General features: G+C 46.4%; 1 long non-coding RNA gene across 1 annotated transcript; it reads left to right on the plus strand.

The window, feature by feature from the left end:
* The first annotated feature begins 11,164 nt into the window (after positions 1-11,164).
* Positions 11,165-29,031, plus strand: LOC142743345 (uncharacterized). Its single transcript, XR_012881548.1, has 4 exons — positions 11,165-11,495; positions 11,818-12,174; positions 28,494-28,761; positions 28,867-29,031. It is a non-coding gene; the product is annotated as an uncharacterized LOC142743345 (long non-coding RNA).
* Positions 29,032-72,089: the final 43,058 nt, after the last annotated feature.

The following is a 72,089-nucleotide window of genomic DNA, read 5'->3' on the forward strand; positions in this document are numbered from 1 at the left end:
TTTAGCCACTAGATGTCACTAGCACTATGTTTGTTTTTTTTCTATTTCAATTTGTCGGAGACGCTGGTATACAACTATGATCCTTCTACATAGGTCTCATGATTGTATAACACAAATCCTGAGTATGGTGGTGATACAATTGTACGCAGCATTCTTTTTATATGCGGAGTCCGCATTGGAGACTTGATGTGGGAGATTTATTAAGGCTGCGCCAATAAAAAAACAAGCTGGAGTAAGATGCAACAAATTTTATTTTTCGCATCCTCGGCTGTCCGTGCGCCATTGAATGAAATCTAGGCCAGCCAGGAGCTGACGATATCCGCTATAATTTACGCCAATTTATGGCGTAAGTTATAGGTAATGCGCCAAGCCGCGGTTGGCCACGCCACTTCTGCTAAGCTCCCCCCACTTTTTGGAAAAATGACAAGAACGGTGGGGACAGCTTTAAAAGTCAAAACTTTTACTCTGTTTGTGACATTTCTACGCCACAAAACTAGTGTAGAAACGTTGTTAAATCCCCCCCCCCCCCAATGTCTTTATGTGAGTGACAACACCAGATTTCCAGAGGGTTTTGGAGATCTGCAGCGTCCTTCGTTCAGAAGCAGAGGCTCAAACATATTTGGAACATTCCTTAGTAAAAATCATGGCATAAAATATATTCATTAGGGTATGTTCACACAGGGCGGATTTTCTGCATAAAAGTACACATCGTACCCACCTTAGAACCGGCAGGGAATTCCGGATGAAAAATCGTGCCAAAATGTGGTGCAGCTTTTCGTGTGGAATGTCCTCTGCGAAAACAGCAGGTTAAAAAAAAAGCGCTAATATTTACCCACGTCCCTCTGATGTCCTGCAGCCTGGCCTCCTGGGATGACGTTTTCATCCATTGTGACCGCTGTAGCCTGTGATTGGCTGCAGCAATCACATGGGATAAAACCTCATCCCAGGAGGCCGGCCTGGACGGAGAAGCATAGAGATCTGGACAAGGATGAGCTTTTTTTAAAAAAAAATGTAAATTGTGATTTTTGCTGCGGAATCGCAGCTTTTCCACTGCAAAAATCTCAACATTAGCAATTTGTTGAGGGTTTTACCACCCCATTGAATTCAATGATAAAAACCTACAACACATAAGCAGCGATTCCGCAGCATACATTTACATGTTGCGGATTAAAAAATAACGGACCACAGGTCAATTTATGAAAGTTTTTTCTGTGGATTTTTTACGCAGCGTGTGGATGAGATTTGTTCTAATCTCATCCACTCTGCTGCTACCCTAACCCTGTGGATTTCCCCGCAGTTAAATAAGTTGCAGAAAATCTGCAGTATTTACGCTACGTGTAAACATGCCCTAAGGGCTTATTCAGACGAACAACGTTTTTCACATCCGGGTCGCACCCGTCCGGGACCTGTTTTCACAGATCCCTCATAGACTTGAGTCTGTTGAAGGATCCGTGAAAATGGACGAAATTAGGAAGTGCTATTTTTCACGAGCCCTTCACAAGGCCCGTTAAAACAAAGGCCGTGTGAACAGCCCCATTGAATTGCATGTGTTTTTTTAATGGACAGCACACAGATGTATTATACGCTTCTCTGAATAAGGGTATGTGCACTCGATAACTGCATTTACGTCTGAAATTACTGAGCTGTTTTCAGGAGAAAACAGCTCCGTAATTTCAGACGTAATTGCATGTACTCAATTAAATCAATGAAAAACGGCTCCAATTACGTCCCAAGAAGTGTCCTGCACTTCTTTGACGAGGCTGTTATTTTACGCGTCGTCTTTTGACAGCGACGTGTAAAATTACAGGTCGTCGGCACAGTACGTCCGCAAACCCACCATTCAAATGAATGAGCAGATGTTTGCCGACGTATTGGAGCCGTATTTTCAGACGTAAATCAAGGCGTAAAACGCCTCGTTTACGTCTGAAAATAGGTCGTGTGAACTTAGGCTTAAGGGAGATAGAATCCTAAGGCCCCATGCACACGACAGTAAAAAAAAAACTCAGTTTTTGCGAAACGCAATTACGGTCCGCAAAAACGGACCCAATCACTTCCAATGACCGCGGACACCTTTCCGTATCACTAAGGATGAGTGTTCACGCTGCAGAACTGTGCCGGAAATTATGGAGCATGTCCGTTCTTGGGCCCCATGCACATGAACTTGCTTTTGCGGCCGCAATTCCCCCAAAAATACATCGGGAGAATTGCGGCCCCATTCATTTCTATGGGCCCATGCACACGACCGTGGTTTCCACGGTCCGTGCATTGCCCAGGAGCCTGGACCGCAGAAAGAACGGACATGTCTTATTACGGCCGTGTTCTGCGGTCCAGGCTCATAGAAAATAATGGACGCGGCCATGTGCACGGCCCGCGATTTGTGGGCCGCTCGCGGGTGACACTCCGCGTTCGGCCGACCTGAAAATCACGGCCGTATATCATACTTATCTATGACGCTAGGTTTCACTGCCGCGCTGCGGGACAACTGTCTCGTACTGTAATCATGTTTTCAGTACGGGACAGTAGTTCCGTGGACAGGCAGTGACACCTAGCGTCATAGAGAAGTATGATGCTAGGAGCCCGGCTCCCTGCACTGTGTTCTGACCGGGACATGCGGACCCCATATCATGGACCGAACACGGTCGTGTGCATGGGGCCTTAACAGGACTCTTTATTTATTTATTTTTTTATTTTTTGCGGATCCGTATGTACGGATGCACTACGGACCGTATTTGCGGATACCATTCAACAGAAATGGGTACATTGCTGATGACTATAAAGCAATATGGAACCGTATTTACGGTCAGTATTTGCGGATACGGTCGTGTGCATGAGACCTTAAGGATACGGTCGTGTGCATGAGACCTTAACTGAATAATTACAATGGGAACAACGTGACCATCATCATGAACAACTTAGAACAACATCATCAATTGGACGTCACATTTACATCAAATTTCATAAAACAATTTGATGTTTCATACAAGTACTATTTATAATTTGTTATTAACGAATAACAAGTGATGAATCACGAAAGTTTCTTATTTTTCCTGTTTTACCAGAATTTTCCTTTAACTGTTTAGTTCGAAAACATTTTTTCAGATACAATAGATGTGTAGTGTCCAGTTCAGACGATGGCTATTCCTTACGAGGGCCGCTCAGTTATGAATTAACTATGGCTGATTCCCGGTTTGGGCTTATGCTACATTGGAACCTACTGTAACCGTAATTGGCTACTTCTATTACATTTTTTTTTTACTGAAAACAAAGGCAGACAGTGACAGCTGATTTTTTTTTTTGTGGACATATGAGTAAACAGAAATCATAAGGATAAGGCCACATGGAGCAGCACTGACCCGGCCACGATGCATCCAAGAACCACGCCAACTGGTTTGTGGCGTTTTTGAGGAAATTTTGTGGTCAGTGGTGGACTTTTCCAAACGCAGTATGCACTGGGTATGGCGATTTTCAGGCGTTTTTCCAAAAGGCCTATCTATAGAACTTTAAAGCGAACCTGTCACCAGCATTTCACCTATTGACCTCTACTCACCCCTCACTGGCCGCTGCTGTCAAAAGTTCATTTCTGTTATTCCCTCTCCTAAACTCCTCCTCAGACTGTAAATAGAGGTCTGCAAACATTTTGCGCCTTTTATGGTAATAATCCGGCAGTCTCGCTCGCTCGCTCGCTCGTTCGTTCCTTCCTTCCTTCCTACTATGCTCGCCCTTAATGGCAAAATCTCGTCTGAGATAGCGTGTATGTGCCCGTCATGTATGTTCCGACACCCTTCACTGCTTCATCCAGGCCTCAATGTCACGAAGGGTCTGTGGACCCACTGGGCCGTACCGCCTTGGTGGTAAGGCAGCTGGCCAACAGGGAGCAGGTAAAAGTCTATATAGGTACCTGTGGCAGCTCAGACAGCAGCAGGGCAGGCTCGGCTGGGACTAGGCAGCAGGCAAACGTCAGACGAGGTGAAGCAGGTCAGACGTGGATACATCACGGCACGACTTTGGCACTGCACAGTGTTAGACCAGGAAGGAATGGAATGCTAGGAGAAGGAACAGGAACTGGAAAAGGTACAGGAACAGGTAACACACTAGGAGGCCATCACATAGACAAACTAGAGAACACAACAATGCTCAGGCATAGAAGCAGGGGGCTGGACCCCTCTTATAGTCCAGGATACTCATAGGTCAAAGTTCGTCAAGAGGTCCCTACGGAATCCGGCTGAGGTGAGTGGACGCGAGCGCTGGCGTCTCCTGAGGAGGAGGCTGGGGCCAGCGCTTGCCGACTCGTGGCTGCGGCTCTCAGGAGGGGAACGGAGCTGACAGTCCGCAGCCATGGACATTAAAGTATCCCGCCCTCTTACGCCCCCTCCTCTTGGGACCAGAGCGAGAGAGAAACTTCTTCAGAAGAGCAGGAGCATTGAGGTTCTCCTCTGGCTCCCAAGACCTTTCTTCAGGAACAAACCCCCTCCAATCCACCGAATAAAAGGTCTTTCCTCTCACTTTTTTGGCGTCTAGGATCTCTTGAACCTCAAAGGTGTCTGAAGGGCCGCTGGAGGCAGCCACAGTGTTAGGAGTCTTGGTGTAGCGGTTCAGGACCACCGGCTTCAGGAGGGATACATGGAAGGAGTTGGGGATCTTGAGGGTAGGAGGCAGCCGAAGCTTATAGGCGACACGGTTGATCTGTTGTAGGATCTCAAAGGGTCCGAGGAACTTGGGAGCAAATTTGCATGATGGCACCCTTAGTCGGATATTCCTGGAAGACAGCCAGAGCCCCGTGCCAGGAAGAAACTGAGGAGGTTCTCTTCTCCTTGTGTCAGCCTTCCGTTTCATGCGGTCGATTGCCATTAGGATGGAGGATCGAGTCTGCTGCCAGATCTGCAGAAAGTCTCTAAACGTGGAGTCAGCCGCTGGTACCTCGGAAGTATCGGGCACTGGGAGAGGAATTCGTGGGTGCTGGCCGTAAACAATGAAGAACGGTGTATTCCTTGTGGACTCGCTGGTGTGATTATTGTAGGAGAATTCTGCCCATGAGAGCAACTGCACCCAGTCATCATGTTGCTTGGAAATGAAGTGGCGTAACTAGTTCTCCAAGATCTGATTAATCCTCTCGACCTGACCATTGGACTGAGGATGGTAGGCTGGAGCAGATCAGCAAGTCTGGAGTGCGCGGTCTTGTGGGCTGCACATACAGAATAGGCAGAAACTAAGTCCATAATGTTCTTGGGCAGCGTGGGCCACCAGAAATGATGAGCAATCAGATCCCGGGTCTTACGTACACCCGCGTGACCTGCCAGTTTAGAGGAGTGTCCGCAGTGGAGGATTCTTCCACGATCAGCCAGGCGCATAAAAGTCCTCCCAGGAGGAATGTCCCCAACTTACAGGGGATTGACAGAGATAATGCAAGACGGATCAATAATATTCTGTGGAGTCTCCAAGGTGTCTTCAGTCTCGAAAGATCTGGACAAGGCATCGGCCCCCACATTCTTGTCGGCCGGGCGATAATGGAGCTCAAACTGGAACCTTGTAAAGAACAGTGACCACCTGGCCTGACGAGGGTTCAGCCGTTGGGCCGTCTGGAGGTAGGTCAGATTCTTGTGGTCTGTAAAAATCAGGATCGGATGAGCTGCGCCCTCTAATAGATATCTCCATTTTTCCAGAGCCAATTTGATGGCCAGTAACTCCCAATCCCCAATCGAGCAGTTGCGTTCTGCGGAAGAGAAGAGCTTAGAGAAATATCCACATACCCTTGACTTGCCCTTGGGACCTCTCTGGAACAAGAGTGCACCAGCACTGACAGAGGATGCGTCCACCTCCAACAACAACTGCAGAGAGACATCCGGATGATAGAGGATAGAGACTGACGTGAAGGCACTCTTTAGGCTATTGAATGCAGACTCTGCCTCGGGAGTCCACACCTTGGCATTCATACCCTTCTTAGTGAGGTTAGAGATGGGAGAAGTCAATGAGGAGAAGTTTGGAATAAACTGCCTGTAAAAATTAGCGAATCCCAGAAAGCGCTGTATGGCCCTCAAGCCTTGAGGACGTGGCCATTCTAGAACAAACTTTACCTTCTCAGGATCCATCTTGAGACCTCGATTCGAGACGATGTAGCCCAGGAAGGGTAGAGCATCTCTGTCAAACATGCACTTCTCCAGCATGGCGTACAGACGATTCTTCCTTAATCGTAGCAGAACTTGACGGACATGTCTCTGGTGCGTTATAGGATCTGGAGAAAAAATCAAGATGTCATCAAGGTAGACTACTACACAAACATAGAGGAGGTCACGGAAATGTCATTCACAAACTCCTGGAAGACCGCGGGAGCATTACACAGGCCGAAGGGCATTACTAGATACTCATAGTGTCCATCACGAGTGTTAAATTCAGTCTTCCATTCATCACCCTGGCGAATCCGGACTAGGTTGTAAGCCCCATGCACGTCTAGTTTAGAAAAAATCCTGGCACCTCGTATACGATCAAACAGTTCTGAGATCAGTGGCAACGGATATTTATTCTTCACCGTGATCTGGTTGAGACCTCTGTAGTCAATACAAGGACGAAGAGAGCCATCTTTCTTTTTGACAAAGAAGAACCTAGCTCCTGCCGGGGAGGAAGACTTTCGTATGAAGCCCCTCTCCAAGTTCACATAGTCGGACATGGACATAGTCTCTGGCAAGGAAAGAGGATATACCCTACCAAGGGGAAGGGATGCACCAGGAATCAGCTCGATAGGACAGTCATATGCCCGATATGGAGGCAATGTCTCCGCCTCCCTCTTGCTGAAGACGTCTGAAAATGCTGCATAATGACTCGGCAATCCTGACAATGACCGAGGCAGCTAAGGCTGAGCCGACCAAATCTGCACCAGGCAACGACCTTGACACTTAGGGCCCCACTGGAGAACTTCTCCAGAATTCCAGTCCAGAACTGGGGCATGCCTTCGGAGCCAAGGCAGGCCCAGCAACACAGGGTTAACTGCTTTGGATAGCACATAGAAAGGCAGAAGTTCGGAGTGAAGGGCTCCCACTTGGAGCCTCAGCGGCTTGGTCACAGCTCTAACTGGGTCTTGCAGAGGTAGTCCATTCACTGAAGCAACTGTCAATGGGTTCTCCAGAGGGGTGGTGGGTAATTGCAGAAGATCCACCATGTCTGTACGGATAAAATTAGCAGCGGATCCAGAGTCTAGATATGCAGAGACCTGATGCGTTTTCTCATTGGACACTATGGTCACAGGTATGGACAATCTAGACGGAAGTCCATTCTTACCCAAGGTTGTCACTCCTAGCAACCCTAGGTTTTGGGATCTTTGGAGACACAGCCACACAAGATGGCCACTGAGGCCGCAATAAAGACAGAGTCCAGACGTGCGTCTGCGTTGCCTCTCCTGGGAGAATAACTTATACTGGTCCATTATCACAGACTCTTTGGGAGGATCAACATCTAAGGACAGCTGGGGTTGCTGCAAAGTAGGAGCCAAACTGGAGAGGGCTCCCTCCCGTCGAACCTCTAGGAGGCGTTCTCGAATCCGTATAGCAATCCGGGCAGACAGAAGGATGAGGTCATCCAGGGTAGAGGGCAGAAGCCATTGAATCTAATGCAAGGACCGCAGGCAAAAAACAGCAAAATATGCTCAGAAAAAAGCGCCGCTGTTTTTTTCTGATTTCAATGGGAGGTCAGAGGCGGAAACCATGGCAAGAAAGAACATTCTGCTTTTTTTCCCCCACAAGTGGCCAAAAGCTGCATGGGGAAGAAAACGTCTCTGCCTCCCATTGAAATCAATGGGGGGCGATTTCGTTAGTTTTTTTGCCACTGATTCCGACACGGTTTCTGCGTCAAAATCATTGCCAAAATAAACAGTGTGAACTGACCCTAAGGGTCAGTCTACACATAGCGTAAATACTGCGGATTTTCTGCAACGGATTATATTGCGGAAAATCTGCAGCAAAATGCAGTAACATCATAATGCAGTAGCAGCAGAATGGATGAGATTGAACAAATCTCATCCAAACAACTACATCAAAAATCTGCCAAAAAACTGTTCAAAAATTGACCTGCGATGCGTTTTTTTTAATCCGCAGCATGTGAATTTATGCTTCGGAATCGCTGGTTTTCTCTTGGGTGGGGGGGGGGGGGCAAAACCTGCAACAAATAGCAGATGTAGCAATTTTTGCAGCGAAACAGCTGGTATTCCATTGCAAATATTTGCAACTCAGAAAAAAACAATTGTACTTTATTTACACGACCGGGTGGAATTTTTTATTGTTTTTCACGGCCGATTTGCACTCGTTTTTCACGGCCGTAAAAACGAAACCCAAAAGACAATTTAGGAATCAAAGCTTTTTCCAATTTCAGCCTGCAAAGAATTTTATTTTCAGTTTCCCAGTACATTAAATGGTACTTTGAATGGTGTCACTAGAAACTACAACTCCTCCCGCAAAAAATAAGGCCTTACACCACTCTAGTGATAGAAAAATAAAAAAAGTTATGGCTCTTGGAAAGCGGGGAGGGAAAAACTAAAAAAATTAATTAATTTCTAATGCAAAAACATTTATGACCTCAGGTGGGGTATTGCCGTTCTTGGGAGAATTTGCTTTACAAATATTGGGCGGCTTTTTCTCCTTTATCCTTTGTGAAAATGAAAAAATGCAACATTTTTGTGGAAAAAATGTTGATATTCATTTTCACGGCCTAACTCTAATAAATTCTGCAAAAGACCTGTGGGGTCTACATGCTCACTATACCACTAGATAGATTCCTTAAGGGGTGTAGTTTCCCAAATGGGGTCAGTTTTGGGGTGTTTCCACTATTTTGGTACCTCAGGGGCTTTGCAAATGCGACATGACACCCGAAAACCATTCCAGCTAAATTTGAGCTCCAAAATCCAAATGGTGCTCCTTCCCTTCTGAGCGCTGCCATGGGTCTCATCAGCAGTTTATTACCACATATGGGGTACTGCTGTAATCAGGACAAATTGCTTTACAAATTTTCGGGTGATTTTTCTCCTTTATTCTTTGTAAAAATTAAACATTTCTATGTTTTTTCATGGTCTAATTCCACTAAATTCAGCAAAAAAAAAACTGAGGGGTCAAAATGCTAACTATACCCCTAGAAAAACTCCTTCAGGGGTGTAGTCTCCAAAATGGGGTAACTTTTGGCCGGTTTCCACTGTTTTGGTCCCTCCAGGGTGTTGCAAACGCGACATGGCACTGAAAACCAATCCAGAAAAATCTGTACTCCAAACTCCAAATGGCGCTCCTTCCCTTCTGAGCTCCGCCGTGGGTCCAAACAGCAGTTCAGTACCACATATGGGGTATTGCTGTAATCGGGAGAAGTAGCTTTACAAGTTTTGGGGTGCTTTTTATTCTTTATTCCTTGCAAATATAATTTATTTTTTTTTCAGAAAAAAAAGTAGATTTTCACTTTCACAGACAAACTCCAATAAATATAGCAAAAGACCTATGGGGTCAAGATGCTAACTATACTCCTAGATAAATTCCTTGAGGTGTGTAGTTTCCAAAACCGTGTCATTTTTTGGGGATTTCCACTGTTTTGGCCCCACAAGACCTCTTCAAACCTGACATGGTGCCTAAAATATATTCTAAAAAAAGGAGGCCCCAAAATCCACTAGGTGCTCCTTTGCTTCTGAGGCCGGTGCTTCTGTCCATTAGCACACTAGAGCCACATGTGAGATATTTCTAAAAACTGCAGAATCTGGGCAATAAATATTGAGTTGCGTTTCTCTGGTAAAACCTTCTGTGTTACAGAAGAAAATGTATTACAAATGAATTTCAGTAAAAAAAAAAAAATTTGTAAATTTCCCCTCTACATTGCTTTAATTCCTGTAAAGTGCCTAAAGGGTTAAGAAACTTTCTGAATCCTGTTTTGAATACTTTGAGGGGTGCAGTTTTTAATATGGGGTGATTTATGGGGTCTATCTAGTACATAAGGCCCTCAAAGTCACTTCAGAACTGAACTGGTCCTTGAAAAATATCCTTTTGAAATTTTCTTGAAAATGTGAGAAATTGCTGCTAAAGTTCTAAGCCTTGTAACGTCCTAGAAAAATAAAATAATGTTCAAAAAACTATGCAAATATAAAGTATACATATGGAATATGTGAAATAGTAACTATTTTGTGTGGTATTACTATCTGTTTTACAAGCAGATACATTTAAAATTAGAAAAATCATAATTTTTGCACATTTTCTCTACATTTTGGTGTTTTTCACAAATAAGCAATGAATTTAGTGACCAAATTTTACCACTAACATAAAATACAATATGTCAGGAGAAAACAGTCTCAGAATCGCTTTGATAGGCAAAAGCATTCTAGAGTTATTACCACATAAATTGACACGTCAGATTTGAAAAAATGGGGCTGGTTCTGAAGGCCAAAATGAGCTCTGTCCTGAAAGGGTTAAGGCATCCTGCAAAACTGGCAAAAAAAAGTCCTACTTTTTCCCGGGCCATTTACATGGTCCATTAAAGGAAAAAAATAATAAAAAAATTGCCCCATAGACCTGCTTTAATTGTAATGCAGACGTGTGACGGACTTTCCCTGTCGTCTAAATAAGCCCTTACCCAGATATTTCTGCTTCTGCGTGATGCAGGCCGGTCTACAGGGATGACGTTTCAATGACAGGCTGCAGCGGTCACATGGGATGAATCGTCATCCCAGGAGGCTGGCCTGCAAGACATCAGAGGGACGAGTCGCCATGGCTACGGGTAAGTATAGACTTTTTTTCTTTTGTATGTGCTGTTTTCTGCAGCGGACAATCTGGAATAAAGACTGCTCCACAATTTGGTGCGGTTTTTCGTCCGGGACCAGGGCGGATATGCTTTGTACTTTTACGCAGGGTATCCGTCCTGTGTGAACATACCCTAGCAGTTTTGGGGAAGCTGAACCGCATATGGAAAGCTTCAGGGACTGCAGGGAAGAGGAGGAGTGTGAAAAATGAAAAAAATAAATGCCCAGGAGCGTGATTGGGCTAAGGAGATAAGGGAGGAGTGGCTATAGGGGATATAGGGGCGAGTTCAAGGGCACAGCCCTCCCTTACCTTCTGCTGTAGCGTGAAGTAACACCTCTTCGTGACACTCCGTGTGGTGAGGAGAATTCTTTCTTTGCTGATCTTTCTCTTTTCTTCTGGTTCCAGCATGGCTGATGACCTTCTTCAGCAAGTGGCCCGGCGGGTGAAGGTACTACCTGGCTGGAGGATCTGCTGAATTTTCTCTCGGTATTCCACCTTATGGAGCAGCCCTCCCTCCTAACCTGGGTGCCGGCCGGAGCGGTGTGCTGGGCATAGCCGCCGGCAGGGCTGCTCTAGGTTAATCCTCCGCCCGCCACGCTCTGAAGGGGGTGAGGCGACTCCGGAGGATATGGTGGCCTACCACACGGCCTGTGCAGAGGAGATGGGCCGCGCATGCGCACAGGATGCGGCCTACAGCGCGGTGCCCCTGACCTTTTGCTTCTACACCTCTGCTGCATCTGAGAACAGGTGAGCTGTCAAGGGCAGTGGTGTCTGTGAAAGGGGTTGGCACGTGGGAGGAAGGCTGGGCAGAGGAAGTGCCGCAGGGGTGCAGCAGCAAGAGCGCTGCAAGGTTTTGCCCCTCCTGCTCTTGCAAGATCCGGAGAAGGATTGGAAGTGCACCATCAGCCAGGGCTGCGAGGCTGTCAGCAACTGTATCCTTTGCCATGTGTTCTGTCCGGTTCTGGCCTGCAACACAGGGATCAGAGCGGGGATGTTTCTAATGCAGGTGCCAAGGGGATTCCATGTGATACTGGTCACTCATCTGCCTTGTCCCTTTTTTCTTTTGCAGGTTTGGCAAAAAGTTTGCCAAGGAGAGGGAGGAAACGTCGGTCTGGAGGTGGTCGTAGGCACGACGACAGAAGTGGACATTCTCGGAGGGTGAGATCCCCCTCGTCGTCTTCTGATAAACATCCCTCCTCTTCTTCATCACCATCATCGTACTCCCCGCCGCGGACGTCCAGCCGTGCTGATGAGGGGAGGCACCACACTCGGCATCATGTCGACTCACGTCGTGCCGGGGAGGACCTGGGCGGGTCGTCCCAAGGAGGCTCTTTCGCTCGCACACTTGGTGGTGAGCAATCCTCGGTTCCAGTGGTGCCAACGGTGGAAGCAGCGACCTCGTGAGTGGCAGGGACCCCTGTGCTTGGTGAGTCTTCATGCGGTGACGCATGGCTTTCAAAATCATTACTATCTGGTAATGACTTGGTGTCTGTATTGAAGGCCGTGGTGGCCGGGTTGGAGAAAAGTGATGGTGCTACTGCACCTTCTGTTCCGCCAGGGAGGGGGCAAGCCCCGTCTGCGAGGGCAGCCAGTTTGGCTTGTTTAACATTTAGGGATTCCCTGTTTTGTGGTGTAGCCCCTCTTAGCACTCATCTGTCTGCTGAGATCAAGGAAAAAATTGGTAGGGACGAATTCGTGGATATTTGGTCCTTGATCTCAGTAGAACAGGTGACGATGGACAAGGAGCGCACTTTTGAGAAAGGGTTGGATAAAAAGGTGAAAGTTGCCAAAACTTTTGGCAATTGGCTCCAGGGTGTCCCATTGGGTATGTGGACCCACTAGGCCGTACCGCCTTGACGGTATGGCAGCTGGCCAACAGGACACAGGAGGAAGTCTATAGTCCTATAGGTGTACCTGTGGTAACTCTCGGACAGTAGCAGACAGGCTCAGATGGAATTTAGGCAGCAGGCAGGCACCAGGCTTGTTGTAGAGGAGCAGGCGTAGACTCAGTGCAGTACAACTCCAATACCACACGACACTTTAGACCAGGATAACACGGGATACAGGTAGCAGGAACTTGGAACTGGAAGACACTTAGGAGACCATTTGCATAGACAAACTCATGGGTTCATTTTGACTATAACTCAGGTGCGCGCGCTGGACCTTTTAAGAGCGGGCACGAGCGTGACCCGGTCGAGGTAAGCAGAAGTGAGCGCTGGCGTCTCCTGAGGAGGAGACTGGGGCCAGCGCTTGCAGATCCATGGCTGCAGCCGTCAGGAGGTGAGTGAGCCTGACGGTCCGCGGCCATGGGCATGACAGTATCCCCCCTCTTACACCCCCTCCCCTTGGGGCCAGAGCGAGAGAGAAACTTCTTCAGAAGGGTAGGAGCATTGAGGTTCTCCTCTGGCTCCCAGGACCTCTTTTCAGGACCAAACCCCTTCCAATCCACCAAATAAAAAGTTCTTCCTCTTACTCTCTTGGTGTCCAAGATCTCCTTAACCTCGAAGGTGTCTGAAGGGCCGCTGGAGGCAACCGCAGGGCTAGGAGTCTTGGTATAGTGGTTCAAAACCACCGGCTTCAGGAGGGAGACATGGAAGGAGTTGGGGATCTTGAGGGTAGGAGGTAGGCGACAGGTTTGATCTGCTGTAGGATCTCGAAGGGTCCGAGGAACCTGGGAGCAAATGTGTATGATGGCACCCTCTGACAGATATTTCTGGAGGACAGCCAGACCTTGGTGCCAGGGAGAAATTGAGGAGATTCTCTTCTCCTCGTGTCTGACTTCCGTTTCATGCGGTCGACTGCCAGCAGGATGGAGGATCGATTCTGCTGCCAGATCTGCAGAAAGTACCTAAAAGCAGAATCAGCTGCTGGTACCTCGGACATCACGGGCACCAGGAGACGAATTCGTGGGTTTTGGCCGTAGACCGTGAAGATCGGTGTGGTTCTTGTGGACTCGCTAGTGTGATTATTATACGAGAATTCAGCCCACGGAAGAAGTAGCACCCAGTCATCATGCTGCTTGGAGATGAAGTGGCATAGGTAATTCTCCAGGATCTGATTGATCCTCTCGACTTGACCATTGTACTGAGGATGGTAGGCTGAGGAAAAGTCCAATCTCGCATTGAGGAGTCTACAGAGGGCTCTCCAGAACCTAGAAGTGAACTGGACCCCCGATCAGACACAATATGCCGTGGCAAGCCGTGCAGGCGGAAGATGTGTTGGATGAAGATGTTGGCCAGTTGAGGAGCAGAAGGAAGACCGGTCAGAGGAACGAAGTGGGCCATCTTCGAACCACCACCACCACCCAGACAGTACTGCATCCTGCAGAGGGTGGCAGGTCCATAACAAAGTCCATAGCTATATGTTGCCAGGGAGCATCGAATACAGGTAGCGGTTGGAGCAGGCCAGCAGGTCTGGAGTGAGCAACTTTGTTAGCTGCATACACCGAGCAGGAAGAAACAAAGTCCATGATGTCTTTGGGCAGCGTGGGCCACCAGAAATGACGGGCAATCAGGTCTCGGGTCTTAGGGGTACCTGCGTGACCAGCCTGTCTAGAGCAGTGTCCCCAGCGGAGTATTCTCCCTCTGTCAGCCAGGTGCACATAGGTCCTCCTAACTTGCAGGTGGTTTACCGATATAATGCAAGACTGGTCAATAATTGTAATGTCTGTGGTCGCTGACCACAAACTCCTTCCATCTGGTCGACGCCCTTCTCTCCAGAGATGTCTGCACATGCGGCCGTTCTGTTCCACAGTGACCACCAGATTGAGCTGATTGCTTCCAGAGCACCCTAGACTATAAGAAGGGATCTGCCCCTTCCTATGTTGCCTGAGCCTTGTTGTCATTATCCTAGTATGTCTATGCAAATGATCTCCTAGTGGTTTCCAGTTTCCAGTGTTCCCCGTTCCTGCTACCTGTAAACTGTATCCTGTGCTTTCCTAGTGGAGTGCCGTGTTGAGCTGAAGTCATGTTGTGCTGTGTTCCACACCTGTCCTGCTACACCACGCCTGACGCCTGCCTGCTGCCTAGTCCCAGCCGAGCCTGTCTTGCTACTGTCTGAGTTACGTCAGGTACACTATACGAACTATAGACTGTGACCTGTGTCCTGTTGGCCAGCTGCCATACCATCAAGGCAGTACGGCCCAGTGAGTCCCCTCGTGACAATAATATTCTGTGGAATTTCCATGGTGTCCTCTGTCTCTAATGACCTGGACAAGTCATCGGCCCTCACATTCTTGTCAGCCGGGCGATAATGGAGCTCAAACTGGAACCTGGTAAAGAACAGCAACCACCTGGCCTGACGAGGGTTCAGCCGTTGGGCTGTATGGAGATAGGTGAGATTCTTGTGGTTCGTAAATCAGGATGGGATGAGCTGCGCTCTCTAGTAGATGTCTCCAGTCCTCCAGAGCCAATTTGATGGCCAGTAACTCCCGATCCCTGATCGACTAGTTGCGCTCTGCGGAAGAGAAGAGTCTAGAGTAATAACCACCTACCTTTGCCTTGCCCTTGGTCCCTCTCTGGAACAGGAGTGCACCAGCACCGACAGAGGAGGCGTCTACCTCCAACGAAAACTGTCTGGATACATCAGGATGATGGAGGGTAGAGGTTGACATGAAGGCAGTCTTTAGGCTATTAAATGCGGATTCATGCCCTTTTTGGTGAGGGTAGAGATGGGAGATGTCAGTGAGGAGAAGTCTGGCATGAATTGTCGGTAAAAATTGGCGAATCCTGTATAAGTCTCCTAGGGCTAATGTAGTGGTAAATGGCATTCCCTCCGACTCCTTCCCCTTCGCCAATGGAACATGGCAGGGTTGCCCCCTTTCACCGGCCTTGTTTGCAGTAGCTATAGAGGCTATAGCGATTTGTTTACGGTCTACCCCTATGATAACGGGTGTGCAGTGGAGGGGGATTACTAGTGTGGTGGGTCTTTATGCAGACAACAAGGTCCTTTTCCTAAGTAATCCTACGGAGTCCTTTGGTCTTGCTGTTAATTTACTTGACACTTTCTCCAGATTTTCAGGGTGAAAGGTAAATTGGCAAAAATCCGCTATAATGTATACAGCCTCTACTCCAACTCTGGATCTGATAGTGTCACAATGTGGTTTGCAGGTTTACATATTTGGGAATTGTGATGGTTCTGGACCACAGTGGTGTACTTGCTGAAACTATAGGTCCGTTACTAACTCACATAAGTCAGAAATTGAAGCTATGGTCTAAATTGCCATTGTCGATTGCTGGTCGGATCAATTTGATTAAGATGGTCGTCCAACCTAAATGCTTGTATATATTGCAGCATATGCCGGTTTCTGTCCCTCAGTCATATTTCCGTTCACTGCACTCCCTATTTATTAAATTAATCTGGGGCACATCTCGTTCTAAACTTAAACTCACTACCCTATAGTGCCCCAAAGCAGATGGTGGAATGGCGCTGTCTGACTTGCACATTCATTACTTAGCAGGCCAGTTGCGAGGCATTAGGGACTGGTATTTGGATGAACCTCTGTTGGACTCAACTAGGTATTTGGCCTCTCTATTGGCGGGTAGCACTCTTATCAGTTACTTAGAGTACCCTCATTTTACGCGACCTGCAGCATTGCTCCCCTTACATAGAATGGCCTTAATAGTATGGCGCACTGCTAAAAATATATTGCATTATAATGATGTTCTCCCGGAACTGCCTCTATGGAATAATCCTACCTTACCTTCACTACTTAGTTTATCAGACTCATGTTTTTGGCAGGACTTGTGGGGAGGTATGGAGATGTTTTTGCTGAGGGCTCCTTTGTTACACTCCTGCAGTTAAGAGAGGCTTACGACTTTCCTCACGTACAGTGGTATAGATACTTTCAGCTTCGCCATGCCATCCACTCTCCGTTTTCTGCCAAACATTAGTGTTATATCTGTCTATCCCCTTATTGGTATCTTGAAGTCACAGGGACCTAAGGGCCTCATATCAGTACTGTACACCCATCTACTCTCTTCCAAGCTCACTTTGATGCCGTTGCCTGTGTTTGATAGATGGTTGGGGCAAATTCCAGAACTTGCATTGGATGATAAAGATGCAGTGTTTAACTCTCACATGTCAGTTTCCCAAGCGATAAATAATAAATTGATACAGTTGTATATTGTACACCAATCCTATTTGACCCCTATTAGACTGCATAAAATGGGTAGAATACCCACAACGGAGTGTCACAGGTGCCATTGTTTGGATGCAGATTTCTGGCATCTTATGTGGATCTGTCCATATATTTCTGATTTTTGGGCACAAATATTTAACTTCTTATCCTCCCTTTTACCATCCCATATGCCATTTCCCCTAAGGTTGCTTTATTTGGTATCTTAGATGAAGAGATTTGGCCACACTACATGCGAATTTTCTTGAAAGAAACCTTGTTTTCGGCTAGAAAAGGCCATAGCTATCCGCTGCCAGCTATCCCTGCCAGAATATAGCAGCTAGGGCATCGTTCCAGGACAGCTCTCCTGCCAGGGTGCAGAACTGAATGGCGTACTCGCCCACGGAGGTGTCTTCCTGGCTCAGGTTCAATAAGGAGAACGCTGCCGACGAGACTCGTCCAGGCTCTTCAAACACGGTACAAAATGTCCGGAGGAATACCTGGAAGTCATGGGTCTCTGGTCCTTGCCGTTCCCAAATCGGGTTTGCCCATACTAGGGCCCTGCCAGTGAGGAGAGAAACGATAAAGGCAATCTTGGCGTCATCAGATGGAAACGCTCTGGCATGTAGAGAGAAGTGGATCTGGCGCTGGTTAAGAAATCCTCTGCAGGTACTCGCGTCTCCATTAAAATGAGGTGGTAGTGGTAGCGAGAATCGGTGTTGCGGGAGGATCAGTCGAACAGGAGCTGAGGTGGTTGCATCTTGTGCATCTAGCCGCTGTGCAATCGAGTTCACTGGCAGGAGGAGTTGGTCTTGTCGTGAACGCAGATCTTGTTTGTCTGCCTGCATCGCTTGAGACAACGACATAGTCTTAGGTGGACAAGCAGGGTCCATGGCCTGAGCCTACTGTCACGTAGGGTACGTGGATCCACTGGGCTGTACTGCCTTGACGGTATGGCAGCTGGCCAACAGGACACAGGAGGAAGTCTATAGTTCTATAGGTGTACCTGTGGTAACTCTCGGACAGTAGCAGACAGGCTCAGACGGACTTTAGGCAGCAGGCAGGCACCAGGCTTGGTGTAGCAGAGCAGGCGTAGACTCGGCGCAGTACAACTCCAATACCACACGTGACTTTAGACCAGGATAACACGGGGTACAGGTAGCAGGAACGGGGAACACTGGGAACTGGAAGACACTTAGGAGACCATTTGCATAGATAAACATAGGATAACAACAGGTGAGACAGGAAGGGGCTGGGCCCCTCTTACAGTCCAGGGTGCTCACGGGCTAATTATGACTTTAACTCAGGTGACTTTAAGAGCAGGCACGAGCATGCGCGCACACCGTACGGGACCCGGCCGAGGTAAGCGAACGTGAGTGCTGGCATCTCCTGGGACGACTGGGGCCAGCGCTCGCAGATCCATGGCTGCGGCCGTTAGGAGGTGAGTGAGCTTGATGGCCCGCGGCCATGGGCATGACACAGGGTTTTGCTACCCTGGCGCATATAGTATGTCAGAAACACCCTGAGAAGGGTGCGGAGTTGTTTTCATATATCAATACTATCTTTAGCACCCACAGGCTGCACGGAGGTGCGGCGTGGTGGCGCTACGACAAAGAATTTTGTCGCCGATTGGCTTTGTCGCCCGAAATTGTCTGGGCGTCAAAGGCAACGGACATATGGTTGTAGTTGATTCTAGCACAGAGTGGAAAACAGGTTAGAGCCTTTCCCAGCGGGGCTGCTGGTTCAGGAGCAGCTCCGGGGACCGCGGTCGCATGCCCTACAGGAACCTGTTGGCTTTAGGAGGGACATTGCAGGTTCTTTGCAACCTGCAAGTTTCGTCACGAATGCTCCATTTGCGGGGGCGCTAACGCAGCACTTCTATGCTTCCGCAGGGGTAAACAGCCTGGTAAAGGGGCCCCTGCCGACACAGCAGAGAACGCCGGTGAGCGTCCTCGCGAAGGGACCATGGATCGAGCGGTACCACAGGAGACAGGAGGCCAAGTCCCTCGCTAACGGTTTTAGCGTGGGTTTCGTTATTCCTTTTGAAGAATCTGCAGTTATGCTGTTGTGGGATAACTTAAAATCTGCTAGGGAGGTGGCGGTGTCGTACACGTCGTTTGATGTAGCGGTACACCTAGTTCGTAGTGCGGGTCCCGGGCGATATTGGCGAAATCCGACATAGAATCTTTCTTTTTCGTCTGTTGCCGGTTCACCCGGACTGTTTTCATTTATTAGGTTGTTGCCTGGATGGGCTGTTTTATGTAGATATGTGTCTCCCGTTGGGTTGTTCTATTTCAAGATGTTTGCTTCGTTTTTAGAATAGGTAGTGCGTTTTGAGACAGGTGTGTACACTATTTGGACGATTTCCTTTTTGTATGCCCAAGTGATTCCGGGGTTTGTGCTATGTTATTAAGCGCGTTCAGGAAGATCATGTTGCATTTTGGTGTACCCGTGTCAGAGGAAAAGACGGAGGGCCCAGTTACGATTTTTGTCTTTCCTAGGTATCGAGATAGATACACGTGAAATGGTATTTAGACTTCCGGCTGAAAAACTTATGAGTTTGGTGCTGCAGGTAGATCAGGTAGCTAAGTCGAAAAAGGTTACCCTTAGGCAGCTACAGTCTCTCTTGGGTCTCTTAGTCTTTGCTTGTCGGATTATGCCCATGGGCAGGGTGTTCTCTCATCGGTTGTCTTTAGCTACAAAGGGCGTCCTTAAACCGGATAATTTTATTAGGGTGTCCAAGAGTATTCGGGAGGATCTCATCGTATGGCGCTCTTTCTTACATTCGTTTAATGGTCATGCAGTTTGTCAGGACAGTGAGGTTTCCAATGTAAATTTTTGTTTGTTCACCGATGCGTCGGGTAGCTGGGGTTTGGAGCGCTTTTTGGTAGGCGCTGGTGCAACGCACCCTGGCCAGTTCAATGGCAGTCCCTCGGGTTGACTAAGAACATCACTATGTTGGAACTGTTCCCTATTGTACTTGCTCTGGAGTTATGGGGTACGAATATAGCTAACAAACGCATTTGTTTTTGGACTGATAATACGGCAGTTGTCCAGGCAGTGAATAGTTTGTCTTCCAGTTTTTGCCTGTGTTAGCACTGCTCCTTTGTTTAGTTCTGAAATGTTTGTGTCTCAATGTATGGTTCTGTGCTAAGCACGTACCTGGTATTGACAACAAATTAGCTGATGCTTTATCTCGTTCGCAGATGTCTTTTTTACGGGAGTTGAATCCGGAGGCAGTGAGGGAGGGGGGTCCCCCCCCTCGCTTTTGGGCCCTGGTCGAGAACAACTTGTGAGCCTGCTGAAAGGTTCGGTGGTTTCGTCTTCTTAGAAAAATCATTTGTCGGGCTTGGTTTAAGTGGTTGGAATTCGCTGGCAGCGCATTCCCGAGCGATGCGACTAGGCATCTTGACATCACGCTGGATTTACTGGTCCATTTGAGGAAGGTGGGTAGCAGTGCGTCAGTGGCAAACAAGTTTTTGGTTGGAGTAGCCTTTATTTTTTTTCATAATTTGGATTTTTATTGCAAAGTTTACAAACACACAAGAACAAGAACAAAGTGCGTGAATACATTCGTAATCGATCATAACATATCATATCAAAACATATCATATCATATAGATAGAAGCGAACGCTTATGTACATCAATATCCTTGTTATTCCGAGGCGGTTGTCACCTACATTTAGAAAAATATACAGTCGGGCACATGGCATATGAGGTAGAGAATGCCCCTCTATATTTGCAAGGCACATAGTTCCTGACTGGAAACACATTGTGGAAAGTGACCAACCCTTCCCTTAACAGGTAAAAAGAGGAAAGATTGAGACAAACCAAAAGAAGACAAAAAGAAAGGAAGGACAAGATGGACAAAAGAAGAGCAGGGGAAGGACGATGAGGAATATTAATGAGTGCTAGGAGCAGAGACATTACCGCAAGAGGAATATTGAACCGCCTCTATTTCTGATGAAAGCCCAATCAGGACCTGGCTATATAGACCACCATGTGGAATTCTCTAGCTCAACCAGTCTGCGAAATGAGGACCAGATTTGAAGGATGACCATGTGTTCCACAGAGAAAGAACCGCGTCATAGCAGCCTCTGTCTTCTGCAAGAAGAGACTCCATTCTACACAGTAGGTCCATTTCCGCAACCCATTTACCAATCGTAGGCACAGCAGAAGTCTTCCAATATCTAGGAATAACTGTCCATGCTTCTGTCAGAAAATGCCTGAGTAGGCCCTTTTTTATGCCTGGCAGGAGACCCGGAATCAACGATAAAAGAGCCATCTGAGGAGTGGGTATGATAGGAGCACTCTCCATCAATGCATAGATGTCAAATACCACTTTCCAAAAAGTCTGCAACACTGGGCATGAACACCAAATGTGCAGCATCGTGCCAGTCTCGTTGCCACACCGCCAACAGACAACTGACACTTCTGGGTACATTTTATGCTAAATCTGTGGGCAACGGTACCATCTGGTCAATATTTTCAAATTTTTCTTCTGAGCGTGGCAAGCCATTGGCATTTTATGGGTCAGGAGGAAAACCCTGTCCCAATCAAGCAAAGATATGTAGAAACCTAGATCTTCTTCCCATGCGCTAACATATGCAGGTGGCTGATTGACAGAAGTCTCCAATAGGATGGCATACATCTTGGAGATCACACGAGTAGGTGACTCTTGTAAAAGCAAGAACGATTCAAAGGACGTGGTCGTGGAGATGCACATACCATCCGGCAAGGCCGAGTGTAGAAAGGTAGACAATTGTGCATATTCCAACCATGAAAGAGTCCTCTCCGGGCAGGTCTCTCTCAACATATGTAACGGAGGGAGGCGACCCCCATCCGACATCACCTGACACAGCCTAGTATCCTCCGAAGCGGTCCAGCTCAAAAAGGTAGATTTGTTAACAGCCGGTGGAAATTCGGAGTTATCAAAACAGAGGGCTAAGGAGTCCCTGTCTATGGGAAAGCCCCTTTCGAACCATCGATCTGTCCCAGAGAGTGAGAAAGTGATGGGTAAGCATAGGAAGGGTCAAGAGGGCTGGTCGATGATCCGGCAGGATCCACAGTAGCGATCTTAGAGAGAGCGCCATGAAGGACCTCTCAATCCCCACCCATTGTTTATTGGTGCCATTATGAAACCAATCTATCACTCTAGTAAGAACAACAGCTTGGTGATACAGCCCCAAATCTGGGAGTCCCGCTCCACCTTTCAGTTTAGGGCGAGACAGTGAGCTCATACTGATGCGAGGCCTCAGAGTGCCCCAGACGAACTTACGAAATGCTGCCTCCAACGTCTTAAAATATGCCCTAGGAACCATAACAGGGATTGCCTGAAATAGATACAAGAACCGAGGGAGGATGTCCATTTTGATGGCATTGATACGTCCAAACCATGACAATTGTGCTCTGTCATAGGATTGTAGATTTTTCAGCGTACGTTGCATTAAGGGAGGGTAATTAAGGGAGTACAGATCCGCCAGATTGCCAGGAATCTCAACCCCGAAGTATTTGATGGATGTCGCTTGCCATTTGAAAGAGATGGATGATCTTAGAAGATCAACTGACTCCTGTGGAAGAGATACATTTAGCGCTTCCATCTTTGTGTAATTGACCTTGAAATTACTGACCCTTCCAAACTCCTCAAATTCCCGAATAAGCACCGGGAAGGAAATTACAGGATTAGTAATGAATAATAAGAGGTCGTCTGCATATAACGCCAGCTTATGATGTTCGCGACCCACCCGAATCGCAGAAATATCTGGAGATTTACGGATAGCCACTGCCAGATGTTCCATTGTGATAACATATTGTAATGGGGACAGCGGGCACCCCTGTCTGGTTCTGTTAGCAATCTGTAGAGATGCGGAGAAGATGCCATTGGCCCTGACTCTAGCCGTGGGATTCTGATATAGAGAAAGGATCCTCTCTATCATTACCGGGCCAATTCCCATTTGTTGTAAGGCCGATCTCAAGAATACCCAGTGGACTCGGTCGAACGCTTTCTCTGCATCTACCGAGATCCGACAAGTGGGTATGGACATTTTCTTCACGTGGGATATCAAGAGAAGAGTTTTATTGGTATTGTCCCTCGCTTCTCTCCGGAGGACAAACCCCGCTTGATCAGTATGAATGATTCTCGGAAGCAGAGGTGCCAATCTATTTGCAATTGCCTTAGAGTAGTGTTTAACATCAACATTTATTAGAGAAATCGGGCGGTAATTGGCACAGATAGAATGGTCCTTCCCTGGTTTAGGAATAACCGTGATGGTAGCTTCTAACATTTGCGGCGTGAAGGGCATCGACCACGTGACCGAGTTGAATACCCTAGTCATAAAGGGAAGGAGCTGCGGAAGAAAAGCCTTGTAAAAGGACGTCGGGAAACCATCCGGGCCCGGACTTTTACCCGACGGAGCGGACTTGATGACGCCCTGGATTTCCGCGTCGGAAAAATCCGCGCTCAACTCATCGGTCTCAGCCCTTTCCAGTTCTGGCAGAGCCGTTTTAGCCACATACTGGTCAATTTTCCCTTGCAGAGCAGCAGAAGACATATCTTGTAACGGGCACCTGAGATTATACAAGGAGTGGTAATACTCCCGAAAGGTTTGCACTATCTCTTCTGGCTTATGTTTAATGTCACCCAAGCACGACTTAATCGATGGAATATAAGAGGTGGGGACCCGTGGCTAAAGCGCTCTGGCTAGTGCTCTGCCACACTTATTAGAGTGTTGGTAAAAGAAACCACTAGCACGATCTCTGAAAGAGGCCTGAGCCTGATCTAACAACCCTCTCAAGGAATTCCTGGCCTCTGATAATTCCGCTAACGTATGAGGCTGTCGAGACTGTTTATGTGCGGACTCTAGGGACTGAATACAAGACAGCAACTTCTTCATTTTAAAAGCTCTCTCTTTTTTTTAGCCTGGAGCCTTGTTGGATAAAGATACCTCACAACACTCTTCAGTGCTTCCCACTGTGTCGGTAGGGGGGTGGAATCTAGGGTGTGATAATCTAGGAACTCGGAGATCGAGCGGGTGACAGCCGTTCGACACACCGAATCCTTCAAAAGAAGAGGATTTAGCTTCCAATGCCATTCCTTCGCCCCCCCCCCACGGGAACTGCAGTGAGAGGAAAACTGGCGCATGATCTGTCCAGATCATAGGACCAATCCGAGACACCGGGGCCCAGGACAATAAGTGATGACTCACAAAGAACATGTCTATCCTGCTGTACATGTCATGGACCGGAGAATAGAAGGTATAGTCCCTTGTTTGAGGGTTAAGTATCCTCCAAACATCCACCAGCTGCATTGCAAAAAGTTTAGCCTTAAGAGCAGATAGCTGTGTTGCTGCTACCGAGGACCTGCCCGAAGACGAGTCCATAACTCGGTCTAAGACAAAGTTAAAGTCACCAGCAGTGATCAAGAGGCCCTCTGTAAAGTTAGCGAGCTCTGTCAAGTAGCTCCTGCAAGTGCGCACCTGATCATGATTAGGGAGGTATAGATTAGCCACTGTGAACAATTTCCCACAGACCTGAAGTTTCACAAACAAAAAGCGCCCATGAGCATCAGATCGGGTTTCTACAATAGATACCGGAAGAGATCTATGTATCGCAATACTTGACTTAGCTTCCGGGTTGGTACTATGGAACCACTGTGTATAGTACCTATGAGTCAAAGTAGGCACATGGTCACTCCTGAAATGCGTCGCCTGTAGAAACAAAATCTGGACACGCTGCTTGTGCATATGATACAAAATCTGGGAGCGTTTCTGCGGCGTGTTGAATCCACGCACATTTAACGAGCAGCAATTTAGGGACTCCATCAGGAAAGAGGACGGCAACAAGTGGGGAAGGTAGTGGGGCGGGGAGGGAGAGAAGAAGAGCAAACAAAAAACAAAGAGAGACAGAAAACAATTATGACACTATGGAAATCACCACAGACGGTGTTCCAGCCCCAAAACTACTAAGTTGAGGGGAAAGAAGTATATGTAAAGTGTTCAATGCGTAACAGAACACCACCTACGTACGGAGTTGACTGAACTATGGAAGAAGGATGATCCCAACCAACTTCCTTAAGTCCGAGAACATTGATATAAACATCCACCATATTAAAAAAGAAAACAGAGAAACTGTGGCGGGACAACGATATGTTTAGCCCTTAAAGGGCACCTGTAAAAGAACCACACCAATACATGACATTATCACGTTCAAGAGAAGGAACCAGAACATAATGCAATATATCGAGCCCTGTCAGAAAGGTGGAGGGAGTAGCAATGAATAGATACCCCACGGAAACACAAGAGAAACCCCCCGCCCTGGCCTAATCCCCCTTCTGTACTCCATTTATCAAAGAGGTCTAGGGGGTAAGTATTTAGGGATGAAGAACCCTCTTTCCATCTGTCCCCCGCCAACTCTGGGGATCCTTCCTCAAGAAACCCATATATCTATCAAGATGGGGAGGGGGTCTTAACTATGGCTTATGCTATCTCCCAAACCATTCAAAGGGACCTCCAAGACCAGGCTATGGGCGCAGGATATCAGAGGGATTAGTAAATTCGAGGCGATGAGCCATTACATCTCGGGCTCCCCCAACCTACTGTTTCATCTTAGAGCCTGGCAGCCGATAAGAGCAAGTCATGCTCGCGCCCAAACTGTAACTTCCTGCTCCCTCTCAAGGCCTGTAAAACCATACTGTAACATGACAAGTAATATTTATGTAGCTCAAAATCTGGAGAAAAATAAGGAAGCAGCAACATAATAAATCCCATGTTTAGGACAGGACCATTTCAACATATTACCCCTAGCCTCAAAAAACAGCATCACGATCAAGGAAGTCCTAAGAGGCTATGGGAGAAGCTGATTTCGCATCATGGTTCCAACCGAGTTGATTCCGGGACCATCTGAGCCCGAAGTCGTCTGCGGCGAGCCGGAGCCGAGTAATTTTCCACCCTGGAGTTACGCCATGGCGGGCGTTGTGGCAATGGCGGAAAGATCGGCCAATCAGGAATAACAATAGGAGGCAAGTCCAGAGCAGCTAGGAACTCAGGGATGTCGTCTGGGGAGTACACCGAGTAGATAGCCGATCCTCGTCGAACTTGCAATTGAAACGGGTATCCCCACAAATACGGAATATCTTTCTCCCGAAGTACCATTAGTAGCGGCCTCAAGGCTCTCCGCTTTTCCAGTGTAGAGCGGGAAAGATCTGCCAGCAATTGCACAGGAGCACCGTCAAAGTCCAAAACACCCTTGTTACGCGCTTGACGCATAATGGACTCTTTAATTTGAAAGAAATGTATCCTGCTCACTACATCACGTGGTCTCGCCAGATCTGTGCTTTTCGGACCCAGGGTACGATACGCTCTATCGATTTCCAACCGGGAGTCAACCGGTTTTTCCAATAACATGTTAAAAATCCCAATCAATGTAGGAATGAGATCTTGGGGTCCTGTAGCTTCAGGGATACCTCTAACTCTGATGTTATTCCTTCTATTGCGATTTTCAGCGTCATCAGCCATATCAAATAATAATTGAATGTGCGCAGAATGCTGATCTAATAAACTTTGTTGGGAAACCTGTTGTTGTTGGAGTGTCTGCGTGGTTACTTCAATGGCCGCCACAGCAGTATTAATATGGTAAATGTCCTCTTTCAGAGAACCGCCATATTGGTTTGCTGAGGCGAGGAAGCAGGTGACCCAGGGTCCGTAAAGTAGTGGGGAATGCCGCTTCTCGTTCTCCCTTGATCGCTTCTTGCCGGTGTGGTAGATTTACCGCGTGTTCCCCTTCGCTTTAGTGCGATGTAAAGTGCTATTAGACGCTGTTAATCGGGCTGGAAGTCAGTCAGGACGCCGGAGCTCACACCACGCGTCTCACCAGCGCCATGTCCAGGCCACGCCCCGGAATAGCTTTTATGTTGAAGTTGTGGGGTCCTCGCAATGTCACAAAAGAGTTTGTAGTTCGCCAGGCATTGAAGGGTTGGAAAAAAGTACATGTCTCACGCGATATGCCGAGGCCCGTGTCCTTTGCATTGCTTGTGAGAATCGTGGGCGGCTTGGGACTCGTATGTACGGATGAGTACAAGCAGTGTTTATTTAAGACGGCGTTCATACTAGCATTTTTCTGCGCGTTTCACATTAGTGAGTTGGTTGACCCCAGTGTTAATGAGGTGGGGGCTTATTGGCGGACGACGTGAACTTATTACAAGATGCGGTTCGGATCCGAGTTCGTAAATCCAAAATGGATCAGATGGGTAAAGGTGAATGGTTATCAGTCGGCTGGGTGGGGGGAGACGTGCCCTGTAATGGCCGTCCGGGATTTCGGGTCCCGGCGGCCTTCTGGAATGCAATATCTGAACCACGCCAATGGCCTCCCATTTTCAGTTTACAGCGTTTTTTTTAAGTCTTGCCTGGATAAGCTGGGCTTGCCGGCTGCGGAGTTTGGGACTCACTCTTTTCGAATAGGGGCAGCTACAGAAGCCGCCTTGCTGGGTTTGGGTGAGGGGGAGATCAGGCGTGTAGGTAGGTGGAAGTCAGATTGTTATAAATTGTATGTACGGCCACATTCTTAATTTCTGTTCTCCAGGCGTACTGCTCGATGCCCCCTTGGCTCCAATTTGGGTCTCGTGCAATGCGACCTGCATTGGAGAGGCATTAGGGGTCTACGGTGGGTACAACGGTTGCCCGAACTAGTGTCCATTAGCAGGGATGTGAGGGGTCCGGTGGTTCTCATTATACATGCTAGGGGCAATGATTTGGGCCAGATAAATTTGTCCGAGTTGTTGTCCTGATTTGGATCGCATGAGGGGCCTATTTACTCGGTGCGTGCTAGTGTGATCTGAGGTGGTTGCTCGCAAGTTTTGGAGGAACGCGAGGGACGTCGCGGGCATTGAAAGGGCACGTCGCCTTTTGAATGTTCGTATTTCACATTTTGTACTTTTTTTGTCAGGGATCGTGATTCGACATCACGAGCTGGAGGGGAATAACGCTGATCTGCTGGGTCCGGATGGTGTGCAACTTAGGAAAATGTCTAAACCAATTTCGTTGTTAGGGCTTTTGGAAGGTACTGAAAGGGGTTTGGCTATGTTGGGTGGGGGTGGTCGGTGAATCGAGAAAGGCGTCTCGCTTCCCCTCCGTGGCAGAGTTATGGTCTAGAAGGCGGGATAGGACACCCTACATGCCCGCTGCTGGATAGCAGGTGGGGCGTATCAGGAGATAAGAAAAGATACATGAGTCGATAAATATGCCTTCAGGCCAAGTGTTTACAAGTTAAGTGTTTATGTTGAATAAAGCTATGGCCATTCCCCAGATTTTAACATAAAGAAGTGTCCTGGTCTTTATTTTAGTTAAGTGACAAAGCGAATGGGCTAAGGAAATATATAAGTACGGACTTTACATGCAGTCTTGGAGAAGCTGAACCGCATAGGGAAAGCTTCAGGGACTGCAGGGAAGAGGAGGAGGAGTGAGAAAAATGAAAAAAAATGCCCAGGAGTGTGATTGGTCTAAGGGGTTAAGGGAGAAGTGGTAAGGAGCCCTCCCTTACCTTCTGCTGCAGCGTGAAGTAACACCTCTGCGTGACACCCCGTGTGGTGAGGAGAATTCTTTCTTTGCTTTCTCTTTCACTTCTCTTCTGGTTCCAGCATGGCTGATGACCTTCTGCAGCAAGTAGCCCGGTGGCTGGCGGGTGAAGGTACCACCTGGCTGGAGGATCTGCTGAGGAGAAAGGAGGGTGAAGTGGACGCAACGGCTCCTGGACGTGCTGCTGCAGTGACTAGAGATAGACCTCAACGCGTCACCCGCCCTCTCGTGCGCCTAAGTCCCAGTCCCTTTCCCAGAGCGGCCGCTCCCCCTGTTCGTGCTGCTGGACATACAAACCGGGCCCAGCCTGTAGTGTCGTCCTCCGACGAGGTAGTAACATCCTCCCGCCCTCCCTGGGTTTGTGATTTTGGCAATATTGTGGTTTATGGATCTGTACCTGGTATAGCTGTTTCGGTTTTCGTTTCTTTATTGCAGATGTCACAGCTGGCGGAGTTATGGTCTAGAAGCCGGGATAGGACACCCTACATACCTGCTGCTTGACAGCAGGTGGGGCGTATTAGGAGACAAGAAAAGATACACGAGTCAATAAATATGCCTTCAGGCCAAGTGTTTACAAGTTAAGTGTTTATGTTGAATAAAGCTGGGGCCATTCCCCAGATTTTTCCATAAAGAAGTGTCCTGGTCTTTATTTTAGTTAAGTGACAAAGCGAATGGGCTAAGGAAATATGTAAGTACGGACTTTACATGCAGTCTTTATATCCTCCAACAGTAATCAGACCATGCATATGACTTTTCACTGGAGAATTTTTAGGATGATATTATTGGCAACATGTTACGATGGATCTTTATTAGTTCATTAAATAGGTTGAGTTTCTGGCCTCATGTTGTCCTCTCATTACAGCTTTATTAACTATTTATGGATGGGATCACCTTGCAGAACGATTAGGTTTTTGTGCCAGCTCTCTGCACCACCCAGCATACGATCCCCTCTTTCCACTTTCATTTTTAATGAGAACAGAAGAAGTTTTCTCTGGCGTTAAAAGCAATAATGCAAGGCGTTGAGAAAGTTACTAATTTAGTCAGCACTCGAGGAATCCCATTCCAGGACCTTTCTGATGGCTCATTTACTGCCAAGTGTGGAGAATAACAGTTTAAGTATATAATATTGCAATCACTGTGAAATTATATTCCATGGAAAATATAACATGGAGAAGCTGGTTAACTGGAAATGCAACCTTTTAATCTGTAATGTATATAGTTTTTATATACAGTATGGTCTATATATCGAGATAAAAATATTTAATTACATTAATCCTTATAAATGTATGTTTATGTACAGGTTTTTGCTTTTACAATAAAATAAGGTATACTATAGAAAAATGTGCATAGTGATAAAGGTGCCTTAGAGGAACAGTGAGATCCAGGATTCACACACCTTTTAAAGGAGCACTAAATGTAAAAATTGAACATAAAATAAAAAATATTATCAACCCACTATATTATTCTCTATTCTTTCCTGTTCCATATTTAAATTGAAATGGTGAAAAATGTATTCTTCTGTGCATTTTAGGAGGCATCCATTTGTCTCCCCTTCTCATAGAGGTCATATCAAAGCAGTTCCTGGCTAGAAGACAAGTTGCTGCAGCAGAATCCCCCCCTAGTCCGTCAGTACGTCTGTACTTCCATCAGTCCGTCAGTCACACAGCACACAAACTGCTCTGTCTCAAAAGGCATCAATGCCTGCTTAGCTAAGTCCTGCCATTCAGTTAAAATACATGTACACCCATTTTCTTCCAGATTTCTACAAGACTTTGTTTCAGGAACTAGAGGAAATTCTTGCAGGCTGACAAATACTGCAATAAGAGCTGGGAAAAAACAGGCCAATTTGCCCCCTATCCGACCAGCTTTCAGATTTTTTTCACTATGATGACCCTGATGATTAAAGGGACATATGTTGGAGGATATCTCTAATGACAAGTCCATGACGACAAGTCTAATTACAAGTCCTTAAAGAGAACCTGTCGCTAGGTCCTACAAAGTTAGGTTGGTAGTCTCAACCAAATAGCCGCTGTGTCTGTGAGTCCAACAGTGTTTGTCCTGTACTTGTGCGTCCCCCAGTGGTCGTTGCACCCATTGAGAATCGCTGGCGGCCAAACCCACTTTGCTAGCCAGCGGGTAATTTGCACATTCGTTGCTAAATTAAGAGGGGTCCATAGCTCTGCAACGGGGAGGACGCACAAGTACAGGACAAACACTGCTGGACTCACAGACACCGGCTATTAGGTGAAACAACTAACTCACTTTGTAGGACCTAGTAATAGGTCCTCTATTTTACACTGGCTGATAGATGGTGGGTCCTGAGCTGGGGACCTCCCTCTACGATGTGCATATGTCCTAATGGGGCATATGGGCAGGGGTTGTCCATTAAATACTGCCTTTTAAATACTGTACAGCCACTGTGCTGGGGAATGTCTGTGCCAGGCCATTCTACAGCCAAGCTCAACTACCTCAGCTGTCTACCTTCAGAGCCTCCTGCATCCAGTTGGACCACTGTGTATTTATTGCACCAATTTTTATGACCCCTTCATTTAGGGACCTGCTAATCAGCCCATGTCCCCCTACTTGTAATAAGCCTTGCAGTTAGGCCAGAGGCATGCTAGCTGTGGCCCACGAACCACCATCTCAATGTCTGTGAAGTTTTACAATCCAATCTTACAACCACAAGTGCAAAATATAACAATAGAATGGGGTTGGAAGGGAGGAATCTCAGCTTTCAGTGAAAAAAAAGTCATAACCTAGCCCTACAATCACCCCTAACACTGCCCACCATATCTTCACCCAACTCCATGACCTAGTTTTTCTTGCTGTTGCAGCTCCTTGTCGTCTTCGGCACAATACCCCCTCAGACACCCCGGCACTGCTGGCCATGTGGTCACTACTTTTAACTCCTTTTCCTTTGTCATTCCTCACATGCTCCTTCTAGCTCATTACCCTTAATGTTTGAAAATGTAAATATGTACGTTTAATCATTCTTGGTTGACAACCAGAACAGAATTTGAGAGTTATTGTGAGGAAGCCTTAGTGACTGATGAAGATTCACATGATATGTTTTGGGGATGGTAAGTGATTTGACAAGGTGGATGAAATAATTTGTAAAGAGAAACAGTGGCCAAGTTTGACACATTTGATGTTAAATGTGAAGTAATGCATCAAACAGGTGAGCAACTATGTGTCAGATGAGTGAATAATTGTGTCCTAGAGGGTCCACATAAACAAAAACTCAAGTAACATGAAGTAGATTGCCCTATGCATTCATGTTTCCCCTTCTTTAAAGAGACTGTCACCACATTATAAGTGCCCTATCTCCTACATAATGAGAGGGGTGCTATAATGTAGGTGACAGCAGTGCTTTTTATTTAGAAAAATGATCTATTTTTACCACGTTAGGAGCGATTTTAGATTTATGCTAATTAGTTTCTTAATGCCCAAGTGGGCGTGTTTTTACTTTAGACCAAGTGGGCGTTGTACAGAGGAGTGTATGACGCTGACCAATCAGCGTCATACACTTCTCTCCATTCATTTAGTTAGCGCAAAGGGATCCTGCGTTGTTCACTATGTGCTGTCTTAGGGTATGTGCACACACACTAATTACGTCCGTAATTTACGGACGTATTTCGGCCGCAAGTACCGGACCGAACATAGTGCAGGGAGCCGGGCTCCTAGCATCATAGTTATATACGATGCTAGGAGTCCCTGCCTCTCTGCAGGACAACTGTCCCGTACTGTAATCATGTTTTCAGTACGGGACAGTAGTTCCACGGAGAGGCAGGGGCTCCTAGCATCGTACATATGTATGATGCTAGGAGCCCGGCTCCCTGCACTGAGTTCGGTCCGGGACTTGCGGCCGAAATACGTCCGTAAATTACGGACGTAATTAGTGTGTGTGCACATACCCTTATACTGACACATTAACGATACTGAAGTGTTTAGACAGTGACTAGACATTCCTTCCAGCCATGACCGGATGTCTATTCACAATCCCGGCACTTCGTTAACGTTTGTTTGGTACTTACATCAGAGCAAAGCGTAATCTCGCTGTAGCCTGTCATTTACAGCGTGATCTCGTGAGATTACGCTTGCTCTGCTGTAAGTACCACAGAAACGTTAACGAAGTGGCGGGATTGTGAATAGACATCCCGTCCTGGCTGGAAGGAATGTCTAGTCACTGTCCAAACACTTCAGTAATGTTAATGTGTCAGTATAAAACAGCACTTAGTGAACAACGCAGTGTCACTATGCACTGACTAAATGAATGGGGCGAAGTGCATGACGCTGATTGGTCACTGATTGGTCAGCGTCATACACTCCTCTGTACAACGCCCACTTGGTCTAAAGTAAAAACACGCCCACTTGGGCATTAAGAAAGTAATTAGCATAAAGCTAAAATCGCTCCGAACATGGTAAAAATAGATAGTTCTTCTAAATAAGAAGCACTACTGTCACCTACATTATAGCGCCCATCTCCTTAAGTAGGATATAGGGCACTTATAATGTGGTGACAGAGCCTCTTTAATAGCTTTTTCTTTTTGTATTGTTTGTTAGAGTAAGGGCTCGTCCACACGAGCACGTCCGGAATTTCGGCCGGAAAAAACGCAGCAGAACACAGTAGCAGCATAGTGGATGAGATTTAACAAATCTCATCCACATGCTGCGTAAAATTTCCGAGCTGAAATTGACCTACCGTGCGTATTTTTCAGACCGCAGCATGTCAATTCCTGCTACGGAAAGTGTGCAGAATTGCTGTCTTTTTAAGAGGAGATGTCTCCATCTCCTGACATTGGGAAAAAGGCAGCAATTTACGCACCATTTTCTGCCACAAAAAACGCAGGAAATTGTGCATTTTTGCCGCAGCGGAAAGCCTTTGACTTTCAACATAATTGCTGCAAAAATTTTCTGCAGCAATACCGTTGTGTGTGGACAAGCCCTACAGCTGGCAATATATTGTCCAGTTCTTTGGTGCAATGTGTCGATTGGGTTGAATATATGGGGAAGCTGTTGAAAGGTTTTGATGAGTTAAACTGTTTCCCCAACCACCTGAAGTAATGGACGGGCACTGGGGCGGCCGCAGGCAGGTTTTATTAGGCTGGAAAGGGCCAAAAACAGTGGCCCTTCCCACCCTGGTAATGCTAGGCTGAGGCTGTTTTATTGTAACTGGCCGTTCTTTTTAAATTTTTTTAAATTAATAAATTGCCGAAAATGACGTCTCCCCCCCCCATTTTTCATAACCAGCCAGATACAATAAAGCAGCAGCAGACTAGCCTTACCAGAGTGGGAAGGGTCACTGGTTTTGGCCCTTCCTGGTTTTGGCCCTTCCCAGTCTAAAAATACCAGCCTGCGGCCACCCCGGTGCCCGACATTCACTACAGATGGTCCGGTACTGGATCGTACTCAGCTCTTCCTGATACCCCTGGTGGCGCTGGGTACCAGGTGGGTACCGCCATGAGATCGATCTCTTGCACAGCCTGGTGCTCTGCTTGAAGATCTCTAGATTCAGAGACAATTCTCCCCGGACTGCTAGACTTCGACTCAGTAGGTCGGCAATAATGTTGAGAGAGCCTTGAATAGGTATAGCAGACAGATGGGTAGGTTTAACAATGTCCATGTCAAGATCTTTCCCACTTCCCTGGGAAGGGGTTCTGATCAGGTGCCACCCTTCTTGATTTTATGTTGTCCGACTTTACATTGACTGCTTTCCGCTGGATCTGCAGAGCAAAGTAAAAGAGAGCATATAATATGACTTTTAATTCCTTTTACGTGGGCCAATATGGGGCGTGAGAACGAGCGCCAATCAACGAGACTGTTCGTTGATCAGCACTCGTTCTCTCTTTTCACAAGGAGCAATGATTGGTTATGTATGGGGATGAACGATGATGGGGTGCAGCTAGAGCCAGAGCCTTAAGGCTCTTTACATGGGCCAAAGATCAGGCAAATGAGCGTTCATATAAACCCTTGTTCACGATTATTGCCCTGTGTGAACAGGGCAACGATCTGCCGATGAACGGGGAAACACTCGTTCATCGGCTGATCGCATCTTTAATCAGCACTAAATATTATCATTGTCAACAGCACATCTGTGACATAATGCGAATGCATTAGGACGAGCAATTGTAGTAACGATCGCTCGTCCCCATATATAACCAATTATTGATGCTTGTGAAAGGAGTACATGAGCGCCGATCAACGAGCCATCTCGTTGATCGGCACTTGTTTTCACGGTCCATATTGGCCCGTGTAAAAGGACCCTTAGACTGCCTGGCTATCCTGACTGACTTTGTTAAGGGCTATGGATTCCATTAATACTCCTCTCTGAAACCTTTTTCTGCCTTGGTATTGACTTCTGGGGCGTCAGAAAACGTTTTTTCACATTTGAAGGGTATGTCTCTACCTCAAAGGATCTTCATGTCAGAGAAGCTCTCCATGACCTTAATCAGCTCGGAGCCAAGGAGTCTACTTGACTCATTCTCTAACCCAGGGGTCTCAAACTCGGCCGGGTAAGTGGGCCGCATATAGAAAAAATGGGAAGTTGACGGGCCGCATTACTTTCAAATTTGATACAATACAAAATTATTATTAATCAATTAGTTATTTGAACTACTAGAACACTATATTACTATAATAATAATAATACTACATTACTACAATACTACATTACTATAATAATAGCGCTAGGTTTAAAATTTGAGATATTTCTCCACGTGCTTATTTCAACAATCCAGCTTTCCAGTTTAAGTGTCGCTAAATGCAGTCCGGCGGCTCAGTTAGCACACATGTCAAGATTGGGCAGCCCCTTTTTAGATAGTGTCGCAGTGCCCTCTGTGGATGCTGCCGCAGTGCCCTCTGTGGATGCTGCCGCAGTGCCCTCTGTGAATAATGCAACACACCCCTAGATAAGGCCACAGTGCCCTCTGTAGATAAGGCCACAGTGCCCTCTGTAGATAAGGCCACAGTGCCCTCTGTAGATAAGGCCACAGTGCCCTCTGTAGATAATGCAACACCCCCCTAGATAATGCCAGTGTCCTCTTCAGATACTGCCACAGTGCCCTCTGTAGAGGCTGCCACAGTGCCCTCTGTAGAGGCTGCCACAGTGCCCTCTGTAGAGGCTGCCACAGTGCCCTCTGTAGAGGCTGCCACAGTGCCCTCTGTAGAGGCTGCCCCAGTGCCCTCTGTAGAGGCTGCCCCAGTGCCCTCTGTAGAGGCTGCCCCAGTGATGTCAGGGGCATGCCCAGAGCTGGAGTCCCGGAGCAGAGCCGCTTCTGGCACTCTGCCTGGGATTCCAGCTCTGCTCCTGACATCACTGTCCATATATGGACAGAGATGTCAGGGGCAACCCCAGAGCTGGAGTCCCAGGCATAGCGCTAGTAGGCTCTTCCTGGGACTCCAGCTGTGCTCCTGACATCACTGGGACTCCTGCTCTGGGGAAGCCCCTGACATCATTGTCGCTGTATGGACAGCGATGTCAGAGGCTTCCCCAGAGTCCCGGAGCAGAGCCGATAATAGCGCTCTGCCCGGGACTCCGCTCTGGGGAAGACCCTGACACACTGTCCATATATGGGCAGCGATGTCAGGGAATTCCACAGAGTCCCGGAGCAGAGCCGATACTAGCACTCTGCCCGGGACTCCGCTCTGGGGAAGACCCTGACACACTGTCCATATATGGGCAGATATGTCAGGGAATTCCGCAGCGTCCCGGAGCAGAGCCTATACTAGCGCTCTGCCTGGGACTCCGCTATGGGGAAGCCCCAGACATCGCTGTTCATATGTGGACAGCGATGTCAGGGAATTCCACAGAGTCCCGGAGCAGAGCCGACACCAGCGCTCTGCTCGGGACTCCGGCTCTGGGGAAGCCCCAGACATCGCTGTTCATATGTGACAGCGATGTCAGGGAATTTCACAGAGTCCCGGAGCAGAGCCGACACCAGCGCTCTGCTCGGGACTCCGGCTCTGGGGAAGCCCCAGACATCGCTGTTCATATGTGACAGCGATGTCAGGGAATTCCACAGAGTCCCGGAGCAGAGCCGACACCAGCGCTCTGCTCGGGACTCTGGCTCTGGGGAAGCCCCAGACATCGCTGTTCATATGTGGACAGCGATGTAAGGGAATTCCACAGAGTCCAGGAGCAGAGCCGACACCAGCGCTCTGCTCCGCTCTGGGCAAGACCCTGACACACTGTCCATATATGGGCAGCGATGTCAGGGAATTCCACAGAGTCTCGGAGCAGAGCCTGTACTAGCGCTCTGCCCAGGACTCCGGCTCTGGGGAAGCCCCAGACATCGCTGTTCATATATGAACAGCAATGTCAGGGAATTCCACAGAGTCCCGGAGCAGAGCCGACACCAGTGCTCTGCTCGGGACTCCGGCTCTGGGGAAGCCCCAGACATCGCTGTTCATATGTGGACAGCGATGTCAGGGAATTCCACAGAGTCCAGGAGCAGAGCCGACACCAGCGCTCTGCTCCGCTCTGGGCAAGACCCTGACACACTGTCCATATATGGGCAGCGATGTCAGAGAATTCCACAGAGTCTCGGAGCAGAGCCTGTACTAGCGCTCTGCCCGGGACTCCGGCTCTGGGGAAGCCCCAGACATCGCTGTTCATATGTGGACAGCGATGTCAGGGAATTCCAGAGTCTCGGAGCAGAGCCAATACTAGCGGCTGTGTCCCGCGGGCCGCAGATGACAGCCCCAGGGGCCGCATGCGGCCCGCGTGCTTGTGACCCCTGCTCTAACCTATAGAAGTTGCACTTGTAGGCATTAACTGCCAACCAGGGTTTAAGCCAGAGAGAATGTCTACCTGCAGTAGAGAGGGCCATAGTCTCGTCTGACAACTTTACCTGATGGGAGCTAGTATCACCCAAATAGTCAGGTGCCTAATAGATGATATCATGTATAATTCTGGCATCTATATCTTCTTGGATCTGACGGATCTATTTTATTCGAGCCTTGGGGATTTCCAGAAGTCAATGGAATTAGGGGTTCCCAGTCAGTCTACCATGCTGAGACCTATCAGGCCCAAAAGCCATGTAATGTCTGGAATCAGATGAGGGCAAGCACACTCAGCCTAGCTAAGAGGAGATTGAGTGGCCAGCCTATAGGATAAAGCAACGTTCTTGAGCCTAGGAGGAGAAGAACTAAGATCTTGTTATTCATAGCCGGACGCGTAATACATTGTGCCAATGGCCCCGTTTACTTTTCTTCCTCCCAAACCCATGAAAATAAATTAATAAGAAATTTATACCAAGAAATTAAAAATATGGTATCTGGTTTCACAGAAAATAAGTATGAAGCCAAGTGATAGCTGTGCTCAATGAGGCAGTGCAGGACCAGTTTAAATAGTGGGAACTAGAACCAAAGAGAGGCAAAGCTTTGCCTACTGAACCCCCAACTAAAAGAACCTAGTTCCCAAATAGAAAAATATTTTAAAGAACAGGATGCAGTCACAAAACAAAAGAAGAGGCTTCCTCTTCATACAAATATTGATTTTCTCAGGAAAACTCTTGTCTGGGAAATGCTGAAAACTTAGGTCGCCTCCGCCCCAACACGTAGAACGTCCCAAGGGACACTAACTCTGACTGCCTAGAGGGGAATAAATGGTTAAGGTGCATTAGTGCAACACCAAGCTAAAACATTCAATAGGCTGCAAGCAGCAGCTTCATACGCTGCATAGGGTTAAGAAACACCCTTGTGCAACTCCCAGTTCAATCTAGGAAGTCTAGAATAATAAATGAAAACAGAAACTTAATGTAAAGCAAACAAGCAGAGCAAACCATCTATCCAAGTCCATACAGGAGAGAGGGCGGGGGCTAGACTTCCTTTTATTGGGTCAGGAGGCTCTAGTTAAAGGGATTGTCCAGGCAGAGGGTGGTTTTTTCATACTGATGACCTATTCACAGGATACCTTCGGGCACCGGAAGTTATGCAGTGGCCGGTGCCGGAAGCAGATGGCTCCGGTCACAGTACAGCGGCCCTTCTGCAGTACTGCAGCTCTGCTCCAATTCAAATGAATCATAGGAAGGCAGTTAAAATATCAATGTTTTTGGCGTGTGGGAGGAAATAGATGAAAGTACTGAACTTCATGCTATTGTTGCGTAGCTCATTTTCAAACTCAGTGCCCCAGTGTGGCAAGGTAACAGAGATAACTACTGAGCCAACTTGCAATAAATGACAGGAAAGTTAGTATAATGTCTTTTGCAGTATATATTATATTTAAAGGTGTATTCCAATTTTTCAAAGTGATCACCTTTCGGACCCCCACCGACCATGAGAATGAAGGGGCTGCAGCATTGATTTAGCCTGCACAGCCAGGTGGCTGGGAGCGCTGCTGTGCAAGGAAAACTTTATCCCTTCATTTTGAGGAACAATGGGGTCCAAGAAGGTGGACCCACACCAATCATAAAGTGATGGCACATCCTAGCAATGGGAATGACCCATTAAACTATCAATTTCCTCCCATCCACCACCTGCCCAGGTCTTGTCTTCTGTGTCTCCTCGCTAGTAACTTAACACAGGGTTCACCAAGCAGTCACACTCCATTTGATAGAAATGATACACTAGTACAGCAGTCATTTTAGATCCACTTGCACATCTATATGGACAGGAAGAAGGTAAGACAAAATTCACAAGTATTTAGTAACATGTTACAGAAACAGGATCAGTTTCAACTTAATGAAAAACAAGATACAGTGTATTAGGCAATACAGTGTATTAAACATGCCTGTAGAAATCTGCAATACTCTGATGATACATCACTGACAGAATTGTCTACGATATCATGTGGAGCAGATTTAGCTATTTTTCTCTAATGATTGGACTTGTTGGTTGAGTGGCTGACAAAATAAAGTAAAAAAAAAAAAATATGTGTATAAACACTCCTCAACATTAAAATTGCAAAACCAAGAAGGGCAAGCCGTAAGGCTATGCAAATCAAAGAAGTAGCAGGTGTCGCTAAGATCTGCAAATGATCAAATTTTCAAACACCTCATGTGGCCAAAGTCACCCAGAAATTTAGACTATGGAGCCTCAAACAGCACCAGGACTGTCTTCCACTTCTTCTGGGGCTCCAAAATTGAGTATGCAAGGAGCCCCATTTTTCTGTGGGCCTCTTTAGTTTGTGGCTGTGTCTGCAGGACTCTAAAAGGAACTGAGCATGATGCAGCTGGCCAGTCCATGCCCTGTTTTTTTCTCCTACCTCTTTGGAGGAGACCTGGTTGTGACAAATCGGACAGCTCTTACCATTTTGGTACTACCATGAGATTCTCAAGTTTGTGAGGGTACACCAGCTGCAGGACTTCAAGTTCATCCATGCAAAGGAGTATATTCTAGGTCTCTCTACTGCCACAGCAGAGACTGTATGGAAAAACATGGCTTCTAGCAGGTTGACCAACAGACACAAAGACCTGGCCATTCAGGGGGGGGGGGGGGGAATGCCTACTTTCATGAATGCCAATAGACTATAGAACACCAGGTACTGCCATCCGCTGAGGAAACACCCTTGCACCTTATTTTACACAGAATGTCAAGAAACTTCCAATTCGGAGGGGCCTTGATGGTGTCAAGAAGCTCCTCAGAGGATGAGGATACGTTGAGGAATGGACATTACTAGATGTCAATAAAAGTAGCTTTCTTCCCTGCCTGTCAGGGAAGGAGCAGAGCTTCTGCAGTAGCATGGCAGTATAGCTGAGGAGAATCCTCCTCCGCTTGTTAAGACTGTAAAGCTCTGCATCCTGACCGCAGATATGAACCCTGCACATGCCCACTCATTGGTTATTGTTCTATTTTATTTTCATTGGTTTGTAAGGAAATGCATACTATGAATGTCACACAGTATATACCTTCACTTCTCTGGATCACATGTTAACTATCTGCAGGAAAAGTAAGAAATAACTAAATTGTCAGCTGACAGAGGTGGGAAAAAGACTGATTCTGCTCAGAGCCCCTCTCCCAGCTACACAGATTAGCAGCAGCACTAAGCGGTGGGGCACAGGCGAGCAATAAAAAGATGAAAAATATTTTTTTATGTTAGAAACCCTGCAAAATCTTTTAAATCAGCTATTAACAGCCTTTTTGTACTTTTGGTATGAAAAATATTCATGGGATAACTACTTGTAGCGTAGCAGCGTGAGGGGACCTCATTGGAGGCAGAGTTCCAGGTACCATGGTGCTTGTCAGGGTATGTGGTACACTCAGAGTTTGTATATGTCTGCTTTGTTTTTAAAGAAGACCTGTCACTAGGTCATATAAGTTGAACTGGTTAACGGACATGAATAGCGCTGTCTTCCAGATTCCTGCGCTTTTTTTTTTCCTGGTCCCCCCCCGTTCCAGAGAATTGGCTTCCTCTATGCTAATTTGCTCTAGCTTGTCATTAGGGCATGAACTACCCCTCAGGGGGAGCCGGTCTGGGATTGTTGCATGAAGTGGAGTCAGACATTGAATAGGATCAGCTCTCTGCCGATTTAGTGGTGGAACAAAGAATGGTTTTTGGTCTATGGAAAGTATAAGAACTGTTAATAAATGCTTTCAATATTGGTCCATTTTTTAGTTGACTCCTAAGGAGAAACATTTTTTAGATTACCGTATTTTTACTGGGTAGAATGTTATGTACAAGTTATCTCCACCACCTCTCTTGTTATGGCATTTCATGGCTTTATCATGACTTATGAGCCAAATCTGTATTGATAAATGAAGCTTCCTTTCTTCACAACAGAGATCCTTTTGTCACTGGCAGAGTGAGAAGTCCGGCCATCCAAAATGGCTCTACACAAGTCACTTTCTACAAACCTTTTGTCTACTACTAAATAGTGTATGAATGATTAATCTTATTTTAATGTTATTGTTTTGTACAATGCTCCGATTTCCTGTTTATTAAGATGCAAGAGAAAAGTAATTAAAAGAATGTACATTATTAATTGAGAGCAGGGTGCCAAAAAAACACAGAATAAAATTCTTAGGCTGAGTTTAGACATGGAGAAATTTACTGTACAATTCATGTGGATGGGATCTTCAAAACTCCATCCACATGTAGCGGAAAAATACCTGACAAAATCAAAGTGATTTCAAAAAATTTAAAGATTGGGCAGGTGTCACGATCTAGGGGTATGTGGACCCAGCGGCGTAGCTATAGGGGTCGCAGTTGCGACAGAGCCCCTAAGCCTGGGGGGCCCACGGGCCCCCGTTGCCATACAGCATGCTTCCTAAATAAATGTTCTGTGCCGTGAAGCCAGCACTTCCTGGTTACGGTCACATGGTACACTTAGTGTACCATGTGACCATGTTGTCACGTGACACGTCTTCCAGACAGAGCAGTGGAAGTCGGTGCGGAGGACTCCAGGTAAGCTGCAGTCTGTAATATAATGTAATGTAATGCCTTGTAATGTATTGTGTTGTATTGTGCTGTTTGCGGTGAAGAGGGGGGGGGCGTTAAATCACAGCCCCCCCTCCTCTCTCCACCGCAAACTGCACAATACAGTATAGTAACACATGACTATGAGAGCGGGGCTGCAGCTGTGTAATACAGTCACTGCCCCGCTCCTGAGTCCTGACATGTGCGCACCGTCAGGATGAGGAGATGCGGCCATCGCTGCACTAATGATCTGTGGCATTGAAGACAGAACATGGCGAGTGCACTACAAAACACCCCCATGTTCTGTCCTCAGTGCCTGAACCGCCACTCATTAGTGCAGTGTCGGCCGCATCTTCTCATGCTGACCGCGCGCACACTTCCTTTTAGGAGTGGGGCAATGGCTGTATTACACAGCCGCAGCCCCGCTGGCAGAGATCAGAGAAACCTCATCTCCGCCGCTGTTCTCCTGAATGCTGCGATCACAGCTGACTGCAGCATTCAGGGGAAAATGAGAAGGGGGATGCCCCTTGGATCGCATCACAGGGAATTCCTGTGACGTGATTGAGGGACATACCATATATCAGGGGCGTAGCTAGGGGGGGCAGGCGGGGCATGTGCCCCGGGCGCAACCCAGTGCTAGGGAAGGGGGGGGCGCCGAAGAGCAACTGATCACTGCTGATAGGCGCCCCGTATGTGGGACACCTGCAGCAGCTTAGGAAGAGCCAGGACATTATGGCGTTCTGACTGGGGTCTGTGACGGCCAGGGACTGGACCAGTCCAGTCACCTGACCTCACGTCAGTGACATGAGGTCAGATGACTCAGGTCAGGGGACAGGTCCACTCCCGTGCTGCAGCCTTCCAGCTCTGCCTCTACTCTGTGCTCTGTCGAGAAGCAGAGAGGAAGCTCCGCCCACAGCCCGTCCTGACCTGTGATGCTGTCAGCAAGGCGACATGGTGAGTGTCTGTGTGTGTATGTGTGTGTAGTGTGTATACAGTATGTGTCTCTGTGTTTGTATGTGTATATGTTACAGTGTGTGTGTGTGTGTGTGTGTGTGTGTGTGTGTGTCTCTGTCTGTCTGTGTCTCTGCATGTGTTTGTCTCTTACATCTACTACATTATCTGTACTCAGAGAGTTATCACTGTGTTATCTGTGGTGTTACATAGGACTGCAGGTAACGTCTGCCACATTATCTGTACTGTGTAACAGAGCTGAGATTGTAATTTAGCACAATGTGTTATCTGTGGTGTTACATAGGACTGCAGGCAACAGCTACTACATTATCTGTACTGTGTAGCAGAGCTGAGATTGTAATTTAGCACAATGTGTTATCTGTGGTGTTACATAGGACTGCAGGCAACAGCTACTACATTATCTGTAATCAGAGTTATCACTGTGTTATCTGTGGTGTTACATAGGACTGCAGGTAACACTACTATCTGTATTTAGAGAGTTATCACTGTGTTATCTGTGGTGTTACATAGGACTGCAGGTAACACTACTATCTGTATTTAGAGAGTTATCTCTGTGTTATCTGTGGTGTTACATAGGACTGCAGGTAACATCTACTACATTATCTGTGCTGTGTACATATGTGCCTGTGTGCGTATATATGGGTCTGTTTGTGAATGTGTCTTTGTGCTTGTATATATGTGCTTTTTATGTATTTGTATATGTCCCTGTCTGTGTATTTATCTGCCGGTGTGTGTGCGTATATGTGTCTGTACGTCTATATATTTACCTGTATGTATATATTCCAGATGTGTGTATGTATATTTGCCTGTATGTCTAAATATCTGTCTTTATGTATGTACAGTATATATGTTCCAGCGTGTCCATATATGTGGTTCATTTTTGGTTTGTGTAGGGGGCGGCAATAGAGAGTCCCGCATAGGGCGCCATCCAAGCTAAGGCCGGCTCTGGCTGTCCCCAACCCTAGTGAGAAGGAACTCCGCTGCCTGCGCCAAATGACCTCCTCGGCTCCTCCGGTAAGTCACACCAGGCAGAGCGGGGAGTGGTAGAGGTAGGCTACCGCTCACCGGTCTGTTCACAGTGTGGCGCTAAGTACAAGGGGGGGGGGGAGTGTGGCGCTATTTAAAAAGGAGGGAATGTGGCACTGTTTACAAGGGGGGGGGAGTGTGGCGCTATTTACAAAGGGGCAGCGGGCTGTGTGTGGCACTATCTACAAGGGGGGGAGTGTGCTGCTATCTACAAGGGGGAAGCAGGCTGTGTGTGGCACTATCTACAAGGGGGCTGTGTGTGGCACTATCTACAAGGGGGGCTGTGTGTGGCACTATCTACAAGGGGGGCTGTCTGTGGCACTATCTACAAGGGGGGCTGTGTGTGGCACTATCTACAGGGATCTGTATATGGCACTATCTACAGGGGGCTGTGTGTGGCCTCTTTAATTTATTTTCTTTTAATTTATTTTTATGTTAATTACATCATAGAACTATATCGCTTGTAAAATGTAGAAATGCTTTTATACTCGAGTTACATTAAAAAAATTGTGAAAAAAAATTACACCTCATTGATTGGTAGGGAAAGAAAACATGGCGAGGGGGAAGGAGATGTCGGGAAATAAGTTGGGGGGGGGGGCGCCAATCTGAATCTTTGCCCCGGGTGCAGGAGAACCTAGCTACACCTCTGCCATATATGGGCAGACAGCCCAGGGTCCATTGAAGGACCCCAGGGCTGTCTTACCATATTTCCTGTTGTTAGGGCATACTTAGGTATGTCCTAACAACTGCCTGTGTACTATCAGTACACAGGCTAATGTACTGGCGTATATCTGATATATGCCAGTATATTAAAGTTTAAAAATAAAGTAAAAACAAAGTAATGTTCAATTTAAAAAAAATACACATACACCTTTTTTACAATAAACATTAAAATTAGTCTCAATACATAAAATATACACATAATCGGTATTGGCGCGGCCGTAATAACCTGCACAACTATTTTTTTGCATCATTTATGATGTGTACGCTGTAAAAAAATAAAATAAAAACTGCTTTCTATCACTTATTGTGGGGCACGAGGTGCGATGATGAATTTAACCTCCATGTGCCTCACATTAATAGTAATTAACCCCATCATGTACCTTACATATTAACCCATTATGACTGAGAAACATGATGGGGTTAATTACTATTAATGTGAGGCACATTCAAAATTCATCACACCTCGTGCCACACATTAGAAAACGAAAGAACTTTTTTTTTTTATTACTGTTGGCAAAGTAAACGAAGTATCTGTATCGTAGTGCAAATTTTGGTATCGTGACATCCCTACACTGTGGGTCGCATCCCCCTGGGGGTTCGTGTGAAGACCTCCGCGGGGTCGCGAGTCACTCACCGAGGTCCCGGTTCCATTCAATCCTGGAGCAAGGAGCTTACATCTCCTTGATCCAGAATTCACTGTGCCCTGAGCGGCTCGACGCAGGCAGGCGGGATGTAGCGACATCATCGCGCCTGTCTGCGCTGAGTCACTCATAGCACACACCGGAGGAGGGGAAGGATCCTCCACCCAACGTGGGAACGGGGATAAGTAAGTAATAATGCTATTTTTCTATTATGCACATATGGGGCCGTTGTACTGTATGGGGGCTGATATTGCGGGGGGGGGGGCATTATACTGCATGGGGGCTGATAAGATGGGGGGCATTATACTGCATGGGGGCTGATAAGATGGGGGGCATTATACTGCATGGGGGCTGATATCGGGGAATCATACTGTATGGGGGGCTGATATGGGGAGCATTATACGGTATGGGGCTGTTATGGGGGGCATTATACTGTGTGGGGGCATGATACTATGGGGGCTGTTGGGCAAGGCGTCAGGGCATAGGCGCGCGCAGGGGTCTGATGTTGGGGAGTGGTAGGGGGGCCCAAGCTGATTTCTTGCACCCGGGCCCATGAGCCTTTAGCTACGCCCCTGTGTGGACTCACTAGGCCGCTCAGCCGTAGCTGGAGTGGCAGCTGGCCAAACAACAGTCTATAATAAAGTCTATGCAAAGTCCAAGCACAAGAGTACCTGAAAGTGTCCAGACATTAGCATAGGCTTTGGCACAGATGGAGCTTTACATGGCAGATGACGCCAGACGTGGCGGATGATACCGGACGTGGTAGTGGACACCAAACGTGGTGGATGAAGCCAGACGTGACAGATGATGCCAGACGTGACAGATGATACCAGACGTGGCAGATGACACCAGACGTGGTGGATGATACCAGACGTGACAGATGACACACTCGACTCAAACAAAAGGCTCAGGAAACAAATACAGCAAAGGATACGAAGAGCAGGATACGGAACACTGTAAGGAGGAAGCAACTAAGAGACCGTTTGCACTATGAGCATGTGTACACAACAACAACGCTCAGGCAAGGTGTGAAAGGGCGGAGCCTTTTTAATAGTCCAGGGTAATTTGGGGATTGGTTAGGAAATTTTAGTATGCGCGCACTGGCCTTTAAGGCCGGGGACGAGCGCGTGCTTTCCTTAGAAGTCAGTCCAGGGTAGGACGGCCGAGCGAGCTGGCGTCTCTGAAGAGGGAGACACTGGCAGGAGGCCAGGAGTCTGTGGCCACCTGACAATGGGGGACGGCGGCGGTCCGCGACCTCAGCCCTTACAGCAGGGAAATGGCAAATAAAGTTCCATATGGATAAATTTGAGTTGACAAACTTTTGCTGTGATAACATACTTTATATGTTACTAATTTTGTATTTGTGATAAATTAAAGTAGAACTGAGATGGAAAAGTAAATTAGACATAATAGACTGATATTTATTTCAGCAACCAACCAGTTAACCAGTTAGGGAAAACCAGGGGTCATACAATGGCATACAGAGCCTGTATAGCGGTATGCAGAGTCCATACAGCTTTGTACTACGGAGCAATAGGCACTCTGTGTGCTACCATATAGTGCCATATAGTGCCTCCACATACTAAACCATATAGAGGTATTCTCCCCTAGAGGCAATGCTTCCGTAATACAGTATCTGATGGAACATGGCACAATTTTAATCTGTCAGATTCCATTTTAATCCGACAAAAAATAAATAAATAAGACACTTGTATCTATGTATAAAATCAGAAGCATACAGAGGATCAGTATGGGCCCATAGATCTTTATGGCTGCTATATTACAATTCTGTAAAACTTGGAGCTTGATCAGAGCCATATTATGGCCGTGTACTTGAGCCTTTACTATTGCATATAAGTGTTTAGTGGGGTGTAAAACTGGATAACTCTCTTGCCAAAATAGTAATGGAGATTTCTTTATAAGTAGTTCACACTGAATTTTTTGACAGGCAAAAAAATCTGCCTCAAAAAAACAAGGAATTTTGAAGCAAGATTTAATATTGCCAGCATTGTTTGACGCTTTTGTTTTCGCATTCTTTTGTGGCGTTCTTTGCCCGCGGCAGTTGAATCATATACAAAAACCATGGGCAAAAAAGCCACCAAAAAACGCTCCAAATGAGTGCCGCATGTTTTTCTGCCTCCCATTGATTTCCATAGGAGTTCAGAGGCGGAAACCGCTCGAAGAAAGAGCATGCCGCTTTATTTTCAACGAGCGGCCAAAAGTCGCTCCCCGAGAAGAAAAATAAAAAGCCTCTTCCCCCTATTGAAATCAATGGGGGGGCGGGGGGGGAATGTGGGGCGTTTCTTGGCACCTATTCCAAACCGGCTTCCGCGTCAAACTCAGCACCAGAAATCTCTGTGTGAACTGACCCATAGAGATTAATGTTGGTAGAATTGTGTCTTTTTTCGAAACTTGCTATGTAAATATATAGAATATATGTGCAATGTTGTCAAGTATTGAAGCTTGTGCAGCTTTCCTCTTTTCATTTTAAAGCGTTAAAGATCATACCTTAGGCTTCGTTCACATCTGCGTCAGGACTCCGTTCACAGGTTCCCTCGGACCTTTCCGTTAGGGGACCCTATGAACAGAATCCAAACTGAAAAAAACTGAAACCATAGGTTTCCATTTGCATTACCATTGATTTCAATGGTGACGGATCTGATGCAAATGGTTTCCGTTTGTAACCGTTGTATAAGGGTTCCGTTGTTTTGACAGAATCAATACCATAATCGACTGCGCTATTGATTCCGTCAAAACAATGGAAAGATTACACAAATGTGACAAACGGAAACCATTTGCATCGGATCCGTCACCATTGAAATCAATGGTGAGGCAAAAATAAACTTATGGTTTGTTTTTAGTTTGGATTCCCTCATGGGTTCCCCTGACGAAAAGGTCCGATAGAATCCATGAAAGGAGTCCCGACGCAGATGTGAACGAAGCCTTAGCAGTTTGAAACTGAATTTGAGTACATTAAATTGGTGTTGTCCATAAATATGTGGAATTCCCGCGGGCATACCCTCAGCCTTGTTAGAGGTAATTATTGAGATACTAATGACAGGAGTTGTTCTCATGACTGGATAGTCTAAAGTGATGCCCTACTTCACAAAACAAGATGCACTCAGGTAACCAGCCTATCAATACCAACAACACTTATTGAAATCATTTTAAAATAAACCATGACTTGAAAATACATGTGCTTCAGGAAAACTACTATATTTTTCAAATAACACAGTATAATGCCCTATAGCTGCCCCCATACAGTATAATGCCCCCTTAGCTGCCACCATACACTATAATGCCCCCACAGCTATCCATACAATATATAATATAATGCCCCTATAGCTTCACCCAGACTGTATAATGCCCTTTTAGCTGCCACCATACAGTATAATGCTCCCTTAGCTGCCCCATACAGTATAATTCCCCCTTAACTGCCCCTAGTGCCAGTGCCCACATATACAGTGGAGGAAATAAGTATTTGATCCCTTGCTGATTTTGTAAGTTTGCCCACTGTCAAAGTCATGAACAGTCTAGAATTTTTAGGCTAGGTTAATTTTACCAGTGAGAGATAGATTATATATAAAAAAAAAAAGAAAATCACATAGTCAAAATTATATATATTTATTTGCATTGTGCGCAGAGAAATAAGTATTTGATCCCCTACCAACCATTAAGAGTTCAGCCTCCTCCAGACCAGTTACACGCTCCAAATCAACTTGGTGCCTGCATTAAAGACAGCTGTCTTAAATGGTCACCTGTATAAAATACTCCTGTCCACAGACTCAATTAATCAGTCTGACTCTAACCTCTACAACATGGGCAAGACCAAAGAGCTTTCTAAGGATGTCAGGGACAAGATCATAGACCTGCACAAGGCTGGAATGGGCTACAAAACCATAAGTAAGACGCTGGGTGAGAAGGAGACAACTGTTGGTGCACTAGTAAGAAAATGGAAGACATACAAAATGACTGTCAATCGACATCGATCTGGGGCTCCATGCAAAATCTCACCTCGTGGGGTATCCTTGATCCTGAGGAAGGTGAGAGCTCAGCCGAAAACTACACGGGGGAACTTGTTAATGATCTCAAGGCAGCTGGGACCACAGTCACCAAGAAAACCATTGGTAACACATTACGCCGTAATGGATAAAAATCCTGCAGTGCCCGCAAGGTCCCCCTGCTCAAGAAGGCACATGTACAGGCCCGTCTGAAGTTTGCAAATGAACATCTGGATGATTCTGAGAGTGATTGGGAGAAGGTGCTGTGGTCAGATAAGACTAAAATTGAGCTTTTTGGCATTAACTCAACTCGCCGTTTTTGGAGGAAGAGAAATGCTGCCTACGACCCAAAGAACACCATCCCCACTGTCAAGCATGGAGGTGGAAACATTATGTTTTGGGGGTGTTTCTCTGCTAAGGGCACAGGACTACTTCACCGCATCAATGGGAGAATGGATGGAGCCATGTACCGTCAAATAATGAGTGACAACCTCCTTCCCTCCACCAGGACATTATAAATGTCTCGTGGCTGGGTCTTCCAGCACGACAATGACCCGAAACATACAGCCAAGGCAACAAAGGAGTGGCTCAAAAAGAAGCACATTAAGGTCATGGAGTGGCCTAGCCAGTCTCCAGACCTTAATCCCATCGAAAACTTATGGAGGGAGCTGAAGATCCGAGTTGCCAAGCGACAGCCTCGAAATCTTAATGATTTACAGATGATCTGCAAAGAGGAGTGGGCCAAAATTCCATCTAACATGTTTGCAAACCTCATCATCAACTACTAAAAATGTCTGACTGCTGTGCTTGCCAACAAGGGTTTTGCCACCAAGTATTAAGTCTTGTTTGCCAAAGGGATCAAATACTTATTTCCCTGTGCACAATGCAAATAAATATATATAATTTTGACAATGTGATTTTCTTCTTTTTTTTAATATATAATCTATCTCTCACTGGTAAAATTAACCTAGCCTAAAAATTCTAGACTGTTCATGTCTTTGACAGTGGGCAAACTTACAAAATCAGCAAGGGATCAAATACTTATTTCCTTCACTGTAAAGTGCCAATGCCCACATAGATAGTGCCACAGTGCCCATGTAGATAGTAGATACTGCCACACACCCTTAAAGATAGTGTAATCCCCCCTTTATAGCGCTACCTCACCTGTAGCCATTGGGACTCCCTCTAGGGGCGGAATCCCCAGCCAAAGCATCAGCCACCCTGATTCTGCTCCCGGAAGAGCCCCTGACATCACTGTCCATACATGGACAGTGACGTCAGTGGCTACTCCTGGAGCGGCATTTCCGGCCAGAGTGTTTGACAGTGACGTTAGGAACACTCTATGAGCAGAATCGTCGGCAACCCTTTGGCAGAGGATTCCACCCCAGGAGGTGCTACTGACGTCACTTTCCATATATGGACAGTGACGTCAAGGGCTTCCCCAGGCTCAGCGCTTAAAGTAGCGCTGTGCCCAGGCAGTCCTCTGTACTCCCCGGGCACAGTGCTACTTTAAGCGCTGAACCCGGGGAGTCCTCTGCTAAAACAGGGAGCTGATGGTTCTCTGCTTACCATATCACAGGCCACCTGGGACAGGAGGACACCGCCCAAAATCTTGGATTGTCCCGCTGAATCCTGGACGGTTGGGTATGCTGTATCCGTGAGGTCCGCGGGACTGACGGGTTCAGTGTCAGCGGGTGCTGCATGTCTCCTGCGTGTCTCTGACAGGTAACAGCTTGATCCTGCGTGTCAGATACACACAGGATCTGCTGACACTGAACCCATCAGTCACTCTGACCTGACGGATACAGGTTTCAGCACTAGATACAGGATACAAAGCAGCTGTATCTCAAAAAGTAAAAATTATTTTTAATAAATAGTAATTAGAAAGTTGCACCAATCACGCTGATATACATTTTTTTTAATATATATATATATACATATATATATATATATATATATATATATATATATATATATATATATATATATATATATAAAACACGTTTTCAAAGGTGTACATAGCCTATACAATTTTTGCTGTGTGGCAGGATGCATTATCCGTCTGAAAGAGGCCATTGCTTTTAGGGAATGCCATTGCCATGAAGGGGTGTACTTGGTCTACAACAATGTTTACTGTAGGTAGTATGTTTCAAAGTAACATTCACATAAATGCCAGGACCCAAAGTTTCCCAGCAGAACATTGTCCAGAGCATCACACTGCCTCCGCTTGCTTGCCTCCTTCCCATAGTGCATCCTGGTGCCATCTCTTTCCCAGGTAAGTGGTGCACATGCACCCAGCTATCCACATGATGTAAAAGAAATCGTGATTCATCAGACCAGGCCAGCTTCTTCTATTTCTCCATGGTCCAGTTCTGATGCTCACATTCCCATTAGAGGCGCTTTTGGCAGTGGACAGGGGTCAGCATAAGCACTTTAAATGGTCTGCGCATACGCAGTCCTGAAAGCACCAAGCTGCTAAGCACTGTGTGTTCTGACACCTTCCTATTATACCTTACATTAACATTTTTCTCAGCAATTTGTGCTACAGTAGCTCCTCTCTAAAATCGCACAAGACCAGATAGCCTTTGCTTCCCAGGGGCATTAATGAGCCTGAAAGGGGTTTTCCACCATGGGACAACTGACCTATCCACCGAAAATGTCATCAGTATATTATGATCGGTGCGGGTCCGACACCAGGACCCCGCACCGATCAGCTGCTCCCGAAGCCTCCGGGCATCGGACGACCATACCGGAAGCAGATGGCTCCGGTCATGAATGAATAGATTAGCCAGGCGAGGAGCAGATGGAAGACCAGTCAAAGGAGCAAAATGTGCCATTTTATAGAAACGATCCCCCACTACCCAGAGCATAGTACATCCAGCTGAAGGAGGAAGGTCTGTAATAAATATCTTGCCAAGGGGCATCAGGGACAGGCAGGGGTAGAAGCAGACCAGCAGGTTTGGAATGAGTAGACTTGTTTGAGGCACAGTTCGTACATGAGGAAACATAGTCCACAACATCTCTAGGCGGCGTGGGACACCAGTAATGACAAGATATCGAGTCCCATGTCTTACGGACACCAGAGTGCCCAGCCAGGTTGGCGCTGTGTCCCCAGCGGAGAATTCTGTTACTGTCTGCAAGATGAACAAAAGTCTTTCCGGGTGGAATGTTTCTAATTTGCAGAGGGTTAGCGGCATCAATCCTAGAAGGATCTATGATATATTGAGAAATCTCCTCAGAGTCATTAGTTTCAAAGGATTGAGACAGGGCATCAGCCTTCACGTTATTGTCTGCAGGGCGGTAGTTGAGGAGGAATTGGAATCGGGCAAAAAACAGTGACCATCTGGCTTGGCGAGGATTTAATCGTTGTGCAGACTGTAGGTACGTGAGGTTGTTGTGATCTATATAAATGGATAGGATGAATAGTGCCCTCCAGCAAGTGTCTCCACTCCTCTAATGCCAACTTGACAAGCAACTCCCTATCCCCGATGGAGTAGGTGCGCTCTGCAGAAGAGAATAATTTGAAAAATAAACCACAATGCTCCAGCACCAAAGGAAGACGCATCCACCTCCAGATAGAACTGTCGAGACGCGTCAGAATGATGAAGAACTGAGGCTGAGGTGAAAGCGCTCTCGAGGCTGCTAAATGCTGAGCTTGCCTCGGAGGCCAAACCTTGGCGTTCACCCCCTTCTTAGTGAGAGCAGATATTGGAGCAGTCAGAGATGAGAAGTTTTGGGATAAATTGCTGGTAGAAGTTTGCGAATTCCAAAAATCGTTGTATAGACCGAAGACCCTGTGGACCCTGTGGACGTGGCCACTCTAAGACGGAATTCACCTCTGGATCCATCTTGAGTCCATGATCGGAGACAATGTTGCTCAGGAAGGGTAGAGAGTTTGTCTCGAACACACATTTTTCGCGTTTAGCATATAGGCGATTCCCCCTTAACCGCAACAAGACTTGACAAACATGCTTCCGATGCGTCGTCATATCGGGTGAGTAGATCAGGATGTCATCCAAATAGACCCCCACGTAGACATACAGCAGATCCCGGAGGATGTCATTAACAAATTCCTGGAACACATTGTATCGATGGCGGCCGATGTTGATCCTGATCATCCTTCTGTCAGTACCGATCCCAGACTCTCCCTGCCACTGCCCTCTTGCTACGATGGGGACGCGAGGACCTGCAGGGGATTTTTAAATTAATGCCAGATCCACTTCAGGCTGCACGCAAGGTCATTTCCTTCAGATGACGCGAAGATCGCCTTCTTAATTTCTCTCCTTAATGGCAAGACCTTGGCATGGGCGAACCCCATTTGGGAAAGTGAGGGGCGGGAGACCTCTAACCTACAGATGTTCCTACAGACTTTCCATATGGTATTTGAGGAACCTGGAAGAGCATCTTCTGCAGCAGCATTTCTGCTAACCCTTTGCCAATGAGACATCCCCGTGGGCGAGTATGCAATCCAGTTCCGTACCCTGGCCTCAGAACTGGCCTGGAACAACAGGGCCTTGGTTTCTACCTTCTGGAAGGGACCGTCCTCTTGCATTAAGGATGAGCTTGCCGCTCGTGATCTGCCATCTACTCTGGATGCTCTCATTCTTCTGGCCACCCGGATTGACATGAGATCCAGGAACGGGCCCAAGAGGCTCGCCGGGATAGAAGATTTCCTAGGATGGCTCCTATTTTGCAGCGATCCCTGCTGCCCTCATCAGTTGTCCCACCTGAGGAACCCATGCAGGTGGTCCAACTCAAGTTGTCAGTCCAGGAGAAACAACACAGACGCACTTCGGGACTCTGTCTGAATTGTGGTCTCGGAGGCCATATTGTGCGTTTTTGCCCCCAGAAGCTGGGAAACTCCAGCGCCTAGGATTGGTTGGAGAGGCAACCCTAGGTGGAATGACGCTGAATACTAAATCCTCTCCCAATCTATCCATTCATACCATGGTGACGGGCAGGAGAACGCACCATGTCTCTGCCTACCTGGACTCCGGGTCCATGACAAACTTTATCCAACAGGACCTAGTGGATTGTCTCCAGTTGCCCAAGGTACCTTTGGAGAGACCCCTGGCTGTTGCCTCGGTGAATGGACTTCTTCTGCCCGATCCTATTGTGCCTGAGACTAAGCCACTGAGGTTCCAAGTTGGAGCACTCCATACAGAACTGATTGCATTCCTTTTCTAGCCATCAATCCTGTTTTGCTGGGTCTGCCTTGGCTCTGGTTGCATGCCCCAGTCCTTGACTGGAGTTCCAGAGAAGTTCTCCAATGGGGTTCCAAGTGTCTCCACCGCTGACTGTCACAGATCCGTCCTGTCCAGCCTCCTCTGCACCAGTCATTAGCGGGACTACCCACTCACTATGCATGGTTTGTAGACGTCTTCAGCAAGAAGGAGGCTGAGGTGCTTCCTCCTCACTGATCTCAGGACTGTCCAACTGAACTGGTCCCCGATGCCTCACCTCCATGTGGACGGGTATATCCCCTCTCCTTTCCACAGACCCGGGGCATGTCGGCCTATGTCAAGGAGAATCTTGAGAAGGGGTTCATACGAAAGTCCTCCACCCCAGCCAGAGCCGGGTTCTTCTTCGTTAAAAAAAAGGACGCATCTCTTCGACCCTGTATCAATTACCGTGGTCTCAACCAGATCACGGTCAAGAATAAGTATCCATTGCCGCTGATCCCTGAGTTATTTGACCGCATATGAGGAGCCAAAATTTTCTCTTAGCTGGACTTGCATGGGGCTTACTACTTGGTCCAAATCTGCTGAGGTGACGAGTGGAAGACGGCATTCAACACCAGGTCTTACAGGAATTCGTGAATGATACCTTACGGGATCTCCTCTATGTCTGCGTGGTGGTTTATCTGGATGATATATTGATCTTCTCCCCAGACCCGGCGACACATCGGAGGCATGTCCGTCAAGTTCTGTTGCGATTAAGGCAGAATCGCCTGTATGCCAAGCTGGAGAAATGCATTTTTTAGAGAAGTTCTCTGCTCTTCCTGGGCTACATCGTCTCTGATCAAGGCCTCAAGATGGATTCTGAGAAGGTGAAGTCCGTCTTGGAGTGGCCACGTCCTCAAAGGGAAAGGCAGTAGTGTGTGGCTATTACTCAGAGCGCAATTACTCCATTGGGGATCGAGAGATACTGGCCATCAAGCTGGCACTGGAGAAATGGAGACATCTGCTAGAGTGCGCAATTCATCCCATCATGATATACAACAACAACTAGAATCTCACCTATCTCCAGCCGGCTCAATGGCTAAACCCCCGTCAAGCAAGGTGGTCACTGTTCTTCGCCCGTTTCGAGTTTGTGCTCCACTGACAAGAATATGAGGACCGATGCTCTGTCCAGGTCATTTGAAATGAAGGACACTGAGGAGACCCCTCAATGTATCATAGACCCGTCCTGTATTATTGCCGCTAACCCCCTGCAAGTTAGAGACATTCCTCCTGGAAAGACTTTTGATCGTCTGGCAGACAGGAAGGGAATTCTTCGCTGGGGACGCTGGTGTCCGTAAGACACAAGACTTGATAGCTCCTCATTTTTGGTGGCCCACGCTGCCCAAAGATATCGTGGACTATGTCTCCTCCTGCACTGTCTGTAATTCTAATAAAGTTGCCGATTCCAGACCTGCCGGTCTGCTCCAACCTCTACCTGTGCCCAATGCTTCTTAACAGCATATTGCAATGGACTTTGTTACAGATCTTCCCCCTCTCAGCTGCATGCAATACTGTCTGGGTGTAACGTCTTTGGCCACGGCCCGTCGTTCTGACTTACCCCTTGACGGCCGTGGCCATGGACATCTGACTTGTGTGCAGCGTCGTCCTCCTGTGAGGCGCCGGCACTCACTTCCGGATTCTGAGACTGTCTCCAGAGGGCACGCGTGCCCGCGCGTGCACGGTCTTAAAGAGCCAGTGCGTGCATATTGCAGGAAGTCTGCAATCTAGCCCAGGATGCTCTGGGCTATAAAAGGGGCTCTGCCCTCTTGTTCCTTGACAGGGCGTTGTTTGTTTCCCGAAGTTTGTCGTGCTAATTGTCTCCTAGTGTCTTCCAGTTTCCCAGTGTACCCTGTTCCTGTATCCTGTTTCCGTGCCATCCTGTTCTAGTGCCGTGCCGAGTTGTTGCCGTATTGTGCTGTGTTCCACGCCTGTTCTGCTGCGCCACACCTGACGTCTACTCGCCGCCTGGTCCCAGACGTGTCTGCCTTGCTACTGTATACGTTGCCTCAGGTATATATTTTAAATGTGTTTTATTTTATTGTTTCAATAAAGTTACATGGTTTTATATTTCATTCTGGTGTGTCAGACTCCAATTTTTAGGTTTTGTTAGTTATCAGCGGGTGCCACCGTTACCACCATGTTTATTATGCTTAGGTACCTATAGATATGATGTACTAGGTATGATACATGGGTATTTATGTATTTAGGGATCTTTTTGCTTCTCGTGCTCTCCATTTAGGTAGATCGTTGCCTCAGGTATCCTGTCTGAACTATTGACTCTTGTACTCTACCTGTTTGGCCAGCTGCCATCCCGCTACGCGGTACAGCCCAGTGGGTCCACACCCCGCATCGTGACACTGGGTGGTGGTGGATCAGTTCTCTAAGATGGCACACTTCATCCCGCTAGCCATCCTACCCTCTTCATTTTACACATCTTCCAACTGCATGGCTTGCCTCTTCATATCATGTCTGATCAGGGGGTCCAGTTCACCTGAAAATTCTGGAGAGCCCTCTGTAAACTACTCTATGTAAAATTGGACTTTTCCTCGGTCTACAATCCTCAGTCTTATGGTCAAGTCGAGAGGATTAAGCAGATATTGGAGAATTACCTTCGTCACTTTATTTCCGTGCAGCATGGCGACTGGGTACAGCTTCTTTCATGGGCCGAATTCTCCTGTAACAACCACACAAGTGAGTCCACTACTTCCGCAACGTTCTACATCATCTAGGGCCAACATCTAGGATTTCCTTTTCCTGTTCCTGCTACATCTCAGGTACCCGCAGCTGACTCTGCGTTTGGGGACTTTCTACACATTTGGCAGCAGACCAAGCCCTCTATCCTACTGGCAGTCGATCGCATGAAGCGAAAGGCTGATAGATGAAAAAGAGCTGCCTCAGTTTCTTCCTGGAACCAATGTGTAATGGATTTGCCTGACACAGCTTCTTTGTCGACGCCCGTGGTTAATCAGCCTGCATCTGTGCCTAGGTCAGTTAGAGTGACTCGATCTGCTACCAATCAGGCTGGGAGGCTGAGGAGTGGAAGAACCTATCACAGCCTGGCCAGACGGAGCTAGCTCCCGCCCTCTGTCTATTTATACCTTCATTTCCTGCTCCTCCAGTGCCTGTGATTCTTTCCTGTTTCCTGGCTCTGCTGCTATTATTATTGACCTTGCTTCATTTGGACCCTGGCTTTACTGACTACGCTTCTGCTCTGCGTTTGGTACCTCGTACACTCCTGGTTTGACTCGGCTCATTCGCTACTCCTGTTGCTCACGGTGTTGCCGTGGGCAACCGCCCCATTTCCCGTAGCTTCTGTGTACCCTTGTCTGTTTGTCTGTCGTACACATATTGAGCTTAGGGACCGTCGCCCAGTTGTACGCCGTCGCCTAGGATGGGCCATGCAAGTAGGCAGGGACTGAGTGGCGGGTAGATTAGGGCTCACCTGCCTGTCTCCCTACCCTGCCATTACACAATGTCTGGCTGTCCTCGAAGAACATCCGTTTAATGGTGCTCTCATACAAATTTGCTCCCAGGTTCCTCTGACCTTTTGAGATTCTGCAACAAATAAATCCTGTCTCTTATAAGCTTCGGTTGCCTCCTACCCTCAGAATCCCCAACTCCTTTCATGTGTCCCTCCTGAAACCTGTGGTTCTGAATCGCTACAGTAAAGCTCCTCGGTCTGCAGTTGCCCCCAGCGGTTCTTCTGACGTATTTGAGGTGAAGGAAATTCTGGACTCCAAGAGGGTAGCAGGAAGGACAATCTATCTGGTAGACTGGAGAAGGTTTGGTCCTGAGGAGAGGTGCACCGGACTTCCATGTGTAATCAGCCCATGGTGCCCTGGACTATAAGAAGGACCCAGCCCCTTGCTTCGATGCTTAAGTGTTGTTGTCGTACCCTATGTTTGTCTTGCAAATGGTCTCCTAGTGTTTTCCAGCTCCCAGTGTTTCCTGTTCCTGTATCCTGTATCCTATATCCCATGCTATCCTGGTCAAGTGCCGTGCTGTGCTGTAGTCGTGCTGTGCTGTATGCTATGCCTGTCCTGCTACTCCACGCCTGACTGCCTAGTCCCAGCCGAGCCTGCCCTGCTACTGTCCGGGCTGCCACAGGTGCCCTATATGAACTATAGACTCTGACCTTCGCCCTCTTGGCCAGGTGCCATACCGCCAAGGCGGTATGGCCCAGTGGGTACACGAACCCTACGCAACAGGCTGTGTGTTGTATTTAGGAAGGGAAGCTATGGTTTACTGTCAGGTTTAACTGTTTATCCTGTATCAGATAAATGCTAAATATATACTGATTAGCTTGTCATACATACTTTATATACTACTATTAAGAAATGCGTTTATTGAGCAGGACAATTTCCATTCTTTATTGTGTACAGTCAGAGTTTGCAGATTGAAGGAATTCATCTTTACAAGGTAGAAGCTGATGTGCTCCAAAAAGGAATCATTGAAATTTTTTTCAAAGTATGTTCATGTCTGGAATTAGAATGCAAATAATTTCAGAAAAGCAATGCTATGAGGGGAAAAAAAGCTGTTCACTAGAAGTGAATTCGAATGGAAATTCACTTGAAAGCAATCCTGTACACGAGCAAATTATTGGTTTGCTTTGGCCGATCAACAATGAGTTTAAATAGCGGAAACTAATGTTGGTACAACATGCTGGCTATATATAATAGATATTATTGTCTGATAATAGACAGAAACATTTAGCTTTAGATGGAATTTGAAGTTACTCCGAAGTCTCCTTATATGTGGTCTACAATGACAGGATGTTGTTTATGTAAGCAGCGAAGGCTACACACAATGGTGAGCATGAAGGAAATAGAGAATAGTCTACTTAAAGGATTTGCCTGACACAGCTTCTGTGTCGACACCCGTGGTTAATCAGCCTGCATCTGTTCCTAGGTCTGCTAGAGTGACTCGATCTGCTACCACTTAGGCTGGTATGCTGAGGAGTGGGAGAGCCTATCGCAGCCTGGCCAGACGGTTCTAGCTCCCGCCCTTGGTCTACTTATGCCTTCATTTGCTGTTTGTCCTTTGCCTGTGATTCTCCTGTTTCCTGGCTCTGCTGTTACCATTGACCTCTGCTTAATATTGACCCTGGCTTGACTTACTATTCTCCTGCTCTGCATTTGTCACCACATACACTCCTGGTTTGACTCGGCTCGTCCACTACTCTGTTGCTCACGGTGTTGCCGTGGGCAACTGCCCCACTTCCCTTGCTTTTGTGTACCCTGTCTTGTTTTGTCTGTTGTGCACATATTCAGCGTAGGGACCATCGCCCAGTTGTACTCAGTCGCCTAGGACGGGCTGTGCAAGTAGGCAGGGACTGAGTGACGGGTAGATTAGGGCTCACCTGTCTGTCTCCCTATCCTGATATTACAACTTATTTGCAAGCCCATACAAGCAGATGGAGCACAGAAAATCTCTTTATTGTGTTCCAATTATCTTTATTGAAGGAGGTTTTTAAAAAAAAATAAAAATTGTAACATGGATGCGTAAAAAGAATACAGAATGAAGAACTGAAAAAGTAGAATCCACATGAATAATAGCTGTTACAGTATAAGTATATAAGGAGTTGGTATATCCAAACATAACATACAGAATATGGTACAAAACAATTAGTCAGGGCCTCTCTTTTTCTAAGCATATATAGTGTACTAGGCAGCCCCTATTTTTGACTCTGAAACAGAATATGGATCCATACCCCTAGTGGTACCAACAGACTGCTATATTTCTTCTAGTTAGCAGTGTAGGTAGATGGGACATTGAAAATTTGCACAAGAAGAATTTGCCCTTAGTAATATGTATTACTAAAGGCAGGGTTGGCCTTAGGCTACAGGGTGCCCTGTGCGGAATTGCCCTTTGGTGCCCCCTACTCCATTTATCATTGTTATGTATTGTCGGCATTTGGTGCTTTTGTTTGTGCATTTGTCACGCCTAAAAACGCGTAAAAAATGGTTGGTTTAAGCATCCCATTGACATCAATGATATAGAGCTCCGTTAGTGCATACGACGCGTAAAAAAAGAAGCTTCAGGTCAATTCTTTTGCACGTAAAACGCGCCGATAAAGTGCCAAAATTGCACCTAATTTCCATAGTCAATGGGCGCTCTGATTGAGCGGCAAAAAAACACGCCGAAGGCGTGCAAAAAACGTGATAAATACGCGTCAAAAGTGCCTGTAGTTTAAAAAGAACTTTACAAAAACACTAGTGTTTTGTTGTTTTTTTTAATTCTTTATTTTCGTGGCCAACAGCCACATTTTCACATAATAAAAAATACAGCATGTACATATGGGAAGATGAAACACATATACAGAAATGAAGATTCATGAACTGGAACAGCATACTGTAGACCTCGCCCGAGGTAGGGCAACATATGTCATCTCCATATTCAACTGATTGACACTCCCCACTATGCGAGAGAAAGAAGAGACAAGGCAAGAGGTGAAGGAGAAATGAGTTGGGGGAGGGGAGGAGGAAGGACAACACCTCCCACCGAGGAGGTCACTGCCATTCCAGAGAGAACCTACTACGGGCTACTGACCGGTGTCCATCCCTCTAAGAATGTCTTTGTAGGAGTCAGTGTCCTGGAACACGATCCAGGGAGACCACGTGAGGCAAAACCTAGCGTGGGTGTCATGGATGCAAGAGGTCAAGTCCTCCATGTGCATGAGGTCGTTGATCTTTGAAATCCAGAGGGACAAAGTGGGAGGAGAGGAACTCTTCCATCGCAGTGGAATGCAGTGCCATCACTAAAAAGGGAAGCAGAGAGCGTTTGTAACTATTTGCTGGGATGTCACAGTGATGGAGGAGGAAGAAGGCCGCGTCCATGATAAGACTGGTGTCTGTTACCTCGCAGATCACCCTCTTAACCCCTTCCCAAAATTCTGAGAGTAGCGGAACGGACCAGAAAGTGTGGAGGAGGGTACCGTTGTCCAAACCGCATCTCCAACAGAGCGGGGAAACTGTCGGGAAAATACGGTGTAGGCGGACCGGAGGCCTATACCATCATGAGAGCAATTTAAAACTGGCTTCCTGATAGCGCGAGCTAATTGAGGTTTTATGAGCTAAAGTGAACGTTGGCTTGCGGTAAAGGTGATACCCAGGTCCAACTCCCACTCCGAAATGTAGCCAGGCGGGGGAAGATCCGGCGGGGGAAGAAGGAGATTGTAGATTGTGGACAATGTGTGGCGAGCTGGTTCAGAGCCAACACACATATCTTCCAACGGGGATCTAGGAGCTTGGAATAGAGCCGAAGGCGATAATGAGGAGTAGAAGTGGCGGAGCTGAAATATGCGCCAATAACCCAAAGGTAGGAGTTCAGGCATCTGTGCCAACTCCAAAAGGGAGAGCCACTTCGAATTCTTCAAGAAGTGCGCTGCCCTAAATACACCTGCCGCAAACCAGGACCGGAAAACTGCATCTGTCAACCCGGAGGGGAAAGAAGGGTTCCCTAGGATTGGAGACATGGGGGAGCAAAGAGGCAGTAGGCTTGATCGTACCGTAGGGAGGGCACAACATCGCAGCGTGGGGCTGATAGTGGGGTGGTGATGGAGGGATTTGAGAAGTCCGTGTTCCAACCACGGAGCCACCTCGAGGGGGGAACACTAGTGTTTTTAAGGGTATGTGCACACACAAAATAAAAAACGTCTCAAAATACGGACCTGTTTTCAAGGGAAAACAGCTCCTGATTTTCAGTCGTTTTTTATTCAAAGTCGTGTTTTTAACAGCCGTTTTTGGAGCTGTTTTTCTATAGAGTGTATGAAAAACGGCCCCAAAAACAGCTGAAGAACTGATTACAGATAATGTAGTAGCTGTTGCCTTCAGTCCTATGTAACACCACAGATAACACATAGTGATAACTCTCTGAGTACTGATAATGCAGTTGTGCCCCCTGCAGTCCTATGTAACACCACAGATAACGCAGTGATAACTCTCTGAGTACAGATAATGTAGTAGATGTTACCTGCAGTTCTATGTAACACCACAGATAACACATAGTGATAACTTTCTGAGTACTGATAATGTAGTTGTGTCCCCTCCTGTCCTATGTAACACCACAGATAACACATTGTGCTAAATTACAATCTCAGCTCTGCTACACAGTACAGATAATGTAGTAGATGTTACCTGCGGTCCTATGTAACACCACAGATAGCACAGTGATAAATCTCTGAGTACTGATAATGTAGTTGTGTCCCCTGCAGTCCTATGTAACACCACAGATAACACATTGTGCTAAATTACAATCTCAGCTCTGCTACACAGTACAGATAATGTAGTAGATGTTACCTGCGGTCCTATGTAACACCACAGATAGCACAGTGATAACTCTCTGAGTACTGATAATGTAGTTGTGTCCCCTGCAGTCCTATGTAACACCACAGATAACACACTGATAACTCTCTGAGTACAGATAATGTAGTAGTGTTACCTGCAGTCCTATGTAACACCACAGATAACGCAGTGATAACTCTCTGAGTACAGATAATGTAGTAGATGTTACCTGCAGTCCTATGTAACACCACAGATAACACAGTGATAACTCTCTGAGTACAGATAAATGTAGTAGATATAAGAGACAAACACATGCAGAGACACAGACAGACAGAGAGACACACACACACACACGCACGCACACACACACACTGTAACATATACACATACAAACACAGAGACACACATTGTATTCACACTACACACACATATACACACAGACACTCACCATGTCTCCTTGCTGACAGGTCAGGACGGGCTGTGGGCGGAGCTTCCTCTCTGCTTCTCTGCATGTGTAACTTCAGATGCTGGGAGGCTGCAGCACGGGAGTGGACCTGTCCCCTGACCTGAGTCATCTGACCTCATGTCACTGATGTGAGGTCAGGTGACAAGTCAGGTGACTGGACTGGTCCACTCCCTGGCCGTCACAGACCCCAGTCAGAACGCCCTAATTTCCTGGCTCTTCCTAAGCTGCTGCAGGTGTCCGACATACGGGGCGCCTGTCAGCAGCGATCAGCTGCTCTTCGGCGCGCCCCCCCCTTCCCTTGCGCCCGGGGCACATGCCCCGCCTGCCCCCCTAGCTACGCCCCTGTATGGAGCAACTGAACAATGTGTCCATCTGCCATTTACTAACAGTGTCGTTCAGTGCCACCTTGGTGCCCATTTTCCACTTATTTCCCCTTTAGTGTCCTTATGTTCAGTTCCCCCTTGATGCATATTTGCCATTTACTGCCCCTTTAGCACCCTCTGTTACAGAAGAACACTAAATGGGCAATAAATGGCAAATGGGCATCGAAGGGGGACTGAACAGCACACTAAAGGGGCAATAAGTGGCAAATGGGCACCAAGGTGGCACTGAATCCTCTGCCCATTCGCCATTTTTATACCCCCATCAGTGCCCCCATACAACCAAAGCCCACAGTCTGACTGATCTGCTGGGCATCTTACAGTGCACTGTGCCCGCTAATGCTGCTGGAGAGGAGCCCTGGGGAAATAGCCAGACCAGGAACGCATGGTAAGATAGTCTCCTCCCTGTCTTGCGTCCTGAGTGATGTCATCACACCTGATCATCACTCAGGACGTAAGACAAGGAGAGGGAGCAGTAGTCTCGGCGCGGGGAAGCCAGTAGTGAGGTGAGTGACACCTGACCCGCTGGCGGCCCGAGCAGTAGCCACAGAGTGGGAGAAATTCACCAGCTGGCACCCCCCTTACAGCATGGCGGCCGGTGCCCTGTGCGACCGCACGTAGCTAAGGCCAGCCATGACTAAAGGCACCATAACCATCTATTATGGGATGATATGAGCAAGGCCTAGAGTACTAAAAGCTAAGGCTGGATACACACACAGTGTTTACGGTGGTTTTTCACAGCATTTTTGTTTTTGGCTTTTTTTTTTTAACAAAAAAGGTCACAGAAAAAACATGTGTGAAGGAGGTCTAAAGAGATTATTAATTATATATGTATATAATAGGACATACAAGGCTGGATTCACACGAGCATGTTCCGTCCGTAATGGACGGAACGTATTTCGGCCGCAAATCCCGGACCGAACACACTGCAGGGAGCCGGGCTCCTAGCATCATAGTTATGTACGACGCTAGGAGTCACTGCCTCTCCGTGGAACTACTGTCCCGTAAATCATGAAAACATGATTACAGTACGGGACAGTTGTCCGGCAGCGAGGCAGGGACTCCTAGCGTCGTACATAACTATGATGCTAGGAGCCCGGCTCCCTGCAGTGTGTTCGGTCCGGGACTTGCGGCCGAAATACGTTCTGTCCATTACGGACGGAACATGCTTGTATGAATCCAGCCTTAGAGTTATTGTCCGGTTTCAGCAAATCAATGATATTTTTTTTGAATAATTAAAAGTTATACAATATTTTCCAATATAACTTTTGTATTAATTCCTCATGGTTTTCAAGATCTCTGCTTGCTGTTATTCAGAAGAAACATTCATTACTTACCTTTGCAGGCCCTCAGGCTTACTGGCCGTTGGGCCTATGACTTTGGGAATGTAAGGGGTTAATCTGGCTCCAGTAGGGCTAGGGCAAGGTGTTGTCTACTCCTTCCCCCCCTTTTTATTTCCCTTCTTTAGCGGGGTGGCCTATAGGGCGTTTTTAGGAGGAGCATGGGCGGGTTTACCCCTCCTCCCTGTGGACTGTTTATCCCTGTGTTTTCTTTTTAAAAAAATATTATATATACAGTGAAGGAAATAAGTATTTGATCCCTTGCTGATTTTGTAAGTTTTCCCACTGTCAAAGACATGAACAGTCTAGAATTTTTAGGATAGGTTAATTTTACCAGTGAGAGATAGATTATATTAAAAAAAAACTGAAAATCACATAGTCAAAATTATATATATTTATTTGCATTGTGCACAGAGAAATAAGTATTTGATCCCTTTGGCAAACAAGACTTAATACTTGGTGGCAAAACCCTTGTTGGCAAGCACAGCAGTCAGACATTTTTTGTAGTTGATGATGAGGTTTACACACATGTTAGATGGAATTTTGGCCCACTCCTCTTTGCAGATCATCTGTAAATCATTAAGATTTCGAGGCTGTCGCTTGGCAACTCGGATCTTCAGCTCCCTCCATAAGTTTTCGATGGGATTAAGGTCTGGAGACTGGCTAAGCCACTCTATGACCTTAATGTGCTTCTTTTTGAGCCACTCCTTTGTTGCCTTGGCTGTATGTTTCGGGTCATTGTCGTGCTGGAAGACCCAGCCACGAGCCATTTTTAATGTCCTGGTGGAGGGAAGGAGGTTGTCACTCAGGATTTGACGGTACATGGCTCCATCCATTCTCCCATTGATGCGGTGAAGTAGTCCTGTGCCCTTAGCAGAGAAACACCCCCAAAATATAATGTTTCCACCTCCATGCTTGACAGTGGGGACGGTGTTCTTTGCGTCATAGGCAGCATTTCTCTTCCTCCAAACACGGCGAGTTGGATGGATGGAGCCATGTACCGTCAAATCCTGAGTGACAACCTCCTTCCCTCCACCAGGACATTAAAAATGGCTCGTGGCTGGGTCTTCCAGCACGACAATGCCCCGAAACATACAGCCAAGGCAACAAAGGAGTGGCTCAAAAAGAAGCACATTAAGGTCATGGAGTGGCCTAGCCAGTCTCCAGACCTTAATCCCATCGAAAACTTATGGAGGGAGCTGAAGATCCAAGTTGCCAAGTGACAGCCTCGAAATCGTAATGATTTACAGATGATCTGCAAAGAGGAGTGGACCAAAATTCCATCTAACATGTGTGCAAACCCCATCATCAACTACAAAAAACGTCTGACTGCTGTGCTTGCCAACAAGGGTTTTGCCACCAAGTATTAAGTCTTGTTTGCCAAAGGGATCAAATACTTATTTCTCTGTGCACAATGCAAATAAATATATATAATTTTGACAATGTTATTTTTTTTTATTTTTATATATATATATATATATATATATATATATATATATATATATATATATATATATATATATATATATATATAATCTATCTCTAACTGGTCAAATTAACCTAGCCTAAAAATTCTAGACTGTTCATTTCTTTGACAGTGGGCAAGCTTACAAAATCAGCAAGGGATCAAATACTTATTTCCTTCACTGTATATATGTGTGTGTGTGTGTGTGTGTGTGTGTGTGTGTGTGTGTGTGTGTGTGTATATATATATATATATATATATATTATGTTGAGGCACTTGGGAATAACACCTCCACAGGGTAAGGAATGTTGGGTAGTGCTAAAACGTAAAGTGGTAAGCTTGGCCAAGGTGTCAAGATTCTGACGTTAGAGTAAGTGAATAAATAGTTATCATTTTATGTCACAATAAATAACAATGATTTGTTTGAGATTTACATTTTTCACTCAAAATTGCTGCCTGGAGCCACACTTTCTCCTTCCAGCTTACTGCTAGTATATTCTGATGGCCATGACTGCTATCATCCTCTCTTAAGGCCTTATTTACACGAGCGTAGTTCACGTCCGTGATACGCGTGTGAAAATCACGCACGTCGCACGGACCTATGCTAGTCAATGGGGCCGTTCAGACATTCCGTGTTTTTCATGCAGCATGTGCCGCTGCGTGAAACTCACAGCATCTCCTATACTTTAGCTTTCTTCGCGCATCGCGCACCCATTGAAGTGAATGGGTGCGTGAAAATCGCGGACGGCACACGGACGTACTTCCCTGTGCCGCATGTGATTCGCGCAGCAGTTGTTGAAGAAATGAAGGGAATAATAAACCTACCTCCTTCATTTCTGTTTATAAACATCAAAACCACGTGTCATAATGATGCCATACGTGCAAAAAACACGCAGCCACGCACCAAACACTGATTCCACACGGAACGGCAACGCGCAAAACACCCAGCGTTTTTTGAGTGCGCAAAACGCACACGTTCGTGTGAATTTGCCTAAAGCTGAGACATTTACATCAACAAAAAAAATACACTACAGAATATTGCATATAATATATATAGTACACATTACTTGAGCACATGTAAGTGTATATACTTTATATGCTTTAGTAATACGTGTGCATAATCAAGCTGATTTATTTCCAATACAACGGTAGCAAAACCCTCAAAGATAGTGAGGTGCCCCATAGACATTTTAAAATACTGTAAAAATGTACAAGTTTCATATAAAATATATGACAATCTGAATTACATGCATTGTAAATTGGACATCCACTGCATAAGACCTCCTAAAAGTGTAGCCGATTCATCATGAGGTCTAATTAACTCCTTCCCACAAAATTACATTTGCTTTTGCTTTATTGAATGAGTAGTTATGATGTTTATACGCGTGCTAATCCAGATCCAAAAATAGAAACACTCACACAAAGGAGCATTTCTACTTTTGCAGTTTGTAATTTACCTATGTTGAAAGATTCGTCGTGGATCCCAGTTCACATCACAATGCTGCTTCTTCGTCACACTGTGCCCACGACACCAAAATTAGACTGTGCATTTTATTGCGTGCAGAATTCTATATAACATACGCCAAGTCCTGCTGCTCATTTAAGGTAGAAAATTGTATTGAAAAGCTCATGCATTTGGATCTGCGGCCTAAGAACACACGTGTCAGTAAATATTTTTGAGGTGAACCACAGTGATTCATATTTGTTTTGTATGTCTTAACCAAATATTTATTTTGAGGCTGTTACTAAATTATTGGATTAGAGCTATTTCCTTATGGCTTATTCCTGTCTATACTGGTAAGTCTATTCTGTATTGCTGTACAGGTCTGAAGATGTTAAACTCTGTTCCCTTCCCCAAGCCCTGAGGGTGTCAAAACCAGAGCTTTATTTAGGGGCGTAGAATCCGCGAGCAGCTATTTATAGATCGCTGGGCACAGGTTGGAGGCACCAGTGTTTTGTGTGCTCATGTAGTGTCTACGCAGCATGCACAGATTATTTTCCACACACCTGAATATATGTTCACATGTGTCTGACACAAGCATCAACATGCTTCCCCTTCTTCACAAAGATGCACCCTAGTCTCTCCTTCTGGCAAATGGAACTGGCATGCTGCCAGGCAGTCTGTGCCTTTATACAGATAATAACACGCTAAGGAATCCGTGATTATATACAGACAAATCACATAACTATACCCTATGCATGTGTCTTCTCTCTAGTCTAGTTAACCTTTTTTCAGTCAGCAACCTGGCTTAGGTCTAGGAGTAAGAATTAAGAAACAAAGCTTAGCTTTATCTTAATAATGTATATAGCATAAGTATAATACTGACCAATGCCATTATAATGTTACTAAAGTATTAATAGTTTTTAAAATAGTTTGACAAAACACCACATAGAGTTTTATAAACATACCTCATCCCGGAGGTCCCAAAAATCCCTGAATCCCTGTCTTGTGGACTGAATTACTGCAATAGAAATGTAACAAACTGTATGTACAGCATATGTTAATTTCCGATTCTTCATTTTTATTTTATACTACTCATATGGTAATTTGTTTCCTGTTGTTCCATATTTATCAAAATTAAAGGACCATCAGGAACTATTAGTTCCAAGATCCTATGCACTGCAGGAATTAAAGGTTTCTAACTGAAACATTTATGACATATCAACGGGATATCTGGTATACTCAAAACGTAGAAAAAAGGTCCACCCACCACATTGCAGTCTGTTTACCACGTCCTGTATTTTATCGGTGCAAACGGATACGTCTACGTCGGAGGTAGGTGTATATCCATAGAAGTGAAATGGGTCCAGCACACAATGTAGTAAAATCACTGTTGCTTTATTGAACTCTCATTCACACTCATGCGTGTTTATTGCTTTTTTTTTTGCAAGTAAATAAGATAATACCCACCTCAAATATGACGGTACAGTTCATATTCCACCTAAATATGAAAATAATAACTGCTACACTATTACTTTATCATAATCTCTATATCACCAATAATATTCGATTGGATATATACCAATATAGATACTATGCAACTATATACACTTACATGGGAGGATTATTTACCTAAATAATATTTAATGGGTTAAATTTCCCTCATGATCATGTGTCATGTGTTATGTGGTCATGTGGTTTCCCTACATCTGAGTTATAAATCAGACCTTTTCACACTAGAAGGGCAGCTATGAGTAAGAACTAATAGGTTTGAAACGCGTAAGCTTTCTTCACCCGGGATTTTTATCCATCTTATTTTAAATGTGTTATCAATAAAGCAACAGTGATTAAACTACAGCATGTGTCTGACCCATTTCACTTCTATGGATATCAATGGGATATGCCATAAATGTCTGATAGATGCGGGTCCCAGCTTTGGGACTAGCACCTACCTCAAGAATGGGGGTCACCCGCCTGAATGAATAGAGGGGTGGCCACGGCTCCCTCCATTTATCTCTATGGGAAGTAGAGAAACAGCCAAGCAAGTGGGCAAAGTTGTTTCTGTTACTGCCATAGCAATGAATGGAGAGAGCGATGCACATGTGCAGAACAGGGTTTTGGGTGACCCCCGTTCTGGAAATAAGTGTGAGTCCCAAAGCTGCGACCACATCTACCAGACATTTATAGCAAGAGGTTTTCTGGGACTTTAAAATTGATGACCTATCCTTAGGATAGGTCACCAATATCAGGTCGGTGAGGGTCCGACTCCCAACACCTTACCGATCGGCTAAATGAAGGAGCACAACCACTACCGAATTTACAGAGCAGGTTCTACAATGGAAAGCAATGAATGTGCCCCAGCGCTTACCGGAGTCGCACAGCCCCTCCAATCAGCTGATTGGTGGGGGTGCCAGGAGTCAGATCCCCACCCATCGGATGTTGGTTACTTATCTTAGGTTGTCATTATCAAAGTCCCAGAAAAGCCCTTTAAAAATACTAGCAGGATGGGTTTAGCCAGGGGTCTCTTTGCTAGCATATAGTGCCAAAATGGGATATTCCTGAGTCTATACTGTTTCTTTAGTATATTTATATTTCTGAGATATTCATGCAGATCTATGCCTTTGTAGATAAGTTTGGTACCCACAGGCTTAACTTGAAGGTCCTGGGCATGAGTGCAAGATTTGTAACAGGGCCCTGCAGCTACCATGTGCCATTTATAAAAAAAAAAAGGGGCGTTTTCTTATGTGGGAGAGGCTCTCTCAGGCCCTAGGGGTAACTGTTACCACTTCACCCCCTTATGCCACTTAAGGTACCATCCTGGAACCTCAATCCAAGCTGCTGCTGTGGGGCCCTTGGAGAGAGGGATTCCAGCCTGGCATGGCCTCATTCTCTTTGCTATTGGGTAGTGAGTACCTGTGCAGGACTTTACTCTAATGAAGAATTGCTTTGTTTGCCAACAAGGAAGTGGGGATTTGGCACAAGGGTCAAAGAAAAAGAAAAGTCAGACCCTTCTGTTCTGAGTGGCAAAAGCTGGCCACATGATGGGGGTATAGTTTTTATTTGTTTTCTATGGGACCCCCTCTCTTCTATGTACGCCACTGCTATATAGTACATCCTATTATAACCTGTATTTACTGCAACCAAGTCATGATGCATTTCTCCACTACTTGGTTCGTCAGGGATCCCTATCTTTAGGTCTTGTCATCAGCCATGTGTATCCCAGCATTGAGACCTCCTGAACAGCTTTGAATATGGGAACCTATAATATTAAAAGCAGACAACCCCTGTATATTTCCTCTAGGCTTTTAATCACTATGTCCCTTCCCATCTCCCTATTATCTGCCATTTATTAAATACCCTTTGTACAATATGACTGTATTAGAAAGACAACTGTGCCAGTCTATCCATTACCTGTTTCTTGCTGTCACATACACTTACTATGAGCATTCATACTCAGTCTGTACGTTAAAGGTCTTGCATTCTTTGCACTATGGTATTTTCTTGAGATTCTATATCCTATGTCATGTTGTTAGGCCCCATGCACACGAACGTGCTTTTGCGGCCGCAATTCCCCCGAAAATCCACGGGAGAATTGCGGCCCCATTCATTTCTATGGGCCCATGCACACAACCGTAGTTTTTACGGTCTGTGCATGGCCCGGGAGCCCGCACCGCAGAAAGAACGGGCTCATTTAAAATAATGGCCGCGGCCATGTGCATTGCCCGCGATTTGCGGGCGGCTTGCTGATGATAGTCCGCTGCCGGCCGACCCGAAAATCACGGCCGTGCACATGGCTACAGTCGTGTGCATGAGGCCTTATAGTTCTCTCTGTGTCTCGTTTTTGTTACTTTCAATTTTATATAATCTTAAAATCCTTCTCACCCTCTTCTTACTGTGTTCTTGCAGGATATCATTGTATTTCTGCTGTCACTTCCTTCAAATCTCCAGTTATTTTCTCTGGCTGTTTATATACATAATCACAAGCTGGCAGAAAGTGCAAAGGTTTCTATGTAATGTGGGCTGGCATTGAGTTGCTCATACGTATCTCATATCTACATATCTGATACATAAAAACATACATAATATTTGTGTTATACTGTCACGGATATGTTGCTGATTGTGTTGCGAACTTGAGGTGGATCTCACCCTTTTGCAAAGGGCAAAATCTGTGGTAAAAATCTGCGACAAATCCGCGACATATGAACTCAGGCTATGTTCACACAGTGAATTTCCGCAGAAAATCCACTGACAGCTGCAAGGAAATCCACAGCAGCAAATCTGCACTAAATCGTGTGAGTTTTGGTGTGGATTTCCCTGTGGCTAGAGTATAAAAAAACAAAAAAAC

This window comes from Rhinoderma darwinii, chromosome 1 (genome assembly GCF_050947455.1).
Source record: "Rhinoderma darwinii isolate aRhiDar2 chromosome 1, aRhiDar2.hap1, whole genome shotgun sequence".
Taxonomy (NCBI): Eukaryota; Metazoa; Chordata; class Amphibia; order Anura; family Rhinodermatidae; genus Rhinoderma; species Rhinoderma darwinii.